The sequence below is a fragment of the Helianthus annuus genome, chromosome 13, assembly GCF_002127325.2.
Source record: "Helianthus annuus cultivar XRQ/B chromosome 13, HanXRQr2.0-SUNRISE, whole genome shotgun sequence".
NCBI classification, from domain to species: domain Eukaryota; kingdom Viridiplantae; phylum Streptophyta; class Magnoliopsida; order Asterales; family Asteraceae; genus Helianthus; species Helianthus annuus.
The window spans coordinates 12,479,180-12,551,268 of record NC_035445.2 but is presented as its reverse complement, the minus strand read 5'-3'; the positions used below and the strand labels follow the sequence as shown (position 1 = coordinate 12,551,268).

The 72,089-nt window shown below is 37.8% G+C and overlaps 1 protein-coding gene, 1 long non-coding RNA gene and 1 pseudogene across 2 annotated transcripts; 1 reads left to right on the top strand and 2 right to left on the bottom strand.

The window, feature by feature from the left end:
* Window positions 1–28,077: 28,077 nt before the first annotated feature.
* On the bottom strand, window positions 28,078–29,320 carry LOC110900616 (annotated as a pseudogene).
* Window positions 29,321–29,707: 387 nt separating this feature from the next.
* On the bottom strand, window positions 29,708–30,075 carry LOC110902505. The gene is made up of 3 exons (XR_002571162.2): window positions 29,970–30,075; window positions 29,822–29,895; window positions 29,708–29,741 (listed from the first exon to the last, which is right to left on the bottom strand). It is a non-coding gene; the product is annotated as an uncharacterized LOC110902505 (long non-coding RNA).
* A 12,690-nt stretch (window positions 30,076–42,765) lies between these two features.
* On the top strand, window positions 42,766–44,754 carry LOC110897566 (peptide-N4-(N-acetyl-beta-glucosaminyl)asparagine amidase A). Its single transcript, XM_022144330.2, has one exon. It carries the CDS (start codon window positions 42,782–42,784, stop codon window positions 44,585–44,587), a length of 1,806 nt encoding a protein of 601 aa, XP_022000022.1. The 5' UTR covers window positions 42,766–42,781; the 3' UTR covers window positions 44,588–44,754.
* The last annotated feature ends 27,335 nt before the right edge of the window (window positions 44,755–72,089 follow it).

Below are 72,089 nucleotides of genomic sequence, written 5' to 3'. Positions count from 1 at the left end.
TGGGGTGATTTCCCTTGTATCCACCCTGCCCTTGACTTCTTGAAGGCTGCTGACTGGGGCTCTTATAGTTTTCAGTCCTTCGTTGCTGAGACTGAGACTGAACAGAAGTAGAACCTTTGTTCGAATTTCCATCCCATTTTCGCTTGTTATCACTGGGAGCATCAGTAGTAGTAGCACTAATATGTTTGGGCAGCCTGTTCTGCTCAACTGCCTGATCGGTGAGACGATGAGCCAACTTGATGATTTGCTGAATGGTGCCAAGATTAGCTGAGGTTACGTGACTCTGAATCTCTAGTACAAGACCCTTGAGGTACAGCTCAATACGTTTGATGGGAGGGTCCACCATTGTAGGACACAAGATGGCCAGCTCGTTCGACCTCTTCGTGTATGCCTCGATCTCAGACCCCGTCATCTTCAAATTGAAAAATTCCACTTCCAGCTTGTGGATGTCGTCACGACTGCAGTACTCTTCCTTGATTAGTTCTTTGAAGTCGTTCCATTGGGTGGCATTAGCAACCGCCAACCCAAGCAGTTGAACCTGTGCTTTCCACCAGGTTAACGCAGCACCTTCGAGTGTTCCAGTAGCATACTTCACCCTACGATCTTCAGGGCATTCACACATCTCGAAAACAGACTCAAGCTTCTCGAACCAGTGAAGAAGGCCTACAGCTCCTTCCGTGGCACTGAAAGTACTAGGTCGGCAATCCATGAAGGTTTTGAACGTGCACACAGGAGGCTGAGCATGTTGACCTCCTGCAGGAACAGCTGCGAGTGCCTCAGCAACTTGTTCATTGATCAAGGCTGTCAACTTGGCTTGAGTTAGGTTGATATGTCCTTCGCGTCCGTTCATGATCTTCACAACGAAGCAACATAAGTGAGATAAGTGTCGTGAAAATGCGTAAGTGTGGGACGACAGCAGAGAGTAAGCACACAAGGTTCAAATAGCAGTTATCACGTTAACTAATGCACAGTATAACATAAATCATACCACCTATGGTGTTGAGTCTTGCACGTGGAGCGAAGCGTCGTTGTGGATCGTTGAGCACTGTACAGGTTATAGTCTGGTTATACCAAAAAGCTTTTCCCTTTTTTTTAAAACCAAGTTCACTATAACCAATGGCTCTGATACCAATCTGTCACACCCCCAAAATCCACCATGCGGAGCATCACCACTTGGAGGCGTGACATGACCAGGATCGAGCCACCAATCATATTGAACAATGAAATTAAGTAAATAAAACCAACCACAATACAATTGGTGACCAAAAGTAAGTTAACCAAGTTCAATTTAAACAGCGGAAGCTTAAGACGTTAAACCAAATCATAAGTTTGTAGTTTGTAAGTTTGAAGACCCAAAACATAAGTTTCACAAGTTCATAAAGTTTATTTATTAAGTACGGGACATAACGGTTCGCATCCCACAACGACCACCTCCTTGTGCAAGCCCCATAGCATCTAGCGACCTGCAAAGCGTGTAACAACGAGTCAACAACAAAGTTGAGTGAGTTCACGGTTGGTTGTCCATTTTAGAGTTGTTTCCAAAAACGTAGTTTAATCTTAATCAGCTATCCAGCCGTGGGGGTTACTCATAGTTCGAAAACGTTTATCCATTAACCATCCCATGTCCACCTTCCCTGGCTATCCAGCCCGGCACTCCGGCCGTGGGGGCTACCCCATTATTTAAACTACCAGATTCGTTTATCATATCGACTACTAACGAAAATTAATTCTGCCCTAGCGTCGATGTCTATCATCACCGACGTGCCATAGTCCATTAGTACACGCCCGTCCGACTGGCACGGTGTGAGGTTTGTTAAACCTAATAGCGCTATTAACTAATGACACGTTCGCCATAGCCTCGGCGATTAAGTCGATATAAAGGGAGGGACTTCGCTGATAGAGTTCTAGTCCAGTAAGTCTAAGTACATCCCAAGGACGAGGAATTCACATTCCTGAACGCGTCCCAAAGGACGAGGAATCCCTATTCCCGAACCCATTCCCATTCCCACCGGGAATTTACCATGCTTTGTAGAAAAGTGTGAACTCACCTCGGTTTGCTCGGTTAGATTAGTTACTCTAATAATCAGGAAATCAAGCACGTCCTAATAAGGTACAGATAGCAATCAATTTCTCATGCACAACACGTATGGTTTATCTACTCATTACTTTTATCACATATCACACAATTTAAACGTCAACGCACTTTGTTAAGTTATATATTATTTTACCCTAAAATAATGTAACGGTAAAATAAACAAATATTCACACAAGTGTTTTAGTATACAATATATATTTTAAATATATATTATCAAATTTTATTTACGAAAGTCAACCTCCGATACTTGGTGTTTTATTACAAAAATTATAGCGAAGTTTATATTGGAAACACAAGTTATAAAATATACTTGTAATACTTGTTTAGAAAAATATTTTCTAAGTGTTGGGATTTTAGAAAATTTCGCCAGAGTTTCCTTTGTAAATGGAGGTGTCCATGCTTACTAGCATATCATTTTCTTTTCAGAAAAATATTCAATCAATCAACAACAAGTTACTAAACAACATTACACTAGTCAAGTGCAAAAACAATGCACTTTCCTTACAACATGAACTCGGTTTTTCATAAGTGGGGTGCCACGTGGGTTTAGTTACCCTCCAAAGTGTGTTTACTTTTGTTGAAATCTCATTCTCGGGATTTTTAGATGTTTACAACTTGTAAACTCATTTTGCAAAAATGTGTATTTATTGGATCTTCTTGTTCTAAAAATATTTCTACGCTTATTTTGTTACTAAAATAGTGTAGGTTTAACAAAAGTCGTAAGCTTTCAAAAATCATCTTCTACTCTTGGTTTATTTAGGAAAAACCATTTGTAACCTCGGATCCATACGATCACCAACTTACTTTGTTTACTAATTTTTCAAGAAAACATATTGTTACCAAGTTCATGCTTAAACATGGAGGTGATTCTTTTATGTTCAAGTTTGTGTTCCTGATCTTTTTAGTGTTCTTGTAGTTACATCATAATATAATTATTAACCACCATAAATATAAAATAAAGGATGATCAAAGAAGCTTACTACTAGCTTTGAAGCTAGGGAAGAAACAAGGCGAAAAATGAGTGGTTAAAGACAAACGAGAGAGGTCCTTGACGATCCGTGAGCTCCACACTTCGTGGTTCACCTTTGTGCACCTTGTAGTAAACTTGGAACACTTGAACAAGAATTGGAAATGTTGGTGTGTATGGTGGAGTGTTCGGCCGAAGCTTTGTTTAAGGGGAAAAGAAATTGTTGTGGTGTCTTGATAAGTGGAAGGTGATGATGGTTATTAATACACAATTTCTAATAACCATTGGTCAATATGTCAACATAAGTACACACATGATCCTACAACTTCCAAGAAAAGATGTTATGGGGAATAAGGAAAGTTTTCAAAAGTCTTGTGGTGGGGTCATGCATGGACCGAATCCAGCCAAGGGGGAAGGGGTAAGATGAAATATTTGAGAGTAAAAAGGTGTTCATGGGGTGCTAAGTGTAAGTATTAATGTCTAGTGGAGGTACAATCATGAACTTCACATTTCCTAGGTAGTTATATGGGGATTGGCAAAATTTACAAAAATCTTGTAAAGGAGGTCCCATGGGGACGGTTACACACAAGGGGGGGTTATTTGCAACTTTGTGGGTAAATAAATTAGTTAGTGGGAGTTTAGTGCTATGTCTAGTGTTTAGTGTGTACCGGGTATTATGCAAGGTGTTGTAGTGTCCGGGAACCATAACTAGCTCAGAAAAAGTGTAACAATGTTTTAAATAATATTTTCGTGTTCCGGGTAATGTCTGGTTGTTCGGTTAGATACAGTTCCGTTAAAGTGCTAAGTTATTCCGTATAGCGTCTTTTATATATCTTTTTGTAACACTTTTAATTCCCAACACTCGGGAAAGCATACAGAACCATTAATTCAATTTTCTACACAAGACTAGTATGTTTACAAGCACATGTAAGTATGACACAGCAATCAGAAAGCAGTTAAGTAATTCAGCACAGTCATCAAGCACTTTAATTATTATTAATCAACCGCATGGATACATGAAATTTTGAGGGTTGTCACATTTAGCTTCGTCATAAATGGCATCTCCTTCTTTGAACGAACCCGATCCTAGTCAAGTAAGTTTGTTTTCTTTTTCAAGTTATGAAACGCCCTAACTTACATTTATTCTTATTAACGACGCAGCGGAAAACGGGCCTTAAAAATTTCTTTCTTTACTAAATACATTGCTTACGTAAAGACTCAGTTACAAAATGCTTATCATTTACTAAAAGAATTAACAACATTTATGATAAAATATTACTACATATGTTACATAATCCAAGCTAGGTAACCGTTCTTCCCGTACAATCCTTGCTCCTTGACTCGATCTGCGCCCGCTTATCTTCGTTAGTAATAAAGAAAATCCGTGTAGTTCCTGTGGACATCATTTACAACTTAACCATTAGTCATCGACAATATCATACAACATTATTATCATATAATTAAAAAACATATAATATTCAATAATATAATCTTAATCCATTTGATTATCCTCTTGAATTCTCTGGTTTCGAGTTCGACTTCAATTCTTCTTGAACCCAATGTTATCATATCTGCATTACATTCCAATCTCAAGACAAATCATTAGTACTCGTCAATACTCAAACGCATTGAAACCATTCCTACTTACATTCATAACATTTACAACATACGCGCTCTTGATTACCACTTATACTAGCAGGTCAAAAATCACAGCCTTCCATAATATAAATCTTATACACATTAGCGTACGTACTTACTCGTTCCTAAACACATTTGCCCATAACTTTCCTTCTCTAACACGTAAGCAAATCCATATTTATACTATCAGGAGAAACATAACATTTGTTATAAACAAACCATCATCATAAACAATGAAATAAGATAATCTTTCGGAATATATAAGCGTTTACAATCGAAACCAGGTGGTTAGGCCTACAACTCATAAAACATAAGATGGTTTAGTCATACGTAGCTTAAAACGTGTTTAAACGAGTTCGCAATACAAAACGAATTAGTTAAACAATTTTCGCCGCAACAGGTAACCGTCGCGTCGCGCGACGGCCTCCGGCCCTAAGGATCGCATGGCACGACCCCCTATTTTTACCAGAATGTTGCAGCTTAATGCTGCATTTTTCTGAACTTCAAAAACTCGCCAAAACGTACATAACTCTTTCGTTATTAATCCGTTTTACACGATTCTTTTCCTACACGATCGTAAATTGATTTTCTATCATATGAGCTTGTAATATAACATCCGGACTAAGAACAATCTTAACTTAAAGCCTTCGGCTTTACATACTTGTTTTTAACTATTTGACCCATTCATATTTTTATTACTAAAACTCGCATATCTCGAACATTCCACAACCAGTTCACTCAAAACTCATTTCTATTTGTCCGTAAAACATGGCTTCACATTATTAACTAAAAATCTTTACCCCGGGTCCTTAATCGATACGTGTTTCATTTTCATTACAAAACTTATGCACATTTATTCGACCCGTTCATATTATTGTCAAACAACTCTTTTGTTTAAGGTCAAAAGCTAAGTCTTTTGACCATTAACCTAAGTCCCCATTCCCGGTTAGCGCGCTTATATGCAATTCTACCCATTACCCGGTTACAATACCGTAGTCATTACTTAGACATCAATCCGTCATATCAATACGACCTCATATTGTCCCGTTCGGTCTACTTAGCTATAATCACCGATTTCATACAACCATAACCATATTTAACCTCAATCGTCATCATGCTTAACTAACTAAACGCTACCTTACTTAAACAAAATAAGAAGTGATTCCGTAAATCACTTACCTCGTGCGTCCAAGTTTGTGCATAGCTTCCTTACTTACTCTTGACCCATTGCCCTTCCATGCTCGTATTAATGTTGACATGGCCCCTACACTTTCATGTTATCATCAACACTTTCTAGTTAGCACACACACCATTGTACTTGATTACGAGCATACCATTTGCATAATTCCTATTTGACTTGCATTAGTCACATTTTCGCATACATGAAACATATATCAATAGCTACCTCATTCAAATCTCACGCAACTAGATTACCATAACACATAGCACATAAATTATCTAGTACATGGCACAATAATTCTCTACTCTAACATTTGTGTCCAAAATCTCATCCATTACAGTCATACGCTGTTGACTTTCAAAAGTCAACGATCTAACTTACATGTATACCTTCAAATCAACAAGCACATTCAAGGTTAATCCCATTTACATAACTCTACCTTCTTTACTCGCTAGTGAGTTCACACGCTCAATATTTAATACATGATTATTTACAAGTTATGATTGAACACCTAATCCCACATATGGTGTGCATCACACCCTCAAAGCATGTAGTACAACCTTCTAATGCATGTATTTTACCGTATCATCTTATCACACTAATTTCCCACTTGTAATCCATCTAAAACACATTCCTTTTGCAAACCTATTATCTATTACATCATTTTCACATTCTACATATAGTTATAAATTGCTAACATACAATTTCATCTTCTAACTTCACCTAGTCATTTCGTCAAACATTTGGCGTGCGTACTAATATCTAAGCATAATGTACAAGTATTTTCATGCTCATCTTCTTAATTCTTGTGTTCACTTGTCAATAACAACTAAGTAAAAATCACATTACTTCATACCATACTAAATCTAACTAACAAGAACCAGTCACATACATCATAACACATCAAAATTTGCATAAGATTTGACATAGGTAGTATACCCATGTTGCCACCCTACCTATAGCAAATGGGTTTTCCTCAAATCATCATCATAGTCAAAATTAAACATACTTTAGCATCTACACATTCATCACAACTAACATTCATGTTTAAATCTTACACTATATTCACCGATTTCACAAAACCCACTTAATCAAACATCATTAAACACCAAATTCGACTTACTTGATGTTAGAGACACTTAAGTGATCAACATTTCAGGTTCATGCATCCGATTATCCTTGAGATTTCTACCCAATTTGATGAAATTGGTGAAACTAGGGTTTCACCTTTCCCTCTGCCTTTGTTCGATCGACCAGAGACACACACACACACTTGTGTGTGTGTGTTTTTTTAATTTTCACATTCTTTTATTGTTTAGTGATAACATTTTCCATTTGCCCCCTTTTAGCCCTTGTAGTTTTTTTATTGTTTTTTGTTTAGTCACAAGACTTCATTACTAACATCTAACTTGTATTTATAACCAAGTTCACTAACTTAGTTACCTCAATATCACACCATGTAAAATAAATCATTCTGGTAATTTAACATTTGGGTTTTTGGGGCGTTACAAGTTACCTTAGTAACTTTGTTTTGTATAAAACTTATTGCTATGTGTGATTTGTAGGACGATGAAGATTATACACTTGTTGATGAGACCCCTCTTGAAGACCAACTTGGTAATGATTCTGGATCGGATAATGGGGTGGAATCAAGCCGTTAGAGAAAAAAACCAACAAAGAAAAAAGCTCCCCAAAAGATAGCTAAAAAAGGAGGCACGGAGAGGGCCACGTGTTGGAATCATTTTGATGTTGTTTATTTAGAAGAAGAGGATGGATTGAGTTGGAAGTCTAACATGTCACACCCTCAAAATCCACACGCGGAGTATTACCGCAAGGCGTGTGACGACCAGGTTCTTAGCCACTAATTATTTTGAACGGAGTAGTTATTGTTATAAACATTAGCATAATTAGTGACCTAATTTAAATTTTTCAAAACATAGTTTAAGTTCACAGCGGAAAGGGGAAGAAAACGCATCATAATTGAAAACCACAAGTTTGTTATCGTGTTACTTACGATCCACGCACTCCATCCGATTGCAACGTCCGTCCAGAGCTGTATCGAGCAACCTACAAAGCATGCAGTAGAATGTCAACATGACGTTGGCGAGTTCACGTGTTTGCAGTTTTCCAGTTTTAATTCCAAAAACTTGTTTCACCAGTTAATTTATCCGTTTATACATGCCATGGGGAGCTACCCCATAAGTAAGCGACTAAACTGTTTTTCCAATACCGAATACTTACTTAACCCCACGTTTCCGCAGTGCCCCGTTTGTCAATGTTCTATCATCATTGACGGTTGCCAGAGTCTATTAGTTCACGCCCGTTCCCAGTAACAAGGGTCGGTGTGAGGCTGGTCAGACCTAAATAGCGTTATCAACTAATAACCCGTTCGCCTGGCCCCGGCGACTAATCGGTATTAAGTAGTAGGGACTTGAGTGATAGAGTTTCGTTTAGTGTTGCTCGTTGCATTCCATATAAACAGTAATTAACTAAGGGTCCCGCACAAGGGGAGAAAAGTAGGTTTGTATCCCTCATAGGGGATAGTGTTGCTACCCGTATCCCACACAAGGAGATAGAAATACCGCATCCCGCACAAGGAGATAGTAAGCAATTCCAAACCAGGAAAAGTTGTTTCGTTCCGTTTCCCAACCACCGGGAACGCATGCTTTAAGTAAAAAGTAGTGAACTCACCTTTGCTTTGCTCGGTAGTCAATTTACTTGTGTAACGTTGGTCAGCTATACCCTATTATGGTCATTAAATATTTATTAGGTTCGTATGCGAGTAGTGTCACATAGTCACGTATAGTCTTACACGTATCTAACACGTAGCACGTAAATCCACATTTCATATAATACACCCACGTTGCATAATGTACAGAAATGGTAACGGTAACACGTATCATACCAGCATACATGTTATTGGGCCTATCCTAGCATATAACAGATAATCAGTAACAGTTAAACATTAACAGTAACACACGGTCCAACATCAATTTGTGTGGCCCAATAACTAAGCAAGGCAGTCCAGTCGAAACCGTGTAGTCTCGACTCGAGAGCAAGGGGTCTCGAGTCGCAACCATGAGTTCCTGAGTCGAAATCAGACGATCTCGGGTTGTGCATTTCTGAGTCGCAACCATGAGGTCTCGAGTCGGGCTTGAGTCGAGATCAGGAGATCTCGAGTCGCAACCTACCCGATCTCGAGTCCCCTGTTGTTTGTCTGGTTCCGAATGGTCACTAAGTGGTCTCGAGTCGAAACTGCCTGATCTCGACTCGCAACCACTGTGGGAATCTTTCTAGAATGTTTACCACCCTTGTACGATCCAATCATTTTGCACAATCTTGATTTCATGTACTTGACCATAAATATTCCACCTTAAACAAAACGGATCAAACACCACAATTTTCCAATATTCATACCATTACATATTCACAGTCATGATATTCATACAAAACTCAAGTCAATTTATCACACAATATCCTAATTAACAATTCTCATTTATTCAATCAGCTCAATAACCCCACCATGACTCAAACTAATCAGCAAGCACATGCTCTGTTCTAAGTTAACAGTTTGTTACGAGAACTTCATCAAACCCTATCATCACTTTAAACATCATCAAACACCTTTATATCATATAACAGTCTTACGAGAAGAATCATATCACCATCATTAATCATCAGTTAACAATAGTCACTCCTTCAAAATGATTCAAAACAAATAGGTAATTAGCAATCATTGGTCAAAATCAATGGACAATATTCATCAACTCTCATTAACAGTTAACACACTAAACACACCACTATTCAACCATTTAGCACAAAATTAGCATCGGTGAAAGACTATTGTTTGCTGACTAGGAACTACAATTTGTAGATTACCGAAACAATTTATCAAGCATATATTCAGGCACACACCTGCTGACCGAGCTGCTGTGGACCGGGTTCCGGTGGTCCGTCACTGCCATGGTTGCTCCAGTCGTCGGCGCTGATGGTCCGCCGGAGAACCACTACCACCGTCATCCTCATCACCTCGCTGTTTTGTGGTTAACCGGAGCTCTGCCGAAATCTGATACGAACAACAAAACGGTCGGAGTAACATAGACCTTTACAGGTCTGAAAGAAAGGAGATGGGGAGTGTTGGAGCCACTTACCGGAAAAACCCTCGAATCAGTTAAGTCGTGAAAAGCCTCCACCACCGCCACCGTAGCGGCGGTTCTTTTTCTTTCACTGTTTTACATGGGTGACATATGGGAGTGGTATCAAGGAAGTGATGGATGTGTGTTGATGCATATTTTGTCTATCGCCTTCGTCAATTCAAGTCATAGTGAAAAACCGGAAGAAATCAAAGTCGTAGTGAAAAGCCAGAAGAAATCAAGATCATAATGTCCAATCAATTTAACAAGGTGGCGTTTTGGTAATTAATGAGAATCCTCATTAATTTCCAAGGGCTATAAATAGGCTTGTTATGTCATTAGATTAGAAGTTAGTGAAAAATTGAAGACTTTCCTTCACATTAGTGTTGGTGGAGATCCAAGTTTAGAGAGAGAAAGTCATTGTAAACGAGATTCTTGTACCGGAATTGTCAAATCTAGCAATGGAATCACGTTAGTAGTACGTTATCGTGTGTTCGGTCACGTTCGTTCACGGATTCCGCACGTGAAACGTTTGTTACGCAATCGAACGGCGTCAAAACCGGTCCTACAATTGGTATCAGAGCTAGGAGCTCGATTGCTTGATCGAACACATCGTTTTCGTACCATATTTCAGCCGATTCAGATCCGATTTCATCTATTTTTTATCTTCTACCTACTTTTCACGTTTTTCATCGTTTTTCGTCAAATTGAACGGGTAAATACGGTCCAAATCGTCTGATTTTTGGATATGTTGTGTGCATAAACCTGATCTAAAACCCTACCAAGTTTCAGATCGAAATTTCCAAGTAGTTTTGGAGAAATCGCAGTTTTTCGGGTCCGATTCGCGTCAAACAGGTAGGACCGCTCGTAATGCAGTGTTTTGGTTCGCTCATTGATCACTGGTGTGGTCCGCTTATTCAAACAGTTGAGGCCCGCTCATTGATCACTGTTGTGGTCCGCTTATTCAAACAGTTGAGGCCCACTCATTGAACAACTGATGGTCCGCTTATAAGGTTCAACTGAGGCCCGCTCATTGAACAACTGATGGTCCGCTTATAAGGTTCAACTGAGGACCGCTGATAAGTCAGTCTATGGTTCGCTCATAATTGTCACATGTTGGTCCGCTCATAAGTCGTCTTCTTCAAAAAGCCTGATATTGTTACAGTTGTCGGCATTTAAAGGTGGTACATTTCACATGATTACTTGGAGTTATGGTATATTGATTGCATGTTCAAACTTCGGTCCAATCAAAAGTGTTTAAGAAAAGTGTTGGGTTATTAATGTTGTCGGCTGCATTGCTAGTTGTTGTTTTGGTTTGTGCACCGCCATATGCCAGTCAATCATAGTGTCGGTCCACAGTCACTGAAGCCCATGTGATATTGAACTTGATCACCACTCCACTTACCGAATCACATATTATCATTGGTTGTTATGGTCGGCCCATGAATCACTTGAGTTTGATGTGTTGTTGATTAATTAGATCCACCGCCTCACTACATGTTTTAGTGGACTTGGAGGCCCAATCTTTGATCAAGTTGTGGCAGGAAATCCAAGGTGTTTGTCAAGAATAGGATCCTCGCCCGAGAGAATCCTCACTCGATTTGTTGTTGCCTAATTTTTTATATTCAATCGAATAGTCGTTTGTTTGTCCGAATTTCATTATCATTTGGAAAAATCGTTATTGTGAATCTTTTGATACCGGAGATGAATTCTGAAATGTATATTGCACTGAATAAGTTCAATAATTTTTCAGGTATCGATGGAGAATCGATTGAAGAGATTGCAGATAACCAAGACTAATGAGGAATGGGTTGATAAGTTGGGAAATGCTTTACCGGGTGATGGGTGGAGAACGTATTTGTCAGATTTGAGGAAGATATACTTAGAAGTGAATTTAAGCGTGTTTATCGAAAAGATTAAAGAGCGAGAACGTGAATTCCAAAAGATTAGAAATGAAGCAACTGATGAAGCAAAAGTCAAATATGAGGAAATTGTTCGAAAGGTAGAGGAACAGGTTAAAGAAATTTCAGCTATCAAGGTGGAGACGAAAGCTGAAACTGTAAAGATGACAGAGAAGTGCTCAAATTGTGAAAATCTGAAATCTGAAAATGCCAAACTCTTGAGGAAATTAGAGAGTTTGACATTAGAAAACGAAAATCTTAAAAAATCAGAAAATGTTTTGAAAAATCAAATAGTAAATTCAGAAAATGAAAAATTAAAAATGGAAAAAGATTTTCAAAGTCAAATAAAGATTCTTGAAGATGGGAGGAATGTGTTTAGTAAAAATAACATCGAAAAGCAAAAAATCATAAATTCTCATCTTCAGAAGATTATTCGACTTGAAAAGGAAAGTGAGCAAGCTCGAAAGAAAATCAGTGAGCTTGAAAATAAATTGAAAGGTTTTGTGACTTCTTCAACGTATGTTAATATTTCATGCCCAAAACCGATCAATGCAGATCCAATAAGTGATAGTGTCACAAACTTTGACAATGTCAAAGTTGAAGATTGTGATGAGAAATCTGATGATGAAAATACAAAAATTGAAAAACAAAAATTGTTTTTAGAATTAGAAGAAAAATTCAAAAATACTGTTTTGCAATCTACTGAAATAGGTGAATGCTCAAAGCAGAAACCTGTTAAGAAGAGTGTAGAACAAAAACAAATTGTTAAAAAGTCGAAAATTGTTCAAAAAGAAAATAAAAGCTCATCAAATCGATCATCCAATCGCATTCAAAAGGCACAAAAATTGAAAAACAAAAACTCAAAAATTGTTGGTAATAAGTGGTGCAGGTCAGACCACAGTACTCAAAAGACAAATCCAACAATCAAGAAGAGGAAAGAGTATCACCAAGCCAAACAGTGCTTTGATCTGAGCGTTTGGTATGACAATGGTGATTGGTATGATAACAGGGTGTGTTACAATTGTGGCTATCAAGGACACATTGCTGTTAACTGCCAGAGACAGAGATTTGAGACGAGGAGATGCTATAATTGCCAAATCAAAGGTCACATTGCAAGAGATTGCCCAAGGAGATCAAATGAAAGATTGAGGGTTAATTCTCAGAAATCAGCAAAGAAACCAGTCACTATCAAGCCCAAGAAACTGAAAGTTTCAGAACAGAATGTCAAAGAACAGAAGGTCCAAGAACCTAAGGTTCAAGAAAAGAAAGTGAAGCTTTCTCAAGGGCAGAAAGACAAACTGCGAAAGAAGAGGAAGAAGGCCAGAGAATATCTGGAGAAGATGTTGTCCTCGGGTTCACCCGACAGATCGAATAAGAGTGCTGATGAATCGATTCACTCGACAACAAAGTCAAGTAAACCGAATTCGTCAGATGCAAATCTGAGGACGAAAGAGGAGATAAAGAAGAAGGTAACAGTTTGTGGCGATGAATCTGTTTCTTCGGAAGCAAATGAGCCACATGTCGGCGATGAATCTGACTCAATAAAGTCAGACAAGCCACTTTCAGGCGATGATTCTGATTCGTCAAAATCAGAGGAGCCACAAGTTGATCTCAAAAGTGAAAATTCAGTTCCGCCAATGGATGATATCAACTTTCCACCATTGCGAGCTGAAAATTATAAACAAAAAGTTGACGAAGTTGAAATTTCAAATCAATCTTTTTCTGAAAAGAAAGATTTTGATGTTGAAAAAGCCTTTAACCCCAATGTTCTAAATATTTTTGAAAAAATGGTTGACGGAAAAGTCAAAGGGGTTAAAGAATTTTATGAATCAAAAAGGTATGTTCAAAACACCCAAGGACCGTCAGGCTTGGGTGAATCTCTTTAACTGAAAATCCTGACTTGCCGGAGTTCCCAGGTTGGTAAGCGTGGAACATGAATCGGCACATTTCTTGAGAAATTTCACTCTGGTGATTTTTCGTCTTTCAAAAGATAAATCAGGGACATTAAGTTGTACTTGATTCATCTTTCCTACAAGTGGTAATTTGTAAAACAAGGTGATGAAACCCCGTGTTTATGAAACGACACACAAAACTAATTTTCCGGAAAAACCATTTTGATTAAAACAAACTTAAGTGTTTTGAAATCACAATGGGAAAATAGTTTGTTGTGAGGGGGAGTTCTGATTGTTTACGCCAAATGGATGGAGAATTGAAGTGATTCTCATCAAGTTGTCAAGTTTGTACAGTTTGTTTCAAATTTTCTCAGAAAATCAAAATTGAAACATATTTTGATTTTAGGGGGAGAAAAATTTTAAAAAAATTAGAAAATTTGAAAATGTCAAAAACATTAAAAATTTAAAAATGAGTTTTGTTGTGAAAACGAGGAAATGATAGTAAATCAGTGGACTATCACAGCATGCTAAAGAAATGTAATGTCAAATGTAATAAACGGTCTCACTAATGATGTGACGATAGGTTTTTGTACATTTAGTAGATTTATTCGGGATATAAACCTAAAATTTCAAACTTGTGAAATTCGTGGGGAACACTACTTGGATATATAGGTAACCCCTGAAATCTCGTTTGAAAGGTCTCGTATTCTGATATACTAGGTGTTTATACTCTATGATGTCTGGGGTATTATTCCGGGACTTCTGCTGAACGGTAGTTCTGACCTAGTCCTTGGCTAATACTTTATCCAAAATGCTTGAAACATAGCATAAAGCCCTCAGCTGATTAGACAATAAAATTGATAATCATCTGTTGTAGCTGAAAAGATCCTCTAAAGGGGACACACTGCTAAGTCGAAGCTGATATCTCTCTGCTGAACGGAAGTTCTGACCTGAGATCCCTCAGTTCTCGCATTTAACCCCTAATTTATGTACAGATATCATTGTAGTATTCTTGCCTGTAAGACTGAATATTGGGATTCTGGATACGGGAGTATATTCAAGAGGTGGGACACATGAATCGAACTAAGTTCATAAAACACTTAAATAGTATCCTGAATAGATTGAAAATTGTATGAAAATTTAAGAGGACAACTATATCGTCAATCAACGTGAATCGTTTAGAACTTAAAACGATTAAAAGCTTAATGGTGTTTGTGATATGTTTCAAAAACTGATATGATCCTCTTACACAAACTCACAAAAATATGTTTGTACATATTTCATTTCTGCATTTAATTTCTGTCTTTACATTTATGTTTCTTATTTTCAAAAATTCAAAAAGATTTTCGACAACTGATGTTGAAAAGCTGACATTCAAAATCTAAAAGGCTAAACATGATAAACAAACAGGTTGGTTAAATGGTTCAAAATGTTTAGTTGATTCATTAAGTTGAATCACAAATTTATTGGTTTGTAATAGAGAGGTTGAGATGTGCAGGTTTTTGAATTTGTTGCTACGAAAAGCCAGACTACGATCCCGACAGCTGAGACTAAGGGGGAGTCTGAAGACGAGCTTAACGCAAAAGGAGCTTGTATTCGGAAAGCAAGGTGTCGATCCCAAAAGCACGGAAGCTTGATGAAAGGGGGAGCCTGAAGAGTTTGAAGAAAGAGAGCAACGGAAGCTGAAGACAGATCCACCGGGATTCTGTTCAAGCAAGAGGAACTCAAGAGAGAGAGAAAGACAAGTTGCTACGAGTTTCACTACAGATTGACTACGGCAATATCCAAGGGGGAGATTGTTGATGCATTTATTGTCTATCGCCTTTGACAATTCAAGTCGTAGTGAAAAGCCGGAAGAAATCAAGCGCATAATGTCATATTTAGTTAGAAATGGCAAGGTGGCAAACTTGTAATTAATGAGAACTTTCATTAAGTTGCCTTGACCATATAAATAGGAGGTTATGTCATGATTTTAGGAAGATTTTGAAGAGATTTTTGGGAGAGTTAGGAGAAGAAGACTTCTAGAGAGAGAAAGTCTAGAGAGAGAAAGTGGTGTAATCGTGATTCTTGTACCGTTCAAGTCGTATTTCTTAATGGAATCACGTTAGTAGTACGTTATTGTGTGTTCGGTCACGTACGTTCACGGATTCCGCACGTGAAACGTTCGTTACGCAATCGAACGGTGCCAAAACCGGTCCTACAATGTGTGACGGTGCAAGGTGAAGTGGGGGTGGGGGTGCTCGTCGGAGAAGAAACACGGTTGCAGCCGGCTGGTCGGACCCCGGTGGCCGGAAGCGAAGAACGAGAGGGAGGGAGAAGGAAGGGATGTCGGCTGATGTATGGTCTAGGGTTTTGAGAATATAGAATGCGGGGGGGTGAAAGAATTATAAGGGTGTTTAAGTAGTGTAGGGTTTTTAGGCTTAGGGAGTGGGGTTGGGCCTGGCCCAAGTGCGTGAATCCATTTAAAAGACTACGTGTCTCACTCAAACAGATTGGCCCAGTTATAATTAACTAATACGTAAATAATTAAAACTCTCGTCGCGGATTATTATTATTTCACAAATAATAATGTTGATAATAATAATGATATTAATAAATACGTGCGTTACCAAAATACCCTTCCCTCGACAACGAGAGTACGGGTTGTCACATTCTCCCCCATGTTACAGGAATTTCGCCCTCGAAATTTAAGCTAAGATATACGATTCGTTAATAACCTTATCGTTATACCTAAATATGCGTAGTTCACGGAAGTTCACAAAATGAACACGTAAGCCACATAGCACATAAAATCTCATAGCATGAAAATCACGTAGCACAAGATCCACAGAGTCCGTACATATTTCACTTAGTAGAGAATTTTCACAAAAATTAATTATAGCATCCAAGAAACATACAGGAAAAACCCGAAGTGTCACATTATCCCCAAGTTTAAGAAATTTCGTCCCGAAATTTAGCACGCAGTCACTGACAAGCTAGTGTGTTTAAACGTTTTCGTGGGGTGCCACATCATCCCCTGTTGGTTTGAATTTTTCTCTTTCCAAAATTCAGCTGTAGCCTCAGTGCTGGAAGTAACGTTTGTAAACAACTGGGGATACATGCGCATTATCTGGTTTTCCCGTTCCCAGGTAAGCTCTGGGCCACTGTGTGAGATCCAACGAACTCGGTCTGTTGGCATATTATACCACGCTTGAGGGTTTTGGTTTCTTGATCCCTGATCTCAACCAGTTCCTCAACGAAGCGTAGTTGGTTGTTGATCATGAGTTCCTAAAAGAACAACGAATGTTTCATCTGGTAGACACTTCTTCAGGTTAGGCACGTGAAAGACGTTGTGTACCGCATTCGGCTCTTCAGGCAGGCTTAGTCAGTATGCTACCTTACCGATCCTTTCGGTAACTTCGAATGCTCCAGCGTACCGCGGATTAAGCTTGCCCTGTTTGCCAAACGTACCACACCCTTCCAGGGTGAAACTTTTAGTAGAACCCAGTCTCTGACTAGGAATTCTAGAGGTTTCCTACGCTTATCCGCGTAGTCCTTCCGACGGTCTGAAGCTGCCGCCATGCGTTGTCTATTCTGGGCAATCCTACCCGTTGTGTCAAGTGCAAGTTCTGGGCCGGTAATTTGGCTTCCGCCCAACACAGAGGTGACCGGCATCTGCGTCCGTGCAATGCCTCGAAGGGTGTTGCCTGGATGCTAGTGCGGTAGCAGTTGTTGGAAGAGGATTCTACAAAGGGAAGTGTCACTCGTGTCCAAGGACGATAATACATGTTCTCAGCATGCGTTGGAGTGTTTGGATGGTGCGTTTGGCCTGACCATCTGTTTGCAGGCGATAAGTGGTGCTCATGCCTAACTGTGAGCCAAAGGTTTTTGTGCACAGCCTGCGAGGAATCGGGTGCAAAACGTGGGTTTTGATCAAAAGTGATAGAAGTTTGGCACTCCGTGCCCAGCATCTACTTCCATCAAGTGGATGGTTGCAAGTTCGAAAATTTGTCGGTTTCCTTGGTCGCATGCCGTTACAAGCAGACATCTCATCAATGCCTTAGGCAGGATAGAATTATATGGAAGCATCTCATGGATCATCTTCCAATTGCTGGAGTCGCGGATTATCGAGCATATTCCTAATGTCACGTGATACTCTTTCAGGTCAAAATCATGAGGGGTTGCGTATACGGTCGAGAAATGTGGGCTTTGCGACATTAAAAGTCGCGCGTTGAAAACTTAACGCAGGTGGTTTGAGTCGTAGAAGTACCAGGGTAAAGCGGAGGAGTCGATCGAACTACCCCGGGTTTTCGGAGTAGGTTCTGATGTCGTCGAAAGAAACAAGCGTTGAATTTTAATAGGAATAAATTCGAGTGTCGTAACTAGGTGTTGATCGTATCGAATTCGAAGAACAGTGCTTGCGATACCCGTTACCCCCAGGGTATCCTTGGCTCGTTGCTCCAATGAGTAACATTCGCAGGAAGTAATTCATCCCAACGTAGATTTGTGCAGAGTAGAGTAGGATAAGGATCATGGAATCCACGAAACATAACACGAGTAGCGAGATAATGCAAGAAGGGTAGTCAAAATTGATGCATTCAACTTGAGACAATAAATAAAGGCTTTGGGATCGGCAATAGGAATTTATCTGATGTCGATGAGGTAGCTGGTCGTGCACAAGCTATGGGCGTTTAGAATAAAGAACGTCCCTTGCTGATAAGGGGTGTTATGTCGATGTGGTTAGCGTAAAATGAAGTAGCTAGAGAGGGATGGTCGCCGTGCGGGTCTGTAGGTTTCAGGGTCTACTGAGACGTATGGCAAGATGTGATTCTTCAAATCGGTAAGAATCCAAGTTTGAGTGGATTGTTCTAAGTTGTGCAAATGAGTTTGGAGTAGCGCTTGCGTCGTCGAGGGGGTTTCGATGTGAAATTGCAAAAAAAAAACAGGTTTTCGAGAAAGTACGATTGAAATAACACGTTGCTGAATTTCAAGGGCTAAAAGTTTGTCGACTAAAGGTCGAGGTTGTTGGATTCGCCAACTGATGAGAGATCTGGTCAAGGTTTCTATACGAAGAAACGTGGATGTCGTGATAAAGAAACAATAGAAGCGGGGATACCATCTGAGCAATAAACGCGGGTTCGTACGAAAGCTAGCGAAAGGAACTGAATTAGAAAAGTCGTCAAAGAATACGGTTCTGGCAAATGGAGGATAAGGTAAGCATCTAGATCACCGTAATCGTCGGTGGGTTGACTGGCTCGTATCGTCGTCTTGGCACGCCTTCAAATACACCGGTTTGTAAGAAAAATATCACCTTGCTGGGTTTTGGGGCGTGTTAAGGTATAAGGTTCAACTTGAATAAGGATTAACCATGTAACGAGGTATTAGGGGAAATAACTTCGCGGTCGATGGAAAGGTGATACAATTGCTGGCACTTATAATGACAAACATACACCACGCATGCTTTTCGTGTTCGAGACGTGCAAACAGAAACCCGGAAAGTGTAGACTTACTTGAATGCCTCAAGAATCCAGGTGATCATTCGTGTGAGGGAACAAGTCTCACTACTTAAGTTGGGAAAAGAAATATGCAAATAAAAGAATGCAAATGACGTCGTCGTTCCTTCTAATATCCCATGATGTAGGGGTGGCTCCCCTTCGTCTATTCGTTCTCGTAACTTCTCTATGTGCTTCGTAGCAGGCCTTTCCTGGGCGGGTCTATCAAGTGGACGTCCCTCGCGTCGATTTGCAGTCCAAGGATGATATCAGGAAATACTTGGACCAGGGCTTGGAATAACTGATTCCTTGCCCTTAGTGGATCGTGGTTTCGAACCAGGTTTAGGAGGACTCGCTCCTGTTTAACACGTAACACGCTAGCCTAGCCTTCAAATGGTCCATTGTGTTAAATACTAAATATACGCATACATACTAACACATATATGCTAATCATACACATATACACATGCGTGTTCGCACACATAAGTTATGCACAAGTAAATGCCGATGATTATAATTACCATGTGAGTACCTGAATCTGACGAACCTTGCAACCCGGAGTGTGGTGTCGTTGTGGTTTTCATTAAGGAACGGTTATAGTCTAGTTTTCATATAAAAATATTTTATTTCCCAACCAAAAATATTTTATATTTAAAACCTAGTTCGCTATAACCAATGGCTCTGATACCAATCTATCACACCCTCAAAATCCACACGCGGAGTATTACCGCGAGGCGTGTGACGACCAGGATCTTAGCCACTAATTATTTTGAATGGAGTAGTTATTGTTATAAACATTAGCATAATTAGTGACCTAATTTAAATTTTTCAAAACATAGTTTAAGTTCACAGCGGAAAGGGGAAGAAAACGCATCATAATTGAAAACCACAAGTTTGTTATCGTGTTACTTACGATTCACGCACTCCATCCGATTGCAACGTCCGTCCAGAACTGTATCGAGCAACCTGCAAAGCATGCAGTAGAGTGTCAACATGACGTTGGCGAGTTCACGTGTTTGCAGTTTTCAAGTTTTAATTCCAAAAACTTGTTTCACCAGTTAATTTATCCGTTTATACATGCCATGGGGAGCTACCCCATAAGTAAGCGACTAAACTGTTTTTCCAATACCGAATACTTAACCCCACGTTTCCGCAGTGCCCCGTTTGTCAATGTTCTATCATCATTGACGATTGCCAGAGTCTATTAGTTCACGCCCGTTCACAGTAACAAGGGTCGGTGTGAGGCTGGTCAGACCTAAATAGCGCTATCAACTAATAACCCGTTCGCCTGGCCCCGGCGACTAATCGGTATTAAGTAGTAGGGACTTGAGTGATAGAGTTTCATTTAGTGTTGCTCGTTGCATTCCGTATAAACAGTAATTAACTAAGGGTCCCGCACAAGGGGAGAAAAGTAGGTTTGTATCCCTCACAGGGGATAGTGTTGTTACCCGTATCCCACACAAGGAGATAGAAATACCGCATCCCGCACAAGGAGATAGTAAGCAATTCCAAACCAGGAAAAGTTGTTTCGTTTCGTTTCCCAACCACCGGGAACGCATGCTTTAAATAAAAAGTAGTGAACTCACCTTTGCTTTGCTCGGTAGTCAATTTACTTGTGTTACGTTGGTCAACCATACCCTATTATGGTTATTAAATATTTATTAGGTTCGTATGCGAGTAGTGTCACGTAGTCACGTATAGTCTTACACGTATCTAACACGTAGCACGTAAATCCACATTTCATATAATACACCCACGTTGCATAATGTACAGAAATGGCAACGGTAACACGTATCATACCAGCATACATGTTATTGGGCCTATCCTAGCATATAACAGATAATCAGTAACAGTTAAACATTAACAGTAACACACGGTCCAACATCAGTTTGTGTGGCCCAATAACTAAGCAAGGCAGTCCAGTCGAAACCGTGTGGTCTCGACTTGAGAGCAAGGGGTCTCGAGTCGCAACCATGAGTTCCTAAGTCGAAATCAGACGATCTCGGGTTGTGCATTTCTGAGTCGCAACCATGAGGTCTCGAGTCGGGCTTGAGCCGAGATCAGGAGATCTCGAGTCGCAACCTACCCGATCTCGAGTCCCTTGTTGTTTGTCTGGTTCCGAATGGTCACTAAGTGGTCTCGAGTCGAAACCGCCTGATCTCGACTCGCAACCACTGTGGGAATCTTTCTAGAATGTTTACCACCCTTGTACGATCCAATCATTTTGCACAATCATGATTTCATGTACTTGACCAATCGGAATGCATAAACATGTTCCAAATATTCCACCTTAACCAAAACGGATCAAACACTACAATTTTCCAATATTCATACCATTGCATATTCACAGTCATGATATTCATACAAAACTTAAGTCAATTTATCACACAATATCCTAATTAACAATTCTCATTTATTCAATCAGCTCAATAACACCACCATGACTCAAACTAATCAGCAAGCACATGCCCTGTTCTAAGTTAACAGTTTGTTACGAGAACTTCATCAAACCCTATCATCACTTTAAACATCATCAAACACCTTTATATCATATAACAGTCTTACGAGAAGAATCATATCATCATCATTAATCATCAGTTAACAATAGTCACTCCTTCAAAATGATTCAAAACAAATAGGTAATTAGCAATCATTGGTCAAAATCAATGGACAATATTCATCAACTCTCGTTAACAGTTAACACACTAAACACACCACTATTCAACCATTTAGCACAAAATTAGCATCGGTGAAAGACTATTGTTTGCTGACTAGGAACTACAATTTGCAGATTACCGAAACAATTTATCAAGCATATATTCAGGCACACACCTGCTGACCGAGCTGCTGTGGACCGGGTTCCGGTGGTCCGCCGCTGCCATGGTTGCTCCAGTCGTCGGCGTTGCTGGTCCGCCGGAGAACCACTACCACCGTCATCCTCATCACCTCGCCGTTTTGTGGTTAACCGGAGCTCCACCGAAATCTGATACGAACAACAAAACGGTCGGAGTAACATAGACCTTTACAGGTCTGAAAGAAAGGAGATGGGGAGTGTTGGAGCCACTTACCGGAAAAACCCTCGAATCAGTTAAGTCGTGAAAAGCCTCCACCACCGCCGCCGTAGCGGCGGTTCTTTTTCTTTCACTGTTTTACAGGGGTGACGTATGGGAGTGGTATCAAGGAAGTGATGGATGTGTGACGGTGCAAGGTGAAGTGGGGGTGGGGGTGCTCGTCGGAGAAGAGACACGGTGGCAGCCGGCTGGTCGCACCCCGGTGGCCGGAAGCGAAGAACGAGAGGGAGGGAGAAGGAAGGGATGTCGGCTGATGTATGGTCTAGGGTTTTGAGAATATAGAATGAGGGGGGTGAAGAATTATAAGGGTGTTTAAGTAGTGTAGGGTTTTTAGGCTTAGGGAGTGGGGTTGGGCCTGGCCCAAGTGCGTGAATCCATTTAAAAGACTACGTGTCTCACTCAAACAGATTGGCCCGGTTATAATTAACTAATACGTATATAATTAAAACCCTCGTCGCGGATTATTATTATTTCTCAAATAATAACGTTGATAATAATAATAATGATATTAATAAATACGTGCGTTACCAAAATACCCTTCCCTCGACAACGAGAGTACGGGTTGTCACATAACATAACCGAGGATGATCATATGACTAAAGAAGACATTAAAAAGATGGTATCGATGAAGTCGTTTGATCTTGAGAGTAGGTTACATGAGCTATTTCAAACATACAAGGAAAGATTTGACAACGTTGATTACAATTCGGCATCCCAAGAAACACGTAACGAAGATGTGGTTCAATGCAATGATGGCAATGATTTCTTCATGGAGTTTTTAAATAATGAAGAAAGTCAATCGGTTGGTAAGGAAACTGAGTTATAGAGGTACTTAAATGAGCCAAAAGTGAATTTTAGTAATAGATTTGATATACTTAAGTAGTGGAAACAAAATGCAATGAGATTTCCCATTGTATCTCGGATGGCTAGAGGTAAATTAATTTTCTTTTATCATTTTTTATCATATTTTTTATCTCTACTTAATATATTATTGTTGTTAATTAACTTTGTATAATTGTTAGATATTTTGGCAATTCAAATTTCCACGGTCGCATCGGAATCGGCGTTTAGCACTAGCGGTCGTGTACTAGATGCTTATAGAACAAGGTTATCAACTAATATTGTTGAAGCTTTGATTTGCACCCAAGATTGAGTGAGAAAGTCAAGAAAATCAATTGTGGATGACTTAGACGATATATTAAAGGATGACGACGTTGTCATAGGTAATAATAAACAGCTAGTTCTTGATTGATTTTTTTATATCATATACTGGTTGTAAAATGGGGTGCTAACTTTATTCAATTCTTGTTTTCCTATAGAGATTGAAGATGCAGTAAAAAAAACAAAATGAAAAGTTGAAAGGGATAGTGCATGACAAGGCTTGAGCAAATTCAAGGAAATGGAATTTGAGTATTGTGCATCATTTTAAGTTTTTACTTTTGCTCACATGGAGATAGACTATTATTTTGTTCTTATTTGGCCTTAGTGCCTTTTAAAACTCCTAATGTGGTATTACTTTCAAAACAGTTTGTAGGGGGTAAGGTTTTTGTATTGTTTGTGCTTGAAACATTTATTTGTTTTGGCATGAACCATCACTCAATACAACCTTATGATTTTATATGTTTGTTTGTTTAGTATGTTACCATTTCCCAGTTCACACAGGGTTTTTTTTTCAACAATTTTGTTTTTTTTTTTTTTTTGCCATTGTAATAGATACACAATTCCATATCTTGCTGTGATTAATTGATGAAAAATTCAATACCATATGGGTACCATATTGAAAAACCGGTACCGGTACCAGAACCAGTATAGTATTTTCAGTACCGGTACCAAGTTTTAGTGAAAATCGGTTCTGGTACTTTCGGTACCGGTACCGAGCTCATCCCTACATCCGGATATACATAGCCCTCACCCCTAAACTATAAATAGAGGCCTTGTGTCTTCAATTCAACTCTTCTAGTCCTCCCAAACGCTCTCAGAGATTCCGATTGCGATCAAGAATTGTTGTAAGCATTCTCTTTCAACCTGCATTCCACTCCTACTCCATCTTCTTACATCACAATCACACACCCACACTTCAACTTTCCCAAATCATTTATTCTAAATACCTCGAAGATGGTTTCCACTCGTTTTGCCTAGGAAAACTGCTGTGGAGCATCACTCAATGGAGGTTGGATAAAAGTTATAAGAGATTGTAACATTTTACAACTTATTCATGAACCCCTCTTTGATTTTTATGCAACGTTGGTGAAATCGGGAACCCGTCAGACTCTCGACTCCTCTCATTGTCGAGAATCGACTCTAGGGTTAATTTTCACCAAGTAGATGATCTAGTTAACGGATTAAGCATAAATTCTCTTCAAGAACAGCACATTAGTTCGAATGGGCTATGCCCATCCGTCCGAATGGACTTGACTTGATATTTCCTGTTGATTCTGATCCTGTTATCGCATCTCTTAAAACTTTTTTTAAGACAACTTCAACCATTTTGACGGTTCACAAACAATCACAGTCTATCCGTCCGAATGGACCATGTCCATCCATCCGGATAGACTCTGATACCACTCCGAATCTCTTTCTTTTGTTTTAAAACGTCAGTTATTACATCAGATGGTTCTTCTTTCCAACATTGTAGCCCATCCGTCCGAATGGACCATGCCCATCCGTTCGAATGGACCATGCCCATCTGCCCGAATGGACCATGCCCATCCGCCCGAATGAACCATGCCCATCCACCCGAATGGACCATGCCCATCCGTCCGTATGGACTAAGCCCATCCGATCGAATGGACTGTTGGATATTTGACTCGCTCTGTACGCCACTCGACACTCCGATTTCGACTGTTTCAGCACTTGGAAGACTTATACCTCTGTTCCCGTACGCAGGCTGATCCGACACTCCCTTCAATCCAATCCAGACCGTGTTTAGCTGTTAAACACGCACAGTGAGTATACTCGAACCCTTTTCGCTTAATGCACTTTTGGGTGTTATATACGTTCTTTATCAAAACACAACACTTAAACACTTTTATAAATGCTAACCGCCCTCGCTTGTTATACGTGATTAGTTGAATGCTTGTTGCTATGTTACATAGTGATGACTTGCCCTACCGCCCTTAGCAATGATAGTACTATAGTTTAGACTCAACACCTATTTAGTCAGGGGTTGTTAAGGATCACATACTTTACTTTACGCGCTCACCTCGGTGAACACGTATCACGCATACTCTACTCGCAGTCATGTGGTTAGCTTGTATCATTGTTGGTAGCTTACTTGATTCGCCCTTTACGTGTTACATGCTGGTTATGCGTAAAAGCTTTACTACTGTACTTATGCTAAACTTGTGTACTCACCTTTACATTATTGTATTGACTTTTTATTTTAACATATGTGACAGGTTGATGGATTGTTTTGCTGCAAATGGATAGGATTGCTAGAAACTCACATAAAAATCTAAGTTGTCGGATTGGTTTTGTTAAGAGACTTGAACTCTGTTTTGACTTTTTGTTGAAATATTTGTTTAATAGTATGGGATATTGAACTTGTTAAATGTTGTCACTAAATTAGTCGTTATGGATTCTCTTGAACAATCTGATTCGCTTAGCGCCGTGCCCCGATGATTCCACCATAGGTTGGGGTGTGACAAATCTGGTCATAATCGAAAGTCAAAGCAGATGTCAAACTATTTGACTTTCGACTTAGAAATAAGCTATAAACTGGAAATGACGAGTTAGACAAGATAAAACATGTCCTAACATGTTATATAAACTGTTATGATGTTAAAATATTGTGTTTTGATAATTAGAAGTACATTTATCGTAATTTGAAAAATTTGCGTTTTTTACTTTTATTTCATACGTATTTGACTTGTCATTTCGCTGACTTAACGCGATTATCAGAGGGTGTAATCACAAGGGATTAACACCTTCATTACTATAATCAAGTTACAAATTTTAATTTGAACTTTGACTTGACCAAAATGGCCAGAATCGAATGTCAAAGCAAAAGTCAATTTGCTTTACTTTTGGATAATATCTAGCCTAATAATGGAAAAAGACTAAGGAAGAACACTTACAAGTGTTCAAGGGAAGTGTCTAACTTTAGGGAGGAGGCCTCTATAAGGAGAAGCAGCTCCAAGTGTGATAGAGAGAAAGAAAATGAAAGGTGCAATGATAAAGGATCAAAGAACACCTTTATTTATACTTGAACAAGGATCACAAGGTGAAGCTAAGTGTCCCTAGAGCTTTGAGGTGTTGATTAGTGGCATACCAGGTGTAAGAAGGAGGAGAAGGGTGGCAAAATCGCGAGCAAGGTGCCATAGAAGCAAGGCTGCCAACTGCAGCCTACTGTCTGCAGACCCCTTACGGACCGTAAGGGTCATGTCTTGGGGCCCGTAAGGACCTGGCGGGCACACGGTTTTTCAAACCCCTTACGGACCGAAAGGGCTAAGGCTTGCGGTCCGTAAGGGACCGTCGGACCTTGAGATTCTGGCATTTACAACTTTGAACCCTCAACTTGTTTCGACATTCCATTTTATGTAATTTGTCACTCTTCTCCAACATACGAAGAGTTCCCGAACACGTGTTTCCTTATGATTCTTTTTAAATTTCTGAGGTGTCACACGAGACCCCCATGTGTTGCTATTTCCCATCCCCTAACACACACACCTCCTTTTAATTGCAATGATTACATAGATCTGTACATACATACATACATACATACATACATACATACATACATACATACATACATACATACAAACATACATACATACATACATACATACATGCATGCATGCATGCATGCATGCATCCATCCATCCATCCATTCATCCATCCATACATACATACATACATACATACATACATACATACATACATACATACATACATACATACATACATACATACATACATACATACATACATACATACATACATACATACATACATACATACATACATACATACATACATACATACATACATACATACATACATACATACATACATACATACATACATACATACATACATACATACATACATACATACATACATACATACATACATGCTGCATGCATGCATGCATGCATGCATACATGCATACATACATACATACATACATACATACATACATACATACATACATACATACATACATACATACATACATACATACATACATACATACATACATACATACATACATACATACATACATACATACATACATACATACATACATACATACATACATACATACATACATACATACATACATACATACATACATACATACATACATACATGCATACATACATGCATACATACATGCATACATGCATACATACATACATACATGCATACATACATACATCATGCATGCATGCATGCATGCATGCATACATACATGCATGCATACATACATACATACATACATACATACATACATACATACATACATACATACATACATACATACATACATACATACATACATACATACATACATACATACATACATACATACATACATACATACATACATACATACATACATACATACATACATACATACATACATACATACATACATACATACATACATACATACATACATACATACATACATACATTGACAAAAGCAAACTTCTTTTATTAATTAACATATACATTGACAACATCACCTGACCATGTTTATTAAAGCAAATCTTTAGAATGCGAAGTTAAAAAAGCTGAGTTGCTGCCATATTTAAACTAACATGTAATGCACTAACCTGGACCAGCATATTTCTACCAGCTGAATACACATGGCTAAAAATTTTTCCACGATCTGCAAAGAAGACAATGAATTAGAATCATTTGTGAAAAATTAATTACAAAAACTAACATTTGCAGGTAAATTACCATAACCGCATGTGTACCCAGAGCGATCAGCTTTGAATACATCCGTTCCTCGCCTTATTCCTCCATCAAACAGAACTGGTACTCTTCCTTAAACTGCACCTACCACTTGCAAACAGAAATTTTAGCAAACCTTGCTACTTTCGTGTTTTTTATACTCGGGTAAGTGATGATAAGATTAAGCACCTCTTCGAGAACCGCAATGGTGGTTGGAACATAATCTAACTGGCGAGCTCCATGGTTAGATGATATGATTCCTTCAACTCCTACTTCCACAGCTTTAATGGTGGCCAAGATACGTAGACATAATTAGAGGTAGCACGATAGGTGGAATGGGTGGATCAGATAATGGGTCAAACAGGTCTTACCGTCTTCACGGGTGAGTACACAATTGATCATTATTGGCAATTTTGTAATGGACTTTAACCAAGCAATGTTCTGCAAAACATATGAGCTGTAATTGCTTCTAGTGAAATAATCTATTATTTACAGACCTCATAGATTGAAATTATGGTTCCTTTCGTTACCTTCCATGATAAAGAAGGATCAAAGTTCCTGAATGCAGAAGCTTCAAGATTTGAACCCACATTCTGCAAAACACATATAATTAATTGTTATAATTAATGCATAATAAGGAACTCCATAAAAACCAAACAAAATTATGGTTATTTCACTTGCATCATCAACTTTAGTTAACACAAGACCTTCAAAATTCTTCAGCTGGTACGCAATCATTCTGAGTAAAAAATGTTACAGAGTCGCATAATAAAGGAGATTATATATATTTCTAGAAAAAAATATAATAAAACTGAAAAAAAGGTGGAAAGATCACTGATTTTAGGATGATTTTCACTTGTTTTTTTATGCCGGCTTGCCTACGTCTAAGTTTAGGATTGTCAGCAGTAAGAATAATACCTTTGAATCCATTTGTTTAAGCTCTTTTCACCATCAGAGCATACATTTCACGTCTCTTGTAGACCTAAAAACAAATTCAAAACAGTATAATATTTCACATTGAAATTAAAAAGTTGCTTGATGCAACAATGGAGTACTTGTGTGGGGCATTAGTTTTCTTTAACGGGTTCTCATGGTCTGCAATTGGAAGAAACCTCCTCTATTGTGCATGTAGACATGAAAGATAACCCCTGAGAAAACTAAATAAAAGTAATCTATTGTACATACAGTCTGCTTTGGCTGTCAAGATCTCTCCTAAAACACACACATAAAAGAAAGCTTTTCCTCGCCTCTACTGTAGCCGACACCGCCACCATGACAAACCCTAACCGTTATCTCTGTTATAACCCACAGAATACCACAAAGATCGAACAACAACAGCAATGATACCCAAAAGGTAACTTATCCGTAAAAAAATACAAACAATCAGAGATTTAATTCGCAGTTCTAGTAAAACCAACAATCAACAACACACCTGCGAAGAGATATATCTTCAAACCCAGCACATGCAGAAAATGAAGGATCTTCAATCCTAAACAAACTAAACATCAATTTTAAGATTCGCAATTAATGGAAAAACAAAGCAGGATCTTCAATCTTCATAAATATCACCTGCAACGAACTTTCCAGATTCAGAACCCACGCGCGAACAAAGAAAGCGACCATCAAATGCCATCGCAATTTGCCTAAATAAGATATAACAGAGAAATTTCATTACACAAATCTCAAGCATTTTAAAGAGATATGAATCTAGGGTTACCTGTACGATTGAAGAGGATGATCGGTGTGAATATGTAGATGAAGCGACCAAGAAGATGTAGGAGATTAGGGTTTTGTCTCAGATCAAGAAAATAAAAGGGATATATATGGATTTGGATTTTTCGTTGGATCGGGTTAGGATTTACGGGGCTTCCACAACAAAACATATAGTAACACCAAGATTGATTGGGAAAGATGAAGATGTGGAGATAGATTCTGAGAAAGGATGTGGCGTCTAGGGTTTGCTATAGGATTGAGAGGATGATGAGTTTATGAGAAAATAGTATATAAAGGATCCATTTTTCGAAAAGTTGGGTCAATAAAATGGATTCGGATGCCGCGTCACTGAAAAGCGACCCAGAATTTTCCCGCCAAAATTGTATCTATAAGGCCCTAATATTGCGACACATGTCCCAAATTTTATTCGTTTATTATATATAATAGATAATAGATAATAGATTTTACTTTTAAGAGCCTTTTGTTTTATCATTTTATACTAGCGGTACACCCGTCCGATGGACGCGGGTACATCGCAAACATTGAATGTAAGCCTATGTTTATATGTAAAATATTCATTTCACGCTTCTTAAGTTTCAAGTGCTTATTTATCTCTATGATGTGATTAGACACTCATATTCAAACAAATAATCTCTCATTTAGTGTCAACCAAAACTTCAATCCATATCTTATACACTAACCTATACAATATAAGAGCCTTTTGTTTTATCATTTTATATAGACTTGACTGGAAAAACAAATGGTGGGAGCACCAATGTTACACGCTTAAGAATCATAGGAATAAAACATGCAATTCAGGAAAGATAGATGAGGGGACTAAATGTGAAATTTTAAACAGGTGCATCTGAGTAGTTTATTATATATTATATTGTTACAGAAATATATTACTAAAACAAGATATTTAAAAGTATAAAATGCTTTTGAAAAAGTGTTTGTTAAACACGTAATAATTGATGTAATTGATAAGTAGTTAGTAATGATAATTAAGGAGGAGTATATTTAAATTCTTCTTGAAATATTTTGTATTACATGACAAGACACGATAATTCATTTCTCAAGATTAAAGTAAGGGTAGATAACACTTTTCATCTTTTATGTTTGTATCGGGTTGCAATGGATGAACTTTAACTTTAATAATTACAGTCACAATCCTTTATTTGTAAAACTCATTACATTCTACGTCCTTTAAGACTAACCATATTAAAATTTTAAGTTAAGTCTATTCACATGAGGGTAGTTTTGTAATTTTACTTATTTACCTAAAAAATACATTAAAAAAGTAAAGAACAAGAAAATATATTTATATTATATTTTATATTTCATTTCATTTCATTTCTATATTATATTTTATATTTGTAGTTTCGTTTTGTTTTTGGGACTCCAGCTTCTTGTTGGCCCCGTTCTTCTATATTTATATTTTAATATAGTCGCCGTTCGAAAAAAAAATCTATATCCTCCTGATCTACAGCACCACTTTCCCTCTCTATGTAACACCCATTTAACTTAATCTCCTTACCACCAACACTCCTGTCGCCGACCACCGCGCCACTCCTGCCGCCGGCCACCATCTAGACGTCTCGCCACCACTACTCCGGTCAGCACCCACTCATTCCTTAAACACCCAAATACTCTCTCTCTCTCTCTTTCTCTCTCTCTCTCTCTCTTTAAACACCAGTACCAGAGCTACAACCACTGGCAGACTGGTCTTTTGCCGAGCAACTTGGGTTAGAAAGTTACTGGTCCTTCTTCTCCATCTCTGACCATATAGGTCGCCGCCACCATATACACACACACCAGATCCGGAACCCTAGACGATCGTGGTGGTCGTTTATGGGGATTATTTGATGGATGCGAAAAGATATTATCTCTGTTTTGCCACTTCTTCATCGATCTGAAATATGATTAAAGGTTTATGGGGATGATATGATGGTAAAAGTTCAAGACTGAATGTTGTGGTTTAGGGGCTCTTGGTGCTTATTTTTTATGTTTGTTGATTTTTTGAATTATAATTTGGCGTAAATCAAAAACCATAATTTGGATCTCCTGTTTGTGTGAATTTCTTGAAGGAGTTTTTTGATGTGGTGGTGGTGGTGGGGTGGGCCGTGGGGGTAAATAAATGTAAAAACATGAGATTTTGAGTGTTTCTTAGGGGGTGTTTGGCCTAGCTTTTATTTTTTGGTTTATGCTTATATTTTAAAATAGCTTATAGCTTATTTTCTATCATTTGATAAGCTATTTTTAAGTGTTTGGATTAGCTTATACCTTATTTTATATCATTTGCCCTTACATAAATAAGCTTCTTCAAATAAGCTAAAAAACCATCTTCAAATAAGTTTATTCAAATTAGCTTATATAAGCTAATAAGCATAAGCTTAAAAAGCTAAACCAAACACAAAACTAAGGTTATTTTGTAAAAAAAGCTAAAAAAGCTATAAACTTTCTTAAAAAAAACTAGGCCAAACACCCCCTTAGTTGATTGTTGTAATGAATTTTGACTTTTAAAAAAAAGGAGGTTTTTTGACTTTGATTTGTAGTTTGATTTTGAAATAGGTGGCTAGAAAGATTAAAAAGAAATAAGGGTAGGTTAGATGAGAATAAGAGACATAGATGGAGGCGGTGGTGTGTAACAATGATTGTTAGCATATAGTTTAGAGAGAGATAACATAGATCAAAGAGCAAAACATATCTACTGCATAAATGGTCAAAGACGAATTTACCCTCATATGTAATGCATATGACTGGATTTGACTTAAATTTTAATCTGGTTAGTGCTAAAGGACGTAGGGTGTAATGGGTTTTACAAATAAAGGATTGTGACTGTAATTATTAAAGTTAAAAGTTATCCATTGCAACCTGATACAAACATAAATGACGAACCCCCAAAGTAATCAAGAGAGAGGATCAAATAGAAAGTTTATTTTGGCTAGGAACGATAAGAAGCAATAAGATCATGACACGTGACAAAATTTAAAATAAAGATGAAGGATATTTTAGTTAATTTTATCCAATCTTCTCCCTTCTTCTCCCTGTAACTTCAAAACCCACCATCTTCAACATTTTCTTCACTTTCTATCTCATTAATCACTACATTACAGTGCGATTTTTGTCACCAATCAATGATTCAAACACCCAATCAACGTGTTCTTCAACTTTTTTGAAGAAACCCAGTTTAATTTCATACAATATCTCATTTTTTCCCGTGATTTTGAAGCGAATCACTCGATTCGTTCGATTCGGTTGCTGATAAGTGTTTCTCACATTCAAATTTCGTCAATCGTTGAAGAAATCTGAAGAAATCGGCTTCGATCTATATAAGAAATTTTTGAATTGCATTTTTAAGATCTGGTTTTTTGAATTAAGTCATTGCGTTTTACAAAGTAATGAAAAAACACCGGTTTTTTTTTGTATTATCAGTCCATTGGGTTTTAGAAACAACACATTTTATTATGTTTTTAGTCCATCGCGTTTTACAAAAAAAAAAACACTTTCTTTTGTGTTTTTATCTATTGCGTTTTAGGAAAACACATTTTATGTGTTTTTTGGTCCAATGCATTTTAAAAAAACACATTTTGAAGTGTTTTTAGTCCATTGTGTTTTAGGTAAAACACATTTTTATGTGTTTTTAGTCCATTGCGTTTTAGAAAGAACACTTTCTTTTGTGTTTTTATGCCATTGCGTTTTAGAAAAAAAAAAAAAAAAAAGACATTTTTATGTGTTTTTTGGTCCATTGCTTTTAGAAAAACACGTTTTGAAGTGTTTTTAATCCATTGCATTTTAGGTAAAACACATTTTTATGTGTTTTCAGTCCATTGCGTTTTAGAAAAAACACTTTCTTTTTTGTTTTTAGTCCATTGCATTTTAGAAAAAAGACATTTTATGTGTTTTTTGGTCCAATGCGTCTTAGAAAAAAAGACATTTCTTTGTGTTTTCTTGCTATTGCGTTTTAGAAATAAGATATTTCATTGTGTTTTCTGGCAATTGCATTTTAGAAATAAGACATTTATTTGTGTTTTTTGTTCATTGCGTTTTAGAAAAAAAAAAGTCATTTGTTTACACTTATTGTCCATTGCGTTTTACTCAACTATGTTTTCGATTAGCAATAGTATACTCGTTTTAAAGATAAAAAACGCTTTTTTTTGGTGCAATTTTTATAAAAAAATAAAGTCGTATGAAAGAGTTATTAACGTTTTAAAAATGGAGGGAATTGGAGGAGAGAAAAACTATTTACTTGGATTGACTAGAATGCCCCTACACAAACCCACGCGCCTCTTTTTTTCTTCAATTTTACTCGTTTAATCTTAGCCCTTGATTAATAAATAGATGGTCAAGATTACTGAAGAAACACGGGTTCACCGCCGGGATGATTAGGCCGGTTTCTCTTTCTCTGAGGGGGTGAAGAATCGCACCTTGTTCTTCCTCTTGAACCTAGATCTGCAATGGAGAAGAGAAGAAAGTGGAGCTGTAGAGATTGCCGGTAGGAGAAGGCTCTCCTGTTTCCAGCTACAAAAAGTGTGGCGGCTCCATATCCTTTTTCAATCAAGAGGTGAACACCTCTTTATATAGGAGATATGGGCCTCCCCTAACCTCGATGGGCCAGGCCCAGTTAGGGGGTATCTCTACAAGTCTCTGGCCCAAAGTAGTGTAAACTACATTGCGTTGGGCCTCGCGGTTAGGTTAGTAAGCAGCAATAATAAATAGTTAATATAAAAGCAACAAGTAACGGGAAGCCCGACCGCTCGGGTTAGGTCTAGTACCGTACCCCATCAAGTTCCCCAGTCTAGTGCTGCTCCCGCGTGCAAGCGTGGTAGGAGTACTAGACTTGTTAGGAGTCTTGAAAGTAAGGATTGAGTTTTAAGCTTACCTGTCGGCCGGGTGCGGGAAAGTTGTTGGCCATGCTTGTTGCGTCTGTCTTTCGCTGTGAGTAGAGATAATGGAGCGGTGAATATTACATGATACTGGTTGGGCAAACCTGGCGCACGCTGATTGGTTGCAGGAGGTTGCTATTGTCGGTCTCTGTCATTAGCCAGTTAGTGGAGATCGTGGGGCAGGTGTCTCTGCCTCGTGATTGGTACACGTAGGTGTCCTTGAGTACTTTTTGTCTCCTGCATGTCGGGTGATCGTGGAGCATGATTGAGCAGAGCCTGGAGGATGCGGATTGGCTCTTTTCGTCTGCCATTTGTACCCTTTGTACTTTTAAGATGCCTTTACGCCACATCCTTGCGCGACCTTTGCTGCACATGGTACTGGCCTGCGCAAGGTATGGGCGCTTGGAGGCTTGACTTCAGGATGCTAAGTTGTTGATTTGGCCTCTTTAGACCCCGCGCGACGCTGTCGAGTGTTGCCCTACCCGCGCGAGGTTGAGATCAGAATGTAGTTGATTAAGGAGTATGGTCCGTCACGCGACCTGGAGGAAGAATTGCGCGGCTTTTTGGGACCATACCCCTTCAAGTCCCCCCAGTCCAGTGCTGCACCATGCGCGAAGTAAATGGTTGGAGCTCTGGACTTAGAAAAAAGAAGTTAGATGCTTTGATGGTGCTTGCTTGATTCTGGTTGATGGCGCGCGTATAATTGTACTGGCGCACTGCCATGAGCTTGTCATGGTTGCGCGTACGTGGTTAGGTCTTGTGCACGAGTCTTGGAATTGGCTGAGTGTTTCACGGTTGAGTGTGGTTAGGGCCCAACATGCGTATGACTAATGCAGCATTTGGGACCACCACTCCAGTGGGTAGAATTCTGGACTAAATGAGTGTCTCCCTTTCGGGTGATTTTCGAGTGTGGGGAAACTGTAGCAGTGTGCACACAGCCGTGTGGCTACTCTAAAATATTCACCTTTTGGTGACTTCGCATGGTGCGCGTGTCTTAGGCCATGAAGCATACGTATATATGTAGTCTTTAAATCTGTGTAAATTGTTGTCTACAATATTTGCACGTGTTAATCTACTTTGAACAAGTTTTGTAAGCGTTTTCATATATGGCTAAGCATGCGCGCGCGGGCGACACACACGCTCATATGTAAAGCCGCAGGGCCGCGTGGAGATTATCGTGCTTACATGTGTAGAAGCAAGGCTCGCATGGAGGCTGAGATGCGCATTGCGACTTACGTGTTCGTATGTAAAGGAGCATGCGCGAGGCAACTTACGTACTCGTATGTAAAGGAGCATGCGCGAGGCGACTTATGTACTCGTATGTAAAGGAGCATGCGCGAGGCGACTTACGTACTCGTATGTAAAGGAGCATGCGCGAAGCGACTTACGTGCTCGTATGTCTTGCACCTTCTTAAGCCTTCATCGGTGTGCGTGAGGATTGCTCGTCTCGTTTTACCGATTGAGTATATTGCCCTTCCTGCAGAAAACCTGACAAGGTAAATTGTAATATATGTTTGGATATATGGAAAACACTGTACCGAAACATTGTCCTTAGGAGGAGTTCGTGTTACGCATCCATACTTCGCAATATGTGAAAGCAACTTCGAACTTTGGAATGACGTTAGACTATGCTAGTCCTTTTGTTTATTTCAGCTGCTAAAAAATGTCAGTAGCATTGAACTTGAATAATAACACTAAGCAATGATACTAGAAGGCATTGAAACCATTAAAAGTCATCACACGTAAAATTGATATAAGTGCTAGTTTATAGCATTTGTATGGGCCGTTCAAGAGAAACGTTGGCGATGGCAAGGATAGTTATGACGCATCATGTCTTAGAAATCTATTTATTGTATGAGAATAAATAAAAATCCCCGGGATCTTGTTGTGCCCATAGTTCTTAATTATATATATATTTTTTAAAAAGATAGTAAGCTTAACGTCAATTACCAAGGGATTAAAAAATGTCCTTGTATAATATTTGAAGGGGTGATTTGTATGTAAAGTTGTAAGTTGTTGTGCAAGTTTGAGAAACTTGCATGTGAACACCAGGCCAAGGCACGTGCCTTTTTGTTTTTTCCCAGGTAATAAAGATCACTTTTAACTTTGTGTATCTATCATGACTTTTAACTCATTGCTAAGGGCTGATACATACTACTACATTTTAGCTCATGTTATAAACATGAATGATGACTAATGCATGACTGTAAGCTAGAAACTCACTAAGTGACTCTTTCTCAGGGCGTGAGCAGTGACCTGCACGCAAGCGATGTGTACCATAATGGCGAAAGGCATAACTGCGCAACCGATGGTGCGCGGGAACTGGCAAGACGCGGATCTCCGGCGAGACAATCGTCCGGGACCGATTGCGCAAGCGCTTTTGAAATGTGTGCGATACTAAACAAGGATCGTGTCCCTCAGTCAATGGTGCGTGTGACAGTTCCGCCAGAACATGCGACACTCCGGGATTTGTATGAAAGCGCGCGACGTCCGGAGATGTGTGACAGTTTTGTGCGGCCTCCGGAGATGTGTGACAGCTCTGCAAGGCGCGCGGTGATGCTTTTCCGGCAAGTCGCGCGCGTACCTGCGCGGTGGAGTATGCCCGGCAAGAGGCGCGCGTGCCTACGCGGCAGATTGTACTTCCAACAGGCGCGAGATGGCGGAGCGTGCGACAATCGAACTTGCCACTCCTTAACCAAAACCTTTTGTAAACTATTGGTTTTTTTACAAAGAAGAAGACAGAGAACGTCGCTTTTCTTTTTTTCTTTTTTTTTCTTTTTTTTTTTTGGGTAATGACAAAAGTGTGTAGTACGTCAGACACTTTATTCAGCTTTACAGCTGTTAAAGTTTTTGAATTGTAGTGTCACTCAATCAAAAATAGACAGCTTGTTTCTATTTTATTTTTATTAAAACATTTAATAACAGCTGAAATTAAAATTAGCTTTGCTCCACCCGATCAAAAATAGATTTAACTCTCATGAGCCTTTCAAATGTAAGAATATTATTAAATTAAGAATCAAGGGCATTTAGGCTTTCTAGGAGGTTACGTATGAGAGCATTTTGCAATTTGCTTTGTTTTCTCTCATTCTATTTTTCTTTACAAAAGCCTTTATAAGTCAGAAGAAGATATTTTATGATTTTTGTCATAACCTGGTTTTGACAAAGGCTCGCATAAAGAAAGAAAAATAAAATACTTGCCTGATTTCATTTCATGTATGAATGACGGCTGTCCTTGTTAATGGAGGCATAGAACCCCCAAAACATGAATCCCGAAATTGTAACTTGAGGAAATCTTCTACAACCCTTGTTGAAAAGCACTGATATGTGATGAACAAGATCTGGAGCGTGACTCCAAGAACACAGATCTGAAGTTCTTAGGATAGAACGAGATCTGATCAACAAGTGTATAGCATATACTCGGTGGGCGCCAATGAAGAAACACGGGTTCACTGCCGGGATGATTGGGCCGGTTTCTCTGAGGGGGTGAAGAATCGCACCTTTGTTCTTCCTCTTGAACCTAGATCTGCAATGGAGAAGAGAAGAAAGTGGAGCTGTAGAGATTGCCGGTAGGAGAAGACTCTCCTGTTTCCAGCTACAAAAAGTGTGGCGGCTCCATATCCTTTTTCAATCAAGAGGTGAACACCCCTTTATATAGGAGATATGGGCCTCCCCTAACCTCGATGGGCCAGGCCCAGTTAGGGGGTATCTCTACAAATCTCTGGCCCAAAGTAGTGTAAACTACATTGCGTTGGGCCTCGCGGTTGGGTTAGTAAGCAGCAATAATAAATAGTTAATATAAAAGCAACAAGTAACGGGAAGCCCGACCGCTCGGGTCGGGTCTAGTACCGTACCCCATCAATTACTTACTAGCCTTGGTATCCAAATAAACTTTCTAGAGTAAACTTCCGTTTTGCTCCCTGTGGTTTGATCGTTTGAACTGTTTTGCCCCAAACCTTTAAAAATAGTCATTTTGCTCCAATAGTTTACTATGTTATTTCCATTTTGCTCCCCGCCTCTAACTCCATCTAAATTATTTGTTACTTGAAAGGGTATTCTGGTAACTTCAAGTATAAAAATCATTTATTAAATTTTTAAATCTGTTATTGTTTTTTAATGATATTTAAAATGAATTATAAGAATCATTTATTCAATTTCACCGAATCTTATAAATTTACTTTTGACTTTCTTGTCATTTACAGCAAACAACATTATCACCGTTCATTTACACACAATTCATAACATCACAGTTCATCGGTACCGCCGTCGGACATCAGTACCGACCGCCGTCGGACCTCAATGCTGTCGGACTTCAGTACCGCCGTCGGACCTCGGTACCACCTTCGCCGGAGCTAATCGACACCACAGTCATCGGTACCACCTTCGTCGGAGCTAATCGGCACCACAGTCGTTCGAACCGTTCATTCAACATTATCACCGTTCATTTACACACAGTTCATTCAACACCTAACTCAATGCCGTCGGACCTCGGTACCGCCGTCGGACCTCGGTACCACCTTCGCCGGAGCTAATTGACACCACAGTCATCGGTACCACCTTCGTCGGAGCTAATCGGCACCACAGTCGTCGGAGCTAATCGCTTAAAGATCTTATAATCGGCCAAGGTTAGTTGTGATTTCCGGTCAAATCTTGTCACAGATCTCGTTTATGGTGTTAGGTGTTTGCTTTATCGAGTTTTGTGTTTAGAGGTGCGGTGATTTTGAGAGACGGTGGTGGGATTTTTAGGGAAGATGTCAGCGGTGGTAGGTTTTTAGGGAAGATGTCGGCGGTGGTAGATTTTTTTGGGGAAGATGTCGGCGGTGGGGGTGGTACAATGGTGATTGTTGGTGTTGGTGGCCGGTTGTGGTGGTTATTGGTGCAGGTAGCAGGTGGTGGTGGCTGTTAGGGTTGATGGTGAGGTGGTGACTGTTGGTGGTGGTGGTTGTTGGTGATGGAGAAAAGAGGGGGTGTAGAGAGAAGATAGATGCTAGAGAGAGATGATCAGATATGAGTTTTATCAAATATTATTATTCTTTGATATATTTATTTGTAGTTTTACTAATATACCCTTACTTTTATACTTTAAGTTACCAAAATACCCTTTCAAGTAACAAACAATATGGATGGAGTTAGAGGCGGGGAGCAAAATGGAAATAACATAGTAAACTATTGGAGCAAAATAGCTATTTTTAAAGGTTTGGGATAAAACTGTTTAAACGACTAAACCACAGAGAGCAAAACGAAAGTTTACTCAACTTTCTATTATATTCTAAATCCAAATTTTGAAATAAAATAAAACAAAAGTCGGCAAAATAAAAGCATTAAAATATAAGAAATATTTACTGAATATTCAAATAAGAAATTGACAATGATTTTAAATTTTACCCTTTTTTTATGTCAAACAAACCAAAAAAGAATTGATGTAATTTGTTATGTAATTTACTAAAAAGAGTAAAAAAGACGAAAACCATCCTCTAATTTACCAAAAAGAGTAAAAAAGACGAAGATCACCATGATCATCGTGGCACATCTCTATCTGTTTCCAGTGCTCTTTTGAGTCATTTCATCCCAGTATTAAGTGTCTCTCCTAAAACGAACATCTATATAACACAAGTACTTGATAGTATCAATGGTTGCCTTTCCTCTCTTAATTTGTACTATTTAAATGTCATCAATTTTCTTGCATTTCATTGAAGGGATTTGTTTGTGTCGTCATTTGTTACCGATATTATTCTTCTTTTGGCAAACTTCAGCAATTTTATGGTTAGTCAACCATATAATTTGCCCAAATTGACTAACAGTGATGAGGGGTGGAGTAAATTACATAAATAGCTTATGGGGTTGGTTCCGGTACAAATCATATTTATCCTATAAATCGTAAGAACAGATCCTAACACTTAAAAAAAAGTTAAATTAGCACATACTAAAACAATACATACATAAAAGTAACACTTTTGAATTATAATAGCACATTAAAATTAATCAAGATAATTGATTTTAGCACATATGTGAAAGAGTTAACTGCCATTTTCGTCCATGTGGTTTGGTCACTTTGGCCATTTCAGTCCATTTTTCAAAAATGCGTCATTTTCCTCCCCGACGTTCTGGAAAGGTGCCATTTCAGTCCAAAAATCATAACCCAGTTAAGTTGGTTTGTAAATAAGGACTGATTGTATAAATTTGTAACATAAAGGACCATTTAAGTAAAATCTATAAATATTTATATAATTATAATATATATATATATATATATATATATATATAATGTATACACACTCTCTCTATGCTCTGCAATCACCACCACCGCCGCCGGAACCGGATCTCCGGTGGTCACCGCCGCCGGAACCACCACCATCAACGTCATCATCGTCATCATCTGTTATCATCATCATCGACCTTCATCATCAGCGGAGACTGAAACACGATAGAACCTGACCCGAGCCGCCGGCAGCGGCCCGCTGTCGTTACTACGCTGAACCACCGTCACCATTAGTCGCCACTGTCGCCTGAAACCAACCCGAAACTGACCGAAAAAGAAGGATCGAACTGAAACGCAACGAAACGAGATGAAGAAAAGGATTCAGAAGCTTACCGGGGTTTTTGTCGAAGGTTTGCCGGAGAACCGGACTCGAGACCTGAAACCAATCATAACCAACCATCGTTGCTGCCGCCGGACACGAACCAGAACTCTCTCTCTCTCTCTCTCTACTCTCTCTCTCTCTCTCTATGCTCTGCAATCACCACCACCGACGTCGCCGATCTCTCTCTACTCTCTCTCTCATCCTTTCTGCCTTGCCGCTGCCGCCGCCATGGTGGCGGAGTTGTTGCTGTTCTCCGCTGCCACCAGAAGACAGTGGTGGCTGGATAATCTCCGGAAAGCTGATAGATGTTTATCGGAGAGGGGTGTAGGTAGGAGATGACGAAGAGGCCGGAGGAGATGTGCGTGTGGCCGGAGAAGTCGCCGGAATTGGCGCCGGTCGTTGGAGAAGTGAGAGGGAACAGGAGTGCGGCCACCACTGTGTTATATATTTATAGATTTTACTTAAATGGTCCTTTATGTTACAAATTTACACAATCAGTCCTTATTTACAAACCAACTTAACTGGGTTATGATTTTTGGACTGAAATGGCACCTTTCCAGAACGTCGGGGAGGAAAATGGCGCATTTTTTAAAAATGGACTGAAATGGCCAAAATGACCAAACCACAGGGACGAAAATGGCAGTTAACTCTATGTGAAATGATATCAGCACTTTTCTTTATCAGCACATTGAAAACAAAAGGAAGATCCAAATAAAGAATTAATTGTTTGTTAGCATAATTATAAGGAATTCAAGATAATTAATATTATTTAAGTTATCAATTTACCATTTATCTATAATTAGTTGGATGCCACATAACACTTTTTAAATGGTTCTTACAGTTTGTATACAAAATGTGGTTTGTATTTGATCCTACACCAATAGCTTAGGACACCAATAAAATAATGATTTTGTTAGGGTTTTTTTTAATAAAACTCTCATTGTATCACTAAACCTTGTATCTAAACCATAACACTAACTTATAACTTATTAACTTTTTCTTCTTTTCAAGCCATAATTATGACAACAATAAAACAATGATTTTGTTAGGGTTTTTTTAATAAAACTCTCATTGTATCAGTAAACCTTGTATCTAAACCATAACACTAACTTATAACTTATTATTTTTTTCTTCTTTTCAAGCCATAAAACTCATTTTCAACCATTATCTAAATACTATCAAAAGAAGTTATTAACTTTTTATAAATCAATAAGTTAAAAGTAACTCTCGGAGTACTCCGTTTGTTCAGTAGATATTCCAAAAGTGCTCGATATTGATTATGTTAGTCGTTAAAAAAAAAAATCTCAACTACCTTTTTCCCTCTAACTTGACATTTTCTCAACATCATTTTCATGGCTTCCACTCCCCTCTCTCTCCTCTCTCTCCTCCTCCTCCTCTCTTTCTCTCTCATCTGTGCCAAACCCCCTACTCTCCACCTCCACCTCACCACCGATCCCACCACCACCACCACCACCGACACCCTACCCACCACTTTCTTCGAAGTAACAAAACCAATCAAACTCCCCAACACAAAACCCTGCTCGACCCACATCCTCCAACATGATTTCGCCTACACCTACGGCAGCCCACCAGTCTCCACCCCATACTCCCCACCCTCAACCTCAAACTGCCCATCAAACACTTTCTCCAGGATTGTTCTCCAATGGTCTGCAACCTGCAAAGGCCGCCAGTTTGATCGAATTTTCGGCGTCTGGCTCGGAGGCGTTGAGCTCCTTCGAAGCTGCACCGCAGAGCCCCGAGCCACCGGGATCCAATGGACAGTCAAAAAAGACATTACTAGGTATTACTCCTTACTTATGACTAACCAAACACTTGATGTTTACTTAGGAAACATTGTTGATACTACTTATACTGGTGTGTACCATGTTAATCTTAGTTTCCACTTTTACCCCAATAAATTGAGTGAAAATGGATTAAATTTAGGGACTTTAGATAATAAATGGGCTGATTTGATCATACCCATTTCAAGAAACATGCCAATGAATGATGGGCTGTGGTTTGAAATCGAGAATTCGACTGATGTGGAGGTGAAAGAGTTTAGGGTTCCACAGAATGTGTATCGGGCTGTTCTTGAGGTCTACGTTTCGTTTCATGAGAACGATGAGTTTTGGCCCACGAATGTGGTCAATGAATATGTTTTGGATAATAATTTGACGGGTTACCCTGGTAACGGGCCGTTTAGGGAGGTTGTGGTGAGTTTAGATGGTGGTGTGATTGGTGCGGTTTGGCCGTTTACGGTGGTTTACACGGGTGGTGTTAATCCGTTGTTGTGGAGGCCGATTACTGGCATTGGGTCGTTTGATCTTCCTACGTATGATATTGAGATAACCCCGTTTTTGGGAAGTATTTTAAACGGGAAGACTCATGAGTTTGGGTTTAGCGTCACGAACGCGTTAAACGTTTGGTACATTGATGCGAATTTACACGTGTGGTTGGACGAAAAGAGTGAGAAGACAACTGGGAAGTTATTAACACAAAATATTTCGCCTCTTCATGTTTCTTTAGTCTCGAATTACACGGGTTTGAATGGAACGTTCGTTACTAAGGCCACACGGTCAATAAAGTCAACCGGGTGGGTACAATCTTCACACGGGAAGATAGTAACCGAAACAACACAAAAATTCAATTACACTAATATTATGGTGATGGCGGAAAATGCTGATTCCCAAATCGTTAATCAGATAATCGAGTTTAATGATAGCGTGTATGCCAAAATTCCGTCTTCTGTTGTTTCGAAAGAATCTTTGAAAACATTTTCTTTTTACATACACTCTGATACAGAGGACAAAGGAAATGGAAGTTACGCTGAGTTGGCAGATATTACTTTGGGTTTTAATGAGAAAAAGATCGGCAATTCGGGTTCTAAATCTTTTACGAGTGTTCTTGAAAACGTACAAAATGGTCAGGGTTCGATGTTTGTGAAGGGAAACTTGGTGGTTAGTGGATTGGGGAGTACACAACAGATGTATAAATATGGTGATGATGAATTCTGCTATTTTAGGGATGTAAGCAGCTCGAATTATACGATTATTTACGATAAAGAAGGCCATACATGCAGTAAAAGTGAAAAATCTGGATTCAGTTTTGTGATTGGTAAACACTGGCCTTTCCCTGCTCGAGATCGTCATGCGATTTAAAAGTATCGCATCGTTGTAATCGGGCTTTTGTATGATTTGTATCTTTTTTCTTTCTTTATGTTCTATTGTATCATTGATTGTGGTTTATTTTGTTTGTGTATTTTAGTTTTATGAGTATTTTGTGAAAGTTTGATGAGTAACGTGCAGCTTTATCGTGGAGTTGGATACATTGTTAAGACTAGAGGTGAGTGTTTGGTAACAGAACATGTTCTGGTTAAAATGAGTAATTTTCTAGTACGGGTCGAAACATGTTGGGTTGACCCAAAGTACTTTTCCGTCGATTTTTATTTACATGTGTGTTTCATCCTGTTCGACCCGTTTTATAAGTTAAACGTTTTGATTTTACTCTTTATACGTATTGACTCATTCATAAGTAAGTTAGCTAAATATCTACCTTTAGTTAAGAAACCTATACAGCTACTCCTAGTAAGGAGACTACACTTACTTGATATATATATATGTGGTGTTTTCTCATGAAACGGATTGATTTGAATACATAAATTTGCTTATGTGTTCTCTTTGCGTCTACTAAACTTATATAACGGGTCAAGTGGGTCACTATGACGACACCACTTACTATCGTCCCCACCGTGGCCCCCACCTCTACCGCCACTATAAAAGCAAATATAGTTGTGCACCCATCTTCATACATTTTTTTCTAAAATGATTTATTTCAAGGTGAGTCTATACCCGAACCAACCTGATACTTCCTTTTATTTGGCCTGTCTTGACCTGAACCAAATGTGAAGTGAAATGATAAATCCGAACCCAACTTGACCCATTACACGACTTGCCAGTTTTGCCCAACTTAGTTAGGAGGTTATTAGACCCCATTTGAATGTTTTTTTTTTTTTTTTTTTTTTTTTGTTTGTGAGCTGCATTCCTGGGCAGCAAAACTTTCTCACTGTCTGCAGCTTATTAGTTATGTTTATGTGACCTCAGTTAGGCTAATTCCTGTACAACACAAAGGCTCACCGATAGATTTCCAGAAATTAAATAAAACCGGAAATCTAAGAATTACAAGATAGAAGCCAATTCAAGATGGCGAATCTCCAAAACACAAACCAAGTTGCTAAATCAAAATAAACATCGACATGGTCCTAAAACTAGAATAAAAGATATAAATAAGCAATAATAGCAATGGTAAGTGGCCCTAAATTTCAGCTACCCATTTACCCCCATCGGTTTCCTTTTTCAATAACTGCTTTGACCCATATAGGAGTTGGGTTCGTATCACTCAGGGGTTGTTTGTTTCGCGAGCAAATGTCTGAATGATTATTCAGACATTTGCCTCTAAATGGTTGAGCATTATACTGAGTCTGAATGGTTAAGACCTCTAATCTGAATTGGTCAGACATTTGCCTCTGAATGGTTAAGTATTATACTGGCTCACCCCCTAATGGAATTGGTCATTTGATCTCTCTCAAAAATATGTTTGGCAACCGTGAGAACCTGTTACTGGAAAATTCACACGGCCCGCCAATACCTTGCTAAACAACAGGATCAGCTAAATCTCAGCTCGTAGTGGGCAGGTGGCTTTCAAGAGGTTATTGTAGGAAAATAGTAGAAGCAAGAGTCAAACCTGAGACCTGTGCTTGAGGGAATTTCACATCTTCACCACCTCTTGAAGTGAATTTGTTTGTTTATTTTTGCAGCAGCAGAAGAGGTATATTTCTGGGTTTGCGGTTGAATCCACACGAGAAAGTTGTTCCTAGTTAAACTAGTAATTTAGATTTAACAACTGGATGTTGAGCTGACTTTGAGCTAATGGTGATTCATGACCCCGGATTGGTGTTCTGTATTAATATTCACATTATATGATCATGTGAAGATTACTAGTATATGATCGAGTCAAAAGTCAAAGTTTACATCTTTTTCAAGGAAGGTTCGGAACCACAATAGGGCTGGAAATTTATGACACATCTCGTTGATACGATATGACTCCAGACGAGTTAAAGGTGTTCTGGTCATAAACGGGTCGACACATTAATGACACGATTAAAAACGTGTCTTAAGCTTAACCCACTGATGACACGCATAACATGTTTAAGACCGGTTTTTCAAAATGACACAGTCTTATTAATAATTAAATATATTATATAGATTAATTATAATCCTTTGTAATTTTTATTTTATTGTATCAATGGTGTTTTATTTTTTTACCATATCTAGTGAATAGTGTCAATAATTGTTGTATACTTGTATATGTGTTGTGTCATTCATGTAATTGACTTGCTTATGTTTAACCGTGTTAAACTTGTAATGCTGTGTCATTCGTGTTATTGAACCTGTTATCTTTAATCGTGTTAAAGGCATTGTGTCATGTAACCCGCTTATTAAGCAAGTCCGTGTTAGCATTTATGAAAATGACACGTTTAATTTTCGGGTTCATTAGTCATGTTAAATGCGTTGTGTTGCGTCTATTTAACATCACCACAGGCTTTGTCAGCTCTAACAAAATATTTTGTTGGGATTTTACATTTCTTGCATAATGTCATGATAGTCACATAGTTGGATGAGTGTTCTCAAACCAATCGTTACGACTTAAAGAAGCCGAGAATCCGATGATTGAGGTTAGGGATAGTTATGTAATTTATATACATATATCTCGGCAACCAATTTTCATATTTTTCTTAATCTGTTTCTCCAAATCTTATATTTTGACCCAAAATGATATGAAAACCATAATCAGAATAAGTTATCTATAAACTGTAGCTTCCTCATAAACAAGTAACACGCAAATGCCAATACAGCATATTCATATGAAGTTACATGTAAGACCATCTCCACGCTCCTGCCCGTGGAGGCCATTGGTCCGACATGGAAGAGAGAGAGAGAGAGAGACAGGCATTGTTCGGGCAGACAGGGTAAGCCGATGTGGAGAACTTGCATCGGAGATGGTCTAACATGTTTTGATGAATCTTTCGTTTCCTTAAATGAATTTTTCAATGCTTATAGTGTCACCCTCCTTAAAGCATGCCAGTATGAGAGACGAGATACTACATTTAGGTGATCAGGTCTTTTTCTGGCATGCTATGAGTGGTCACATCGGGTTTTTTATTGGATTTTACGGTTTTTATTTTGATTTGAAACAACTGTAGATGAAGTTTATTTTGGGCAAACCTAAATCACCAGGGGATAGGGCTTTTTTTGTCCCTATAAAATTACTATGACAACCCTATTCATGTTATCACTTTCTTGGTAGGGACCCTAATAGATTTGATGCAAGAAGGTCCTCTGCAATTGTGCATTTATGCTATTTTGACCAATTGTTGGCGGTATATTCCTACTTTTTCGGTTTCAAATTACAATCTTTTTCAAATATAATTATTCAAATTTAATATAAACTAGTAGGATTCTTACGCGTGTTGCGGCGTGAATTTGGTCAATATCGTTTGGATTTATTAGGCTAGTATTGATACAATACCGACACTCGGTATAGGAACCAAAAATAAAACTTGAAAAATAAATTCGTAATATGCCTAAAAGGACATGTTTTACATCTGCGTTGATTGAAAACCATAAAAACAAATATCAGTAATTGTTATGGTAGTACCGATACCAGAACTGATCTTCAGTTAGAATCGACGTGGTAATAATATTTTTGAGACGATATTAATTCGGTTGATGACGATACTTGTACCAGTACTAACACCCGCTATAACTTACGATATTAAAAAAAATACCCTATTGCATATTCAACTCCGTTTTTAGCGAATTTTTTGCCGAAAACCATAAAAACGGATATTGGTACCGCTAATGAAGTTGTTCGAACGGTATCAGTTTGATTCGTTGCGGTAAGAACAAAAAGTCAATTATATATGACTGTGTTGATTTTGAACAAAACTTTATCAAAACTAACGTGTCTAATAAATTTTAAACAAGTTTGTTTACTAAATTCAAAAGTTGAAAAGGAAAGATAAATGAATAATAAATTGATAATATTATCACTTCCTAAATTGTACAATATAAATTCATATTGAAAAAGAAAGCTAAAGTTCCTCTTCTCTTTCTTGGTTTCCTTTTCTCTTTCTTGGTTGTGTGCAATCAGGAAGTTAGAAACTTGTGTGGTAATATTTAAAAAACTAAAAACTTCACTAGCGAAAACCACTTTTATAAATTGATATATATAATAATTAGGTTATAACCCGGAAATTTTCCGGGTAAGAAAATTTAATTTACAACAAATAAAAGTATAAAAATAACATTTTTAACATCGAATGTGAATGCTGCTACGAAAGATTTTAATGAGTGTGTAAAGTATCTTGAAGTTTTTGATGTCAGAGCTCATGGTATGCACTACACTTGGAGTCAGAGTCCGAAAAAAGGGATTGGAATCCGAAAGAAACTGGACAGGATTATGGCAAATGTTAGTTTTGTGGATAAATTTGTGCATGCTTTTGCGGTTTTTCTGCCACATGGTATTTCGGATCATTGTCCAGCTTTGCTTAAAATACTTATGGCTAATAAGTTTAAACCTAAACCTTTCAAGTTTAGTAATTTCTTGACGCATAAGAAGGATTTTTTGGAAACAGTCACGACTGGTTGGGATGTTGGGATTATGGGGGTTCCGATGTTTCGTATAGTCAAGAAGCTTAGAGGCCTTAAACATCCGCTAAGATTGTTACTTAAGAAACAAGGAAATATTCATAAAAAGGTGATCGATTTGAAGGCGGAGTTGGACTCGTTGCAGAGTAAGTTGGATGCTGATCCGTTCAACTTGACAATCAAAGAAGCCGAGGCTGTTTGTGTGAAGAATTACCTGGAGGCGACTTTGGATGAAGAGAGATTCTTGAAACAAAAGGCAAAACAGAAATGGTTGGAAGTTGGAGACTCAAACACCAAATTCTTTCATAATGTGGTCAAATGTCGCAATCATATTAATAAAATTAATGTTATAAAAGACACTTCCGGCAAGGTTTATGAAGGGGATGAAGTCTCCTCGGCGTTAGTGAATCATTTTCGAGATTTTTTGGGGTCGGATGGGAACATGGTCAGTCGAGTGGACAGAGACATTTTCTCAGCTACTGTTAACCCTATTGTGGCGGATTCTATGTGCAGGCAAGTGACTCCGGATGAAGTTAAAACGGCTGTTTTTCCGATTAATGAAAACAAGTCTCCGAGGCCGGATGGTTACACATCTGAGTTCTTTAAAAAGTCATGGTCAGTTGTTGGAAACGAGGTAACGACTGCTATTATTGATTTTTTTGAGTCGGGTAGATTACTTCAGGAGATAAATCACACGTTTTTAGCCCTAATTCCTAAGGTTCCCACCCCGGGAGTGGTCACTGATTATAGGCCAATATCGTGTTGTAATGTGGTGTATAAAGCTATTAGCAAGATTCTCACGGCTAGGATTCTTGAAGGCTTAAAGGGCATCATAAGTGAGAACCAATCGGCTTTTGTTCCAGGTAGGAGGATTTCGTACAATATAATGTTGACTCAAGAGCTAATGCATAATTATCATCGTCAAACGGGGCCCCCTCGATGTGCCATGAAAGTTGATATCCAAAAAGCATATGATACAGTGGACTGGAGATTTTTACGTGATGTTTTGCATGGTTTTGGATTTCGTCATAGATTTATTGGGTGGATAATGGAGTGTATCACTTCTACATCATTTTCGTTAAGTGTGAATGGTAATGTGCATGGTCATTTCAAAGGAAAGCGGGGATTGCGTCAAGGGGATCCTATGTCCCCCTATTTATTTACCATGGTCATGGAAGTTTTAACACTGATTCTCAACAAAGCTGCTGAACTAGGTTCCTCGTTCAGGTTCCATAATAAATGTGAGAAGCAAATGATAATTAACGTATGTTTTGCTGATGACCTTTTCTTATTTTCTAGAGGGGATGTTGGCTCGATTAAGGTTGTCATGCGTTCCTTGAAACAGTTTGGGGAAGCTTTTGGTTTAGTCCCTAACAATGCAAAAAGTACTATTTTCTTTTGTAATGTTCCATTAAATACTAGGTCCAGAATTGATGGGTTGGTTCCATTCGATGAAGGGAAACTTCCTATTAGATATTTGGGGGTTCCTTTGCTTGCTTCTCGTCTCTTGGTTAAAGACTGCAAAGTTTTGGTGGAGCGAATGTCTAATCGTATTAATGACTGGAAAAACAGGTTTCTTTCATTTGCGGGAAGACTTCAGCTGGTTCTCTCAGTCCTCTCCTCTATTCATGTGTATTGGGCTTCCGTTTTCATATTACCGGTTAGCATCATTAAGGAGTTGGAAACCAAGATGAAACATTTTTTATGGGGCCAGGGCATGGGTTCGAAAGGTAGAGCCAAGGTGGCTTGGAGAGATGTATGTCTTCCAAAATTGGAAGGTGGTTTGGGCATAAGACGGATATCGGATGTAAATAAGTCGTTGATGGCCTACCACATCTATAGCATTTTCTCGGGCAGGAACTCTTTATGGACAAACTGGATATCTTTGCATAGACTGCGTGGCCGTAGTCTTTGGGACATTCCGGTTCAAGCCAACTCTCCATGGGGATGGAAAAAACTAATTAAGTGCAGGGATAAATTTCGCAATCATTTGTGGAGTAAGATTGGTAATGGCCGTAGCACTTTTCTGTGGTTTGATAAATGGACGAATGATTGCCCCCTTCGTCAGCTAGTTACTCCGCGACAAATGGCCAGGTATGGATTTACAGTTAAATCTAAAGTAACAGATGCGTGTATTAATGGCCAATGGGTTTGGCCAGAGGATTGGAGGAATGTGTTTCCGTCATTATTCCAACTTCAGCCTCTTATGTTGTCCGGCATGCAAGATAGAGTTATAGGGATGAAATCTGATAGGAAGCTGGTGCCGTTCTCATCAAAGGAAGTTTGGAATGCTGTTCGGATACGTGATGAGCCAAAACCTTGGGCGAAAGTGGTATGGTCGTCGTTCAATATTCCGAAACATTCTTTTATGTGTTGGCTTATCTTCAAGAATAAACTTTGGACTCAAGATCGGATTATGAGATGGAATAGAATCTTATGTGCTGCTTGTTATGCTACTCGGGACTAGAGACGCATGATCATTTGTTCTTCGAATGCACATACTCGAAATCGGTTTGGCATAAAGTTCGAAAGAAAGTAAACACGGAATCTGTTACAGAATCATGGGGGGATATCTCGGATTGGCTGATTTCTAGAGCTAAGTCGAAGTCAGCTATGTCGGTTGCTAGTAGATTAGTGGTTGCGGCTGCAGCTTATGCCATTTGGAGTGAACGTAACTCGAAATTCTTTAGTAACCGGTTGCGACCTCCAGAACATGTGGTGGATCTCATTATCAGCACGGTCCGAGCAAAGTTAATCACTTTCAAGTACAAGCAAACGTCAAATGTCAAGAGCTTTTTGGAAGAGTGGAAGATGGATAAGGAAGATTTCTTGGATGAAGATTGAAGACAAATGTTTTATTTGTTTTTAATGTAACTGGTTGTTTATTTTGTTCTTTCTTGTTGAACTCTTTAGTGGTATGCCACTAAGAGAACTAGAGGGTATTGTCAACCTTCTACTTGTTTGTTTTTGATAAGTTATAAAATCACCGGGGTAACCCTTTACCCAAAAAAGTATCATCTTTCCATTTTCTCCACCATAAATTTTTAATTCGGTTTCTTAAACTTTTTCTTGTTGTAAAGAGCCACAAAAACATACAAAAGCAAGAATGTATATTAATCATGTATATTTTTTTAGTATAATGGATTATTTTTTTTAAATTTGTATACACGTACAGACAATACTTCACTGTCACTCTACACTCTAAATCAAACTATTTTGACCTGACTCATACCTATTCCCAACCTTGCCCCACCCACGTCAGCTACAAAAAAAAACATCAACAAAAAAAAAATACATGTCTGGATTCTTATATTATGATACAATGACACCTACATCAGCTACAACAAAAAACAAAACCAACTAACACTAATATATAAACATGGAAAAAAGTAAACTACAAATCCAACCCAGATGGCTGAGTTCGTTAAAAAAATAATCCGTGAAACATTAATATACATTACTCAATGGAAAATACATGAAAATCTGTTGGTGGTAAGATAGTCGGTGGCTATATAAGTTAAATATCTAAATTCTATATAATCCATTCCATCATCTATAATATGAAGTATATAAATCAAATAATGTATTCAACACGTGAACACCTATGCAACCATCAACTAATTAAATGAGCAGTTGAGCAACTTCGAAGGTCATTAACCAGTAAAAACCCACAATGACATTAAAGTTATAGTTTTCAATCATTTTTTTCTTATGTACACATTTAATTTAAAATCTATCTAAGATTGTGATTCGCTCGGTTCTCGATCATAATCTGCAGAAGAACAAACAATATCAACATTCAAAAACAAAAAGATTCAATTAATCCAACAAATAATTTTGCATTAATCACCTGTGACTTTAATTTCCAATCGATTAAGCTCGAGTTTCAACGAATCGAAAACCGTGAAACAACTTTATAAGATTGTCCGTGTCTAAACTTGGCTTCACCGTAGACCCCCTTACAACTTGTAGTACCCGAACCCCTACCTCCTCCACATCAAAGAATAGATCCATCCATAAACATTATAATCGGACAAACTTAAATAATCATCAACAACACAAAAAATACATATAAATGATCAAAAAATATTGCGATTAAAGATTCAAAATACATAACAATCAAATCTTGATTATATACCTGCAGAATAAGTGGAATGATCTACATATTTAATGGCATTGCATTATATAATACTTAAGTAACCAGGTATACATGGGATTTATTCTTCGGTATCAAAAATTTGTCCAGATCCATCTTAAACTTGCTTTTGACCTGGAAAAAGGTAAACATATAAATAAAAAAAAATGTAAAGTAATCCACTTAAATTCATAAAACTATCATTAATTAAGTGAACAAAAACCTTTAAAGTTATATTTTCATCAACAACAACATTTGATTTCCCCTTCGGATCATCCTAAGAAACATAAAACATTAACCTTTGAAAATGAAAAAAATAAAGGTAAAACAATTCAGTTAATTACAAACTCCTATAATTTAGTAAATGAACACAAACCTTTGAACTTTGATTTTCATCACAAAGAACACTTGCTTTCCCTTTCAGTTCAGTTTTTTTTTTATCCCAATCATTTTTGAACTACATATAAGGGGAAAAAATGTTTAACAATCTAATACGAATAGTAATTAAATTTAACAAAATAAGAAAAAAACAATGACAAAAAAAATAATAATTAGAAAACAGATAAACATACCAAAAATAATGGGTCATCTTCCTCAATAAGCTTTAAAAATGAAGGACAGTTGTTACTCTGATCCATATCTGGAAATTAAATATGAAGGCTTTTTAAAAATTAAAACGGTAAACTATTTATAGAAACAAACTTATAATATCGGGAGAAACTTCTAAAACAAATAATTAAAAAGGAACGGTTTCAAAAAATTTTAAAACCTGTTTATTTTTAGAAACACAATAAATATTCCGTAAAAACATATCACACACTAAAAATTTACATAATCTTTAATGGATTCAAAATTAACATAATATAAGATTTATTAGTTAATCATGAAAAAAGAAAAACAGAAATAAAAAACCAAAACAAAAGAATCATTAATACATATTAATACAATACAAAATTTATTAGTAAAAAAAACAAAGATTGTCAAATTTCAAAAAATATCATAGTTAGATTTGCCAAAAAAAAATAAACAAAATAACTTAAAAATTATAGAGATTAGCATAAACGATGAAAACTATCATTATACCGGATCAAAAAACACCAAAAAAATGATAAAATTAAACTTACCTCTTGTGTTCGAAGAAGATTCAGACTCATGCAGTTGCATAAGTCATCATTAATAAGTTCAAGACATTGACCATATGGAACTTTTCCTCCCCACAATAAGCTTGCAAAATCATACGGTATTTCCTATAAATCGAAACAAAAAATATATAAGCTTAAATAATTTATTGTCTGTTGATAAAATGAAAACCAAAGAAACATACCAAAAATATAGGATCATAGACATCAATCAACTTTAAAAACGATTGGAGCGTTGTTTTTAGGATCCATAACTACGAAGGAATAAATGAATTTTTTTTAAAAATATAACGGTAACTTATTTATAGAAACAATGTCTAATTACAGAAACCGAGTTATAATCGAGAATAGAAAAATTAACCTTAAAAACAGTAATGTGTTTATGGAAATAAAAACATCTTTAGAAAGAAATTAAAGGTATCTTTAAACCTAAATAGGAAAACTCATAACTGACAAAACTAACAATATGAACTTCAAAAGATAATGACATAAAGTTTCAAAATTATGTCTAAACAGAAAATTTAATAAGAAATAAGAAAGAGTATACATATAAAAAAAAAACAAACAATACCAACAACATTTAACTAACCTGTTTTGGTAGACGAACATTCCGAGTACGAATTTCACAAAAGATTGACGGTTAACCATGGGAAAATACAAACCATAAATCATTCAGAACATATATTACTAATTTTTTAAAAAAAATACTGAACAGAAAGGATAAAATTAAATATTACAAACTTAAAAAAGATGAAAAAATATAAAATTTAACTAACCTCTTTTGTTTGAGGAATTATCGGAGTCCGATTTTTATCACAGACTACGGATTCACATGAAAAACAAATTCAACAAAATTCAATAACTGTCATAAATGGGGAAGACATGATAAACAACTAACTAAAACAACATACATTTAATTTTTTTTGATCGGATCTACAGAAATAAGAACATAGAAAACGTTATTAGCAATCGAAACAATCTTTATAAAATCAACTTTTGATCGGATATAAGTGCAGATCTAATGGATTCTTCATCCACCAAATGATAGATCAGAATTTGTTCATTTTTAGATCAACAATATTTCAATTTTGAGATTTAAAATTTGAATTTAAGAATATTAATTTCAGTTTTAAAATCTAATTCATTCGTCTATTGTTAATGAATTCCTCATGATACCCAAAGCAAAATAATATAAAATTCAAAAGAAAGTGTAAGAGTGAGAGATCACGTACATTGTAAGATTCCTTGATTTGATAAAATTGAACTCCTCAATTGCTTCCTCTCCACACATCAGCATGATATTGAAAAAAAAAATCATCCAAATCAAATAAGTGAGATTGATTGAAACAAACAAAATAAACAGTGAGAGGTTTATAAATTAATCTAAGCAATGAGAGGTTTATAGATTCATCTAACCTGTTACAAACTGACCTCGTTTTGACGCATAAGTCAAAAGCTACTTTCCAATGCATATATCTCATGATTTTTTAACATTAACAGTGACAACCCGGATATGCGAAAATAAATCGATCCATAACATACCTCTCATATGAATAGTCGTCATCGTTATTACTCACAAATCTTTTTGAGAAACACAAAATCTAATCATAAACACACAATCTAACCATATCTTGAAGAAAAACAAACAAATTTTTTTCACATGTTGATGTTTTTTTTGCTGTACACAAGCACAAATCGGAAGATCGAGAGAATCAATCATGAAAAAGAAGATTAAGACAGAGTTAGACAAAATTAATATTGTATAATCAATGTAAATAAGGAAAATATGATTACCTGTTTGTGGATCTTTCAAGATGTAACAAAATCAACAGGAAAAAGATGAATGAGATTTAACGTGTTTGAGGAATTGTAGCCGATGAGGAGACGATATATCCAAGTTTGAAGACGATGTAGAGTGAAGCCAGAGAGAGAGACAGAGAGAAACGGCTGAAAGAATGAATTAGGGTTAGGAATTATGAATGAAAAAGATGCTTTTATATGGATCCAAGAATCAGGTAATGGATGACCCGGAATAATTTGGATCCCGAGTGGATTGATATTTGTGTGTATTTAGAAGTGATTCCCTCCCAAAAGCACACTCTCTTCAACCAATGGATGCCACATAAGCAAAATGGCTCCACCATTCAAAGACAAATGGCCCAAATCATCTCATTTATTAATATATATAGATTATCAAGTTTGTTCATGAATTCCTATTTATCTAAAATGTATTTAAATATAATAGTTTAAAAAGTCAAATCAATATGTGTTGGACTCACCATGACATTATAGCCTAATAGCATTTTACAGGTGGGATAAGGCTTAAGGACTATGAGTTCCTTGGTTTGATTCTCAGGGAGGGGGGGGGTGTTCCTAGGTTTATTGGGTTAACTCATTAATTGGTGTAGAAGCATCATTACCTACTAGAGATGGATATATGATCGGGTGATTCTGCTGGTGATATAATAATACTCCAGTGGTTTGTCAATGATCCATCCAAATTTACCTTTAAAAACTAGGGACAATTGCATATTTACCCAACTTAAAATTTAAATTGCATATATCCCCTTACTTAACTAATTAAATTGCAAATTAACCCATTTTGATTTTTTTATTCAAAACAAATTATATAATGACTATTTTACTCTTATTTTTACTAAAACTTTTAAAACTTATATATTTATCCATTTTTACTAGTTTTTGTGGCTTTTCCACAATTCTTTTTATTTATTTTTTACAGTTCGCAAGTTAGATTTTTTTTCAATTTTTTACAATTTTACTAATTTATTTGTTTTGCTCTTTTCTTTTAATCGTTTAATGTATACATCTATAAATTAACCGAAAATCACAAACACCCCTGGATCTATACCTTAAACTACCTTTAATGATTAAAAGAAATACACAATTATCGCTTTTTCTTAAGAAAATCACAAACACCCTCTTGTATACGTTTTTAAGAAAACATCATTTTAAGAAAACCACAAATGTAAAAAAAAAAACTAAATGGATAAATATGTACATTTTTAAAGTTTCAGTAAAAATAAAAAGAATTGTAAAAAATAAAAAGAGTTGTGAAAGAAAAAAAATGTGTTTGCGAAATGTAAAATAACATAAAAAGAATTGTGAAAAAGCCACAAAAACTAGTAAAAATGGATAAATATTTAACTTTTTAGTAAAAATAAGGGTAAATAGTCACTACATAATTTATATTTAATAAAATAAATCAAAATGGGTAAATTTGCAAATTTATTAGTTAAGGAATGGGATATATGCAATTTTAATTTTAAGTTGGGTAAATATGCAATTAAAAAGTTTTTTAAGGAGAAATATGCAATTAACCGTAAAAAATATGTATTAGACTGAGTTTTAGGAAACGTGATGAGTCTGGACTCTGTATGAAACATTTAATGGGATTACAGGTAGAAACCCTCCTAGGTTATTAATTTTATAATCTATGGAAAAGGTGGTGCCCTAAAGGGTCCACATGTGTCGTGATCGTGGCGATACCTCTAATGTAACGTTTTAATAACACATGTAGCATACACCCATCGTTATAAGTTGTGATTATATTTTTGGACTCTGTGACAGTGGATGATGTGGAAGTTACACTTGGTATCGACCATGGTTGGTGCCGAAGATTTTGAAGGTTTTTTTTGCATCGATCAGTTAGAAGGCGGTTAGGTCAGAGTGATACGAATGTTCTTTGAGTTGTGATGTTTTGACCTCGAGACACCAGTTCAAACCAATTCTGAGGGTTCAAAAGTCTCCCTAGTTGAATAATGAGTTGTGCTTGTTGGTTAGAATGGTAATTACTTTTGAAAAACGGTTCAAGTTGTGGCGGTTATAATGAACCACCACAATGGTTGGGTTAATGATTATTCCCAGTGGCGGATCCAAAAATTTTTTCTTATGGGTTCCTTTTGATAGATTATAACTAAGTTTTTAAAAATCATACAAGGCTTTCACTAATTCTCACTATTTTTTTTTTCCAAACTGACTGGGTTCCTAGGAACCCACAAAATGTGCCTAAATCCGCCACTATTATTCGTAGTGGTATTATGATTCATGGAAGGTTTAGTTGATGAACTACCATTTGGAAACTAAAGAACAAAAATAATTTCGTACCATCCTCCCATTCTTTAGATACAACCTGTTGAATCCATGATTAAAACGACTTGGCATTACTAACCTTAGATTCGACAAGATCCGGTTCAGATTCCTCATCTTGTCGTCATGGTGACGGTTCCTCTTGTGGGGTATCGGGTCTTGGGCTACAGCCACATGTAGATCTAGTTAGAGGGCCCGAGGGGGTTTACCCCGAAGGCACTCTGACGCTCAAGTCAGTATCATGTATGGCAATGATAATTATAAGTGCAAGTAAATGTATAATTTAGAGAAAGAGAGTAGGAGCTATAAGGATGAAAGAGGAGAGATGAGATAACCTCAAGTTTGGGGAGATGTTGTCTCACCCTGTTTGGAGAAGGGACCTTTCCTTTTATAACAAGACACTTGGGCCATAACCCTAATGGGCTGGCCCAAGAATGGGCTTGTTAGGACATGGCCCACTCGAACCGACTAAACATACCGAGAAAGACCCAAATGGGCTCAGGCCCAGTCAACAATCCAAGGTAGTGAGCCCAGACGAGAAGCCCAAGCGGGGACCCTCGTCGTCAAGTTATCCTTAGTCCAAGCCCATTCACTTGCAGGCACTTTACCCAATGTACTCGTTCAAGAATACTTTTCTTGAGAGCGTTGATGTTATTTAGACTATCTTTCCATGTCCCTCTTAAAGGTATTTTAATCAAGGTACTCGTTCAAGAGTAGTTTCTCCAAGAGCATCAGCTGGGATGCCTTATTTACCGTGCCATACTTTCTATTTAGCGTTCCTACGATGAGGGTTTTTGTTTTGCTTAAGCTATTAAAACTTTTTCATGAATTTGCTTTGTACCATGTTTAAGCCGTTAAGGCTTTCTATTGGTTGCTTTGTAACTTTTTAAGTTGTTAAAACTTTGTGCAAGTTTGCTTCGTAACTTGCTTGAGTTGTTAAAGCTTTGTATAGTTCGCTTTGTAACTCGTTTATGTTGTGAAGGCTTTGTATAAGTTTGCTTCGTAACTTGCTTGAGTTGTTAAAGCTTTCTATAGTTCGCTTTGTAACTCGTTTAAGCTGTGAAGGCTTTGCATAAGCCCGCTTCGTAACTTGTTTAAGTTGTTAAAAAACATAAACATGGCACACACAAGTAAAGCACATAATAACACACACAGAACAATACCAATAGTTGCGATTCGAATTGCGATGCGATAGCGATGTGATAGCGTTTAGTAAAATAACGTTTAGTTGTGATTCCTGCGTTTATCGCATTGTTACTTCACATAATAATAAATCGTAGTCTACAATAGCGTTAACCAACATATAACGATTGTCGAGTTTGAGAGTACAAGGCAATAATTTAGCAAGAAATGTCGGATCTGAGTAACGACCTGACTTTGACTTTGACTTGTACTTTTACTTTATGAAAAGTCGGGTTCTTACAAAGTAAGAACGACTTGAATCCCTTGTAAATAAACTACTATTAAAACTTTAAACCGGCATTGCGGGACTGTATCCCTGCTGACTCGGACTAATATGACCGAGGGTAGCGTTGCATCCAAAAGAGAGACATGACACATTTTGCATTATTAATTATCTTTCAGTAATCCGGCCTTGCGGGACTGTATCCCTGCTGACTCAGACCAATATGGCTGAGGGTAGCATTGCCTCCAAAAGTGGGACATGCCACTATAACTAAGATAATCTCTTAACAAACCCAAAGCACAAAAATCATCAAAGGATACATAAATGACGAGTCGGATCTAAGTAATTGTATCTTGTCTATCTGTTCATTTATTTATTTATTTAACTTCTTTATTTTTATTTATTAAAAAAAACAAAAATATTCCCTCAAAATTTGGTTAGATTAGACGTCGAAGATATTCTGGTATTAAAATCTCGTGTCCTTGGACGACCTCGGTATCTTACCATCACTATACTACGCCAACGATGGGTGCACTTGCCCTAGCGTGTTGTAGAGAGTGATAGTTTTATATCATGTTTTATAAATTTAAAGCTTGATAAAAGAGTAAAAAGGTACTAAAAATATAATACAAATCCGTACACACTAAAACACACGTCATGTAACAATTAGAAGTATATAAGTATACTCATACGTATGAAATACGTACATCAAAACACTTGGTAAAATACAAGGATTACAAGTAATGTACATGTATCAAAATACGCATAAATACGGTCAAATACCGACAATAAAAGTATACTAGCGAAGTATATACATGGTATACGTATACTTATAAATACACAAGTACATAGTAATGTACACAAATACACTTGATTAAGTCTACACATACAAGAGGACACAATACATGTACATATAGCAAGTCGATGTTAAAAATAATTATTTTTAGCAGTGTATCCAATGTGATATATATATATATATAAGAATAAATATATATACAAGGATCAAGGATCCCTTCAAACATGAATATATATAGTTCATATCAATGACACTATGCGAGACACGGGGACATATATGGGTTGGGCCCACTTACATTGTGCAAGACATGGGGATGCACATGTGATAGGCCCACTTACATCGTACAAGGCACAAAGACACTTATAGGCTAGGCCCACTTACACTCGTGCTAGGCACGAAGACTCATGAAGAGCGAGGCCCATTCATAAACAACATGGATACAAAAAGACATATATATGAATTATATATGCATTAACAACGAACGAATAAATAAGCTACCAACATATCAACATAAACAAGGGTATCCAAACAAGACAAATACAAACCTAACGAACGTTCAAGATGAGCAACGTGTACACGGTCTAGTAAAGACCTAAGTATCTAACAAGTTAGAACACTTGTAGGTTGCGATACGTATACGAATACCCGAGACTGCTAGCATGCTATATTGTTAAACGCAAAACTGTGAGTTCATGTCCCTCCTTTGAAACTTTCAATGTCTTACTATTAAACAATTGAGGGGGAATACATGTTACAATAAAGGGTATGTTTAGTTATGGAATGAAATCACTTTAGATCATGTGCGCTTAAGTAGAAATGGACAAGAGCAACCATTAATCATACATAACGACCGAGGTGCAAAAGGTGTAGATCCATTGAGTTTTGGCGAGCTCCATTTCTGGTTTCTTAACCTTTTAGGGTGTGATGTGCGTTAGGTGTGTTATATTTTTATTGATATTTTAAGCCCTTTTTAACACATTAGTCAAGTTTTAAATTTATAAAACACGATATTCAACTAACACTAAACACACATATGGGTAAGTGTACCCATCGTGAGTGTAGTATAGCGTTGGTAAGATACCGAGGTCATCCAAGGACACAAGAGCTTTTAGTACCGGTTTATCCTCAACGTCTAATCAAATCAAAAATTTTAGAAAAGGTTTTTTAACATGAAAATAAAAACTAAAAATGATGAAAAATAAAAAAAAATAAAAACAGATAAACAAGATGAATCACTTGGATTCGACCCGCCTTTAATGTAACCTTTGATGATTTCCGCACTTTTGCACTTTTTAAGAGATTATCTTAGTTATAGTAGTAGGCCCCTCTTTTGAAGGTGACGTTACCCTCAACCCAGTGGTTTGAGTCTGCAAGGATACAATCCCAAAGGGTCAGAATATTGGAAGATAATTAATTAAGTTATTAATGCGTAATGTGGTAGGCCCATCTTTTGAAGGCGACGTTACCCTCGGCTAAGTGGTTTGAGTCAGCAGGGATACAATCCCAAGTAGCCGGGTTAATGTATTAATAGTAGTTTACATATGAGGGGATCAAGCCATTCGTACCCCCGCCATCCAATACCAGTGAGTATTGAAGGAGGTCATAGTAAGCTTGACCAAGTCCTTGCAGGATCTATACACTGAACAAGGCAAGAACCTTACCAAACCATTCCCTTAACCCCCGACCAGGTAGCCAACACATCTCTATATAGACCGTAGAGATAAGAATTGTGAAAATCTTTGATTTTATATAGACAGTAAAATAACGCCAAGACACCACGGACAAATGATAAAGAAGTTTCACCTTCAACATAAGAAACTAGTTATTAAATTCATTAATACAAAACCAAATAAAAAGTGTGAAAATATTAAAAATCAAAAGTATTACATTAAATGCTTGTCTTTACCAAATGATGTAAGAGACTTAGGTAAACATGGCCTTTGATTGTCAAGAACTCTTACTATCAATCTTGGATCCCGAGACTACTACACATACTCTAAGGTGGATGATGGATGATGGTGGTGGATGTGGGTGTTGTAGTGGTGGGGGAGTGCTGGTGAAGTGGGAGAGAGGTGGTTTGCCAAGAGATGCCTTTGAAATGAACCAATCACCCCTATTTATAGCCTGCATAGAAGCCCGGACACGGCCCCGTGTCCATCCTCTTTCTCTTTCTTCATTAATTGTAGTTGTCTGTATTAGGCTCCACACGCTCCCGTGTTCGCTAGGCACGGCCCCGTGTGCAGAAGCGTATCTGTACTATCAAGATTTGCAAGATTCTGTGAATCTTAACGTTGACCACGGCCTGTGTTGAGCTGGGCACGCCCCTGTGCTGGGAATAGAAGTTTCTACAACTTTTTCTTTTCTGCAGACACCTGGCCATGCCCCCGGGTCCGCTGGGCACGGGGCCGTGGTCAGCCTTCTGTTTCTTGTTTTTGCTTGGGAAGATGCTGTCGAGGGGTCGGGCATGCCATGTTTATTCCTTTTCTTGTATTTATGTTAGTTTTTGCTGCATATTTGTTCCTTTTGTTCATTTAAGCTCATTTGGTCCTGAAAATACAAAAGGAAAACAAAAGCATACTTTTTCCAACATTAGTACTAAAAAAGGGTTAGTTTTATGCCTCATTTAATGTAATTTATATGTTGCATTTTACACATATCAAATACCCCCACACTTGAATCTTTACTTGTCCTCAAGCAAAACTCTTTATTATGTGGTTTGCACACCCAAATGGAATGGGTATACTGGAAGTTTTGGGCTTGTCTTGAGTGTCAGGAATCCAAGATCTTTATTGGTTTTTATTTTTATGCTATTTACAATCATATTCTTTATGATTTATTTAGAACGTTTCATAAGAGAAATTACTTATTTGGGCATAACATGCCTCTTTAAAATTCCATTTATATACAAGTTCACATACCTCACGGGATATCACTCAACACTCGGCCGAAGATGTATTTTTGTGAAACACTCGAGACCGGCATGGAACTTATTTCTACCATATGCTTGCCAAGCAATCAATCCTCTTCCTTTTTAACTATAAACCTTTGTAAATATCAAGAGGACTTGGGGAAGGGTTAGGCTTGGGTTAGAGGTAGGTGGTTTTGGGTTAGTGGTTAGTAAAAAGGGCTAAAAGCATAAAAAGCGTCGATCGTCGTAAAACTTTTTGTTTTTGTGACTTTTATTCAAAATAAGCATTTTCAAACAAAGTTTCTTTGAGGTACTTGTTTGTTTTATTGCTAGACTTCATATTTTAAAGGAACGTCACAAGAAAACCGAGCTTTTTACTAAAATAAGGAGTTTAAAAGAAAAAAGAGTTTTGGTGGGTAAAGGGTGTTTGTTTTGTGGATTTAGAAACGAAAAGGTTTAGGCTCAAAGGGGTTAACTAGGGGGATTTGGGGTATGTGATAAAAAAAAAATGAAAAATAATGGTGTTGAAAAGAAAATGGGTTAGTCCTAATGCCTCTATCATTTACTTACTTGAGTTTAAGTTGGTAAGGACCGGGAATGTATTGTCATGGCAAGTTCTAGAGTCGTAAGAAACCAAGCGGCTATTCACACAAGAAACGAAAAATGAGCATTTAGTTTAAAGATGTATGCTTATATGCTCAATAAAGGCTCAAAACTTACTTTTTGTGGGAATGGGTTTATAATGTGATAAGGTATATATAATCAAATTTTAACTAGATTTGTTATGTCGTTTCATAATTTTCTTATGTTGGTTCTTTTTATCACGACGCTATCGGTTGTAAATTTGTAGAAATATAACTTTTTTAGAACTTGTTATTCCCAAATTAAACCAAGACAAGTAAAAAAATGAAAAGTTTTTGAAAAAAAAATTGGGGATGATTAGCGGTGCCAATAGAGTTTTGTGTAAGGCTTGTTATTAGGACTTGAAAAATTCAAGGTTTAGCATCCCCCCTACACTTAAATTACACATTGTCCTCAATGTGTCCCAAAAATAAGTTTTTCGGTTGATTGAATGTGTAAAAAGGTGTTTAAAAACAAATTTTACGTTTGGGGATAATGTGACAACTCGAATTTCCAAGATTCTTATTTCGCATTTATTGCACGTTCAAATATTGTTTAGCTGTTTAAATTGCACAATTGATTACTATGGAATTGTTTACGTTTTGGTATAATGAAGTGTATTGTGTGATTGTGCATGACTATGTGTTAATTATGATAAACTTGTCAAATGTGTAAACTTGGTGGTGAAACTGTGTAATTAATTGGAATAGTGCACTATTGTAAAATATAATACTTGAGGATGTAGGGGACAATTAGTGGAATTCTAGTAATACATAACCCTAAACTCTTTCACTAATCATTTGGCACAAAAACCAAAGCACGTACATTCATCTCTCTAGCAATCATCACCATCATCATTGGCACTAGATAATCATCACACTTGATTCCTCTTCCTCTAGAATCATTCAAGGTAATTGTTAATGATTTGTGCGTTGATTGTTTATTGATTTCTTGATTCTTGTGTTCATGGAAAACCCTAGTTTCACATGTGATGTTTCTGTGTTTAAGGATTCTAATTGTTGAGAAACGAATATGAATAGTTGTACGCTCGATTTGATTGTTCTTGCTATGATGAATTGTTGATCATAGATGGGTTGATTATGATTCTGCCGTCACTATGAATAGAATTAGGGTTTTGTTCGTATGCGTAACTGTTATGATGCAAGGATCGTGTGATTGAATGTTTGTCTGAGGTTTGTGAAGGAGTGTATAATAGTCCGAGTATAATGGTTATCATTCTGTCTGAGTTTATTGAATAGACATGTAGGCCGAGTTTATTTAATAAAAATCAAATGGTCCGAGTATGTGTTGGACCGAGTTTAATGATATGTGCATAAGGTCTGAGTTATTGATTAACATTGGTCCGACTTTAATGTATAATACTTTGGTCCGAGTTTAAGCAATGCAAATGTCCGAGTATTTTATTTAACACCTTGTCCGAACTTAATGTAACATGAATGGACCGAGTTTAACCAAACTCACATGGTCCGACTTTATATGCTTAACCGAGTTTAATCACTATGTGCTTGTCCGAGTTTAATCATTGCATGCCTATCCGAGTTTATTATGAAAGTTAGTTGATGTCCGATTTTGTTTGGGCCTTGGTGGTCCGAGTTAATTAATGGACTTAAGGTCCGAGTTTAATTGTTAATAGATGGTCCGAGTTTATTCACAACCTTTGTCCGAGTTTATGGCTTTGTAATATTGGTCCGATCATTTAAATCACAAGGTCCGAGGTTGTGTGTGTGACATGATGGGCCGAGTTTATTGTATGATATATCATGTGTTATCCGAGTTTTGAACAGGGGAGACCCCCCCCATACTTGTCTGAGTTTTAGAAGGGCAAGGCCCTGTCTGTCTGTCTAATGTTATGTGATGTTTAAATTGAATCAATGAGCTGCATACTATATAATGACTAACCTGTTAAGCTTATTAACGAAAATAACATGTTCAGTATGTTATCAGTGGTAACCAGGTTAACAATTACATTAGATTAAACTGTGTAATCAAAGATGCGACGCATGAACTATATGAATATGATTAACTGTTTACGTGATGTATGATTCTGTATATGAGTGTATGATACTGAATGCAACAGTATAATCCTGCATGAATGAACGATCTATGTGATATCATCCTGCATACAATAAGCACACAAAACACAGTCTCTTGAATGTCAATGATTTGTAAACCGTAAATTGATGCAAGCACTTACATCGTATCATATGCAACATATCCTAGGTCGTGTGAAACGGACTTAGACGTTTGATAAACCCTAGAGCATAGCATACCGAGCAAACCAAGGTGAGTTCACACTCCTACTAAGGCATGGGATTCCCGGGTCGTGGGAATGGGTTAAAGGTTTCAATTGACTTAGAACATACAAATGCTTTTCCTAGACTATCACCTATCATGGTCCTCGGATGTCAGGACGGTTCCGTAGGTTAGGATAACACCTACGTGGTCATATGCCAATTACTGCCTCGGATGTCAGGCACGCACGTAAAACCTACGTGTACGCATTACTTACTTCTATCCTCGGTACAAAGGATACGTACGTGAACCCACGTACACCCCCGCGTCTCCTATCCTCGGTTGTGAAGGATACGTACGTAAAACCTACGTACACCCCATACGCGCTACTGTTCTCGGAAGAAGAACAGGGATGATACGAGAAGTTGATACGAATAGTCTAGTGGTCACATAACATGGGAAGCCCCCACCTGTATAACTTACTATTGGCCCAGTAGAGCCACCCGTTACTTACTGTTACGCACTTACTTACTGTGAACTCGCTCAACTAGTTTGTTGATCATTCTGTTACATGCCTTGCAGATCGTTAGGTACTTGGAGCTTGCACTGGAGAAGCGGGTCGTTGTGGACAAGGATCGTGGTTTCTACGTTGAACTATTATGATATTTAAAACTATTAACTATTGTTGGATTATTTACTATGCTTCCGCTACACTTTGAAACTATGGTTATGTTTTGAACACCTATCGTATTGGATGGATGGTTTACATTTATTTTACTTAATATTAATTACATGTTCAATATGATTGGTGGCTTGATCCTGGTCAGTCACGCTCCCAAGCGGTGATACTCCGCAGGTGGATTTTGGGGGTGTGACAGTTGATACGCCATTGGGAGTGGGTCCCCCGAAACGTTCTCTTGGATTTTAGCTTTAAGTCTTTTTCTTAGAAAGCGTTCGGGTTCGTCTAGAGGTTCTTTTATGTCTTTATAGCTCATGCACTGCGTAGGAAGTTCAGGTGCGACGCCTGGGTTCCAAGTCCTGCGATAAAAAAAAGGATTGCTGGTCAGAAGTCTCACCACGGCCCCGTGGTCGCTGAACACGGCCCCGTGGTCGCTGAACACGGCCCCGTGGTCGTGGTTACAGTGATTGTTTTCCGGATCCCTGTTACTGGAAAGGTCAACACGGCCCCGTGCTGCACCAACACGACCCCGTGCTCAGCTCTCTGTAACTCAGAAAATAAAAACTGCCAATAAGGATGCTGGGCACGGCCCATGTCCGACCAGGCACGGCCCTGTGCTACTGTCTGCAGAAGCTGAAAAATTTAGAAAAAGCCTAAAAAAACAGAAAAATAAGAAAAATGATTAGGCCGTTGATTCCTAACTTTCTTAAAATCCTTGTGTCCCCGGCAACGGCACCAAAAACTTGATGTGCGTTAGGTGTGTTATATTTTTGTTGATATTTTAATCCCTTTTTAACACGTTAGTCAAGTTTTAAATTAATAAAACACGATATTCTACTTACACTAAACACACATATGGGTAAGTGCACCCATCGTGAGCGTAGTATAGCTTTGGTAAGATACTGAGGTCGTCCAAGGACACAAGAGCTTTTAGTACCGGTTTATCCTCAACGTCTAATCAAATTAAAACTTTTAGAAAAAGGTTTTAAACATGAAAATAAAAACTAAAAATGTTGAAAAATAAAAACAGATAGACAAGATGAATCACTTGGATCCGACTCGCCTTTAATGTAACCTTTGATGATTTATGCACTTTTGCACTTTTTAAGAGATTATCTTAGTTATAGTAGTAGGCCCCTCTTTTGTTGGTGCACTACATCTGTTGATTTCGTCTTAGATCGAGTTTTTCATTGTATTGTATTGATTAGGGCGCGTTTTACAAGAAAACTGGAGAGTTTAGGTGTTTTAGAGTCTTGGACCGCTTATACGGACATGCCGAATAAGAGGTCCACCTCACACCTACCTGGACCCCTTATACGGACATGCCGAATAAGAGGTCCACCTCACCTATAAATACCATATGAGAGGTCCACATTTGTACCTTTGAGATTTCCATACCGAGGTGCTGCCGGTGTGAGAATTGCGTGTAAACACTGTCAAATTAATCAGAAAAGAGAATTAAGAAGATATCTAGCTGTTTCTACGTCAGGTACTTGTTTTCCGCACCTGTATCTGATCAAACTCCTCTGATTGACTCGTTCGGGTCAGAATCCGATCCTACAAGTGGTATCAGAGCTTCAGGAGGAGGAGTTTTATTGAGATTTGCTGGATTTCATCATTTTTTCTTCTTCTACACCTTCTTTCTTACGTCAGACCAAGATTTCACGGTCCGTTTTGGCTATTGAAGGTGACGTTACCCTCAACCCAGTGGTTTAAGTCAGCAAGGATACAATCCCAAAGGGTCGGAATATTGGAAGATAATTAATTAAGTTATTAATGCGTAATGTGGTAGGCCCCTCTTTTGAAGGCGACGTTACCCTCGGCTAAGTGGTTTGAGTCAGCAGGGATACAATCCCAAGTAGCCGGGCTAATGTATTAATAGTAGTTTACATATGAGGGGATCAAGTCATTCGCACCCCCTCCATCCAATACCAGTGGGTATTGAAGGAGGTCCTAGTAAGCTTGACCCAGGTCCTTGCAGGATCTATACACTGAACAGGTCCTTGCAGGATCTATACACTGAACAAGGCAAGAACCTTACCAAACCATTCCCTTAACCCCCGACCAGGTAACCAACATATCTCCATATAGACCGTAGAGATATGAATGGTGAAAATCTTTTATTTTATATAGACAGTAAAATAACTCCAAGACACCACGGACAAATGATAAGGAAGTTTCACCTTCAACATAATAAACTAGTTATTAAATTCATTAATAAAAAACCAAATAAAAAGTGCGAAAAGATTAAAAATCAAAAGTATTACATTAAATGCTTGTCTTCACCAAGTGATGTAAGAGACTTAGGCAAACATGGCCTTTGATTGTCAAGAACTCTTACTATCAATCTTGGATCCCGAGACTACTACACACACTCTAAGGTGGATGATGGATGATGGTGGTGGATGTGGGTGTTGTCCTGGTGGTGGAGTGGTGGTGAAGTGGGAGAGAGGTGGTTTGCCAAGGGATGCCTTTGAAGTGAACCAAGCACCCCTATTTATAGCCTGCACAGAAGCCCTGACACGGCCCCGTGTCCATCCTCTTTCTCTTTCTTCATTAATTGCAATTGTCTGTATTAGGCTCCACACGCCCCCGTGTTCACTGGGCACGGCCCCGTGTGCAGAAGTCTATCTGTACTATCAAGATTTGCAAGATTCTGCGAATCTTAGCGTTGACCATGGCCCGTGTTGAGCTGGGCACGCCCCCGTGCTGGGAATAGAAGCTTCTACAACTTTGTCTTTTCTGCAGACACCTGGCCACGCCCCCGTGTCCGCTGGGCACGGGGCGTGGTCTGCCTTCTGTTTCTTGTTTTTGCTTGAGAAGATGCTGTCGAGGGGTCGGACATGCCACGTTTATTTCTTTTCTTGTATTTATGTTAGTTTTTGCTGCATATTTGTTCCTTTTGTTCATTTAAGCTCATTTAATCCTGAAAATACAAAAGGAAGACAAAAGCACACTTTTTCCAACATTAGTACTAAAAAGGGTTAGTTTTATGCCTCATTTGATGTAATTTATATGTTGCATTTTACACACATCAGGGTGCTTTTGTGGTCCCATATAGGAAGGGTCCGAATATCATCGTCTAGGTTTGGTTGCTTACTTATGTGGCACACATACTAATCTCCTTGCAAAACATTAATGATCCTCAAATTTCATAGACGCTTTCACATACCGGTTTTCAATACAAGATTTGCAAATGTTTTCGAGATTCATTTGATACAAAGCAAACGAACACATGAATTCACCAACATTATGTTAACTTTTCAAACTTACATGTATTTCAGGTAACTCGTGGATCCTTTCACTTCACGAAACAAGAACCAACATGTCAAGAAAGCAATATCATCCTTATGGAGGATTTGGTTCACATCTCACGCCCTTGTGCGAAAGACTGAATGCAAAACTTCAATCTATTAAAACTTTACTTTCGTACAAGTCTTCTTTTGTAAATCGATATTACTAGTGATGTATTTTGAAAGCAAACTTGTGACTTTTATACTTATTATATCTTGGAAGGGATGAACATCGAGCATACTTTATTCATATAGATTGTTTACTTACATCGTATGCAATGAAAACTAATCAAGTTCACACCTTGCGCTTCCGCCTATGAGCGGGTATGACAGAAACACCCGTGCGAGGCACGGAGAGGCATATGGGCTAGGTCCATTAACACCCGTGCGAGGCATGAAGACGCATATGGGCTAGGCCCGTTCACACTCGTGTGAGGCATGAGGACACATATGGGCTAGGCCCATTCACACTCGTGTGTGGCACGAAGACGCATATGGGCTAAGCCCACTTACAACCGTGCTAAGCACGAAGACATATGAAGGGCGAGGCCCGTTCATACACACCAAGAATATGCAAATATATATATATATATTTGCATATATATATATATATATATATATATAAACAATGAAATTTTGAACAAAGTACCAATGTATTAAACAAACAAGGGTTTCCAAACAAACAAACATTTACAAGTCTTAACGAACATTCAAGAAGAGCAACTTGTACACGGTCCAGTAAGGACCTAAGTGTCTAATGAGATTAGAACATTTTTAGGTTGCACTACATTTACGGATACCCGATTTGCTAGCACACCTTTGTTGGACGCAAACTGTGAGTTCATGTCCCCTTTTTCTTTTAAACGCTTTTCGGTTTTACAACTATTGGGGGTGATACATGTTACAATGGTATGATTAAGCTAAGGAATGGAACAACTAGATCATGTGTGAATAGGGTGGAACCTAAGCACCATTAATCACATACATACCGAGGAACGAAAGGGGTAGATCTATCGGGTGTTGGCGAGTCCCACTCTTGGCCAGTGGGAACTGTTAGAGTGCCTTTGTGTCTCAATCGAGGGTAATCGGCTCTAAATCGTCAAGGGTTGGATTAATTCCTATGACGGCACACATATTTATGCCTTTGCAAAACATTAATGATCAATGATTTCATAGACGTTTTACATACCAGTAGGGTTGTAAACGAACCGAACGAACACGAAGAAGGCCTTGTTCGTGTTCGTTTGTTAAGGAAATAAATGTGTTTATGAACGGTTCATGAACACTTACCGAACGAGATTTTTTGTTCGTGTTCGTTCATTAAGGAAATGAGCGTGTTCGTGAATGGTTCACGAACACAAACGAACACAAATAAATTTGTCGAACGCGACGAAGGATAAAGATAGATGGCCCAGAGAGTAGCACTCGAACTTGAATCCCTTATTGTGGAAAGGAGGTCGATCGTATTCGCCGATGTAAATAATGAATAATGAAAGGTAAATGATGCATAAACAAGGTGAAAGTGGGTTTCCTAGTTTAATTGTTAGGGTATTTAATAATATAAAAAGTACAAATAAAATATAAGAAAGTACAAAGATCTTCAATTAAAACACAATAC

Coding starts and splice junctions, on each gene's coding strand:
- LOC110897566 (XM_022144330.2), top strand. CDS start 42,782: ATGGCTTCCACTCCCCTCTCTCTCCTCTCTCTCCTCCTCCTCCTCTCT.